Source organism: Siniperca chuatsi, linkage group LG18 (assembly GCF_020085105.1).
Source record: "Siniperca chuatsi isolate FFG_IHB_CAS linkage group LG18, ASM2008510v1, whole genome shotgun sequence".
NCBI lineage: Eukaryota > Metazoa > Chordata > Actinopteri > Centrarchiformes > Sinipercidae > Siniperca > Siniperca chuatsi.
The window spans coordinates 9477806-9549894 of NC_058059.1; the positions used below are offsets into that span (position 1 = coordinate 9477806).

At 38.2% G+C, this 72089-nt stretch overlaps 2 protein-coding genes across 3 annotated transcripts in view; both read left to right on the forward strand.

Moving 5' to 3' along the window:
* The first annotated feature begins 2769 nt into the window (after window positions 1-2769).
* ccbe1 (collagen and calcium binding EGF domains 1) lies at window positions 2770-52236 on the forward strand. Of its 2 annotated transcripts, XM_044173149.1 has the most exons (13): window positions 2770-2789; window positions 13472-13533; window positions 14944-14986; window positions 15068-15148; window positions 41007-41059; window positions 41334-41468; window positions 42303-42440; window positions 43790-43899; window positions 45308-45415; window positions 46016-46156; window positions 47754-47789; window positions 50726-50761; window positions 51232-52236. In XM_044173149.1, exons 1-13 carry the CDS (start codon window positions 2785-2787, stop codon window positions 51505-51507), a joined length of 1224 nt encoding a protein of 407 aa, XP_044029084.1. In that variant the 5' UTR covers window positions 2770-2784; the 3' UTR covers window positions 51508-52236. The 2 variants fall into 2 exon arrangements, with proteins under 2 accessions (XP_044029084.1, XP_044029083.1); XM_044173148.1 differs by lacking the exons at window positions 2770-2789; window positions 13472-13533 and adding an exon at window positions 14494-14764 and having other exon boundaries at window positions 14859-14986; window positions 45308-45416; window positions 46026-46156.
* Window positions 52237-62221: 9985 nt separating this feature from the next.
* The window catches only part of lman1 (lectin, mannose-binding, 1), a 13739-nt gene continuing 3871 nt past the window's right edge, over window positions 62222-72089 (forward strand). Inside the window, exons 1-10 of the mRNA XM_044174318.1 lie at window positions 62222-62473; window positions 63861-64015; window positions 65118-65225; window positions 66675-66736; window positions 67119-67218; window positions 67372-67495; window positions 68780-68838; window positions 69009-69141; window positions 69394-69581; window positions 69918-69997. Coding sequence (XP_044030253.1) covers window positions 62254-62473; window positions 63861-64015; window positions 65118-65225; window positions 66675-66736; window positions 67119-67218; window positions 67372-67495; window positions 68780-68838; window positions 69009-69141; window positions 69394-69581; window positions 69918-69997 — 1229 coding nt within the window. The 5' untranslated portion in view covers window positions 62222-62253. The remainder of the gene's footprint in view (window positions 62474-63860; window positions 64016-65117; window positions 65226-66674; window positions 66737-67118; window positions 67219-67371; window positions 67496-68779; window positions 68839-69008; window positions 69142-69393; window positions 69582-69917; window positions 69998-72089) is intronic.

Consider the following 72089-nt stretch of genomic DNA (forward strand, 5'->3'; position numbering starts at 1 on the left):
AGCTGTTCCTACCAAATAAAGCCAAAAGCCCCCAAAAAATCTTTAAATTTTACTAACTGGGGGGTAGCTGTTAACGTTCTGTTTATATAGCAATTTCATAGTTTTAGGGTGGGTTTTTTTTTGCCTATGTTATGCTAAAATTGACTGTAAATCCACATTTAAAGCTGATATTTAAAAAAAAAAAAAGTCTTCCCTAGGGGATTCATATCTTTGTCACCTTTTTCACCCCTGTTGAGTTTGTATCTCTGTACTTTACTGCTCCAAAATTCAGTTAGGTCCATTTCCTGGTCCATCTCACATTTTTCAGCATATTACCTGAATTATTACTGTCTGATACCGAGCACAGCAAATTATGCCACTGAAGGAAGCATTAATAAATGATAAACCAGCAGCTGTGAGCGTCAGTTTTATGCAATCACGCCCTATCAGTAGTGTGTGTGTGTGTGTACAGTATGTGTGAGAGAGAGAGAGAGCGATATGACCATGTGTCTGAGGTGAGAGAAAGGGAGCGAAGTGGCCAAGACTCCAGGGACTACGCTGCATGAGACTTATCTATACTGATGCTTTATTTACCACCACCGTCTCTCCGCAGTCACCTGAAAGTTACTGTTTAATGTATAATTAAAATGGCTTAAGGGCTTTAAGTGTTCTGAACAATATATAGAGTATGAGAAAAGTTTGATATTTTATGCTTCAACGGCATACAGTAGTTGCATATATGTTTATGCATATTCACTGCCTAGTAAACACTGGTACTTTTAAAGGTGTTCAATCAGTAGAGAGGCAGAATTCCGGGAGTGCAAACACTTACTGAAACAGCATGTACTGCACAGTGCTGCACAATAAAAGTATCCATGGAGAACCATGTGTGAAGTGTGAAAATGGTTACAGAATGTTGTTTATGCGCATCAAGTAAGCAGCCAGTTAGTTAACTGTGTATCATGCTGTGTCCCTCTCTGCTAAAGGTGCCTATGTCTCCTCAGAAGCACAGTGTATCACTACAAATCAGAGTTATAAGGTAATGATTACTTTTGTGGCCTGTACAGTACAATCAACACATTTCTGTCAACAGTTGAACTGTAAAGAGGCATGGAACTGGAAGTTTACAGTAGATCCAGGTCACTTTGCATCCAGCTGAACTTTAGCTCAAAGAACTGCTGTGCCTATAGCATGGCTGTAGAGTTAAGGGACAATCAAACAGAGACTGCATCAAAAACACCGAAACAGCTGGTGCGCCTGTGGTGCGGGGCTGTGTGCGCCCCTACTCCATAGGTCTCTCACAGTCCAACAGCTTACTAGCTAGTTAGCCTATTTATCGGCATTGTAAACAGCATTATACTCACTCAGAGAGATTCACCTGGCTGCTCAAGCAACAGGAAGAAAGTGATAATATAGTAAAGCCTGTCTCTTGCTTGATTTGATTGGCTGCCTGGGCCAAGTTTGACATTGATGAGCGGTGCGACTCAGAGCCTTGCCACTAGAAAAACGTAACACGTGGTCTAAGAGAGGAGCGCACGCCAGGCGTGCCCTACCATAGGAAAACGATGGTTATGCTAGCGACACATTTTCTAGGGACACATCTCTGTGTGATAGCAATTTTTTTCTTTCCTCCAATCTTTGCCTCTTTGCAGCTCTACAGGCCTCTAACAATCCTTAAAAAACAAGGGGGGAAAAATTGCTCTTTGGTTGAGCTGGAAAAAAAACTGACAGAATGATGCAACCAGTCACAAAGGTCGCAAGTAGACACAGCTCATAATGTTCATTTTAAGGGGCCATAAGCCATATATAAGAGGGTAACATGCAGGCTTTTTGTACCCATATGACAATATCCTAGACTTTTCTATAATCTTAATCTTAATCTCTAATCTTTTCTATAAACACTTTTACACAAATTGATTCAAACTAAAGCTCTATGGCCAGGGATCCTCATTGAAATTGCAACAGGAAATGCAGCAAGTAACCTTTGATGTTCTGGCACTTGCGATTATTTAATAATGTGCATTGTTGTTCAGGGCACAGCACTTTTCTCCTAAAGGTAATCTTGCCTGTCTCCTGACTGTCTTGTGGAAGATTCAACAATATTGTCATGGTTTGGGGGTTTGTGTTCAGTCATTTTCTGTTTTATTTTGAAATAGTCTCTGTCCCTCAAGTATCTTTTAGTTTTGCTTCCTGTCTTTGATTGCTTTGATTGTTTTCACCTGTGTCTTGATCAGTTTCACCTGTGTGTTGTTGTGTAATCTATTCAAGTCTGTGTCCTTTCGTTGTTCACTTGTCAGTTTGTTGTTGCATCTCTGTCAAGCACCTTGGTTTCTTGTATTGGTGAGGTCTGGAGTCTTTGTTTCCCTTGTACCTTGCCTGTCTGTGGATTTGGATTTTACCTGCTCACTGTTGGACTTGTTTCTGTTTTGGACTGCTTACCTGCTGAGAGTTGCTTTTGCCCACCAATTCAGTGTAAGCCTTTTTTGTTAATAAAATTATTGATCTGCTCCAGCTCTACCTGGTAGTCTGCGTCCGGGTCCTGTTCCGTTATACTTCTGTTTTCCTGCTTGACACACAACAAATATGGTAAAACAGGAGGCTTGTGTATCAAAATTTAAGATAATCTTTTGATGCATTTACATTTAAATGGGTGCCAAAACAAAGTTTGAATTCTTTAGACTCCTGGAAATTTCAAGAAGCCAATTGTAAATGCATGCACGAATCAAGACCATTTTCATGAGAATACTCTTTTGACCACAGAATGATTATGTAAGATAAGTGATAAGAAAATAACAAACAGCTAAAATGGGGTAAGTAGTGATTTGTAATGAGAAATCTGTGTGAGTAGAAGCAATTTGGCCTTTTTTGTTTCCATTCCATTTATCTACTGTGACAGAGATTGTAGCACTGCGTTGGGGCCACATGTCATAACTGAACAAGGTAAGCTTGTTGTGAATGACACTAAAATATCAGTGCATTGGCGCTGTATGTAGATGCCAGAGATTAGTTACAGCCTAGGTGTCCTCAAGGATGGAAATGTTGGGTCCCATAGGAGTGAGTGCAGCTGGCTGATGGGGAAACCTTATCAGCAAGTTGCAGTGAGGTGTGTGTTGGGGTAGTATAAGGAGAGGAGGTAGATAATCTTCATCACAACTTTTGAATTTGGACTATTTGTTTTAACAAAAAAATTAAATTTGCTGTATGTCAAAGAAACCCGGAGCAATTTTGAGCTGTGGCTACCACCTACGCAGTCAGCTTGATTTTTGTTTACTTCTCTCCCAACTGTTGCCACCATACTGACATTTAAAATATATGACTAACCAATTAGTGACATATCTGAAAATCAATCAAAACAAGGGAACTGATGGCTTTTGCTGGCGGTGGTCTCTGACAACTTGAACTACAATTAGCTGATGACCTCTTGGGGGAGTCCTACATGAGCTGTAGGAAAGAGTTTTATTATGTATGGTCTCATTTGACCTAAGTTGAACAAGGAGATGAATACCTCATGAGGAAAGATCTGATTCAGTCAATGTTTTGAAGTGAAAACCTGTCATAAGGTTTGTGGCAGTAATTATATTATCGGGGGTTTGTAAGTGTTATTGATGAAGTACTGTCAGTGCTGAGATTTCAAGCTTTCTTTAGCTTTTTGCAAAGCACCTCAGCAATAAAGCCTAAAAGCAAAGCTAGTGTGGACATACTGTCTAGGCAGATGGAGGTAAGCACTGTGAAGTTGCTCTTATATTTGTTAGCCATGTGGCAACTAAAGTAATTAGCTAGCATCCATACAACCATGAGCCTGTGTACAAAGTATAGGGGGTCAGCAGACAATAGCTACTGTATATCATGCTACAGCAACTAGAGCCTGACCGATTTGGGATTTTTGATACCAATTATAGAGGGGAAACATTGACAGATTACCGATATGGTGGGCGGTTTTTGAGCTGAAATGGAAAATAGATTGTGCACCGATATGCAAAGGCACTCAAAAGGCTGCTTTCTTAAATGACTTTATTAAAGAATATTTAAGTTAAATATTTAACATGTTAAATAGACAGTCAACTAATTCTAGAAATGAACACTGAGAAAATAAAGAATAAATAATATAAAAAATAAAATGGCTAAATAAACATCAGCACTGTTCAGTATCAATCAATTGCTGATGTAGCAGAAAATGCCATGGAAATACTCAAAATACAATACCTCTAAATTGTAAAGTACAGTACTAAATGTACTTATTTACATTCCGCCACTGCTCTCTACTAAACCACAAATTCTCTAACTTACTCTATCAAGTTATGAGATTCATGCCACAGCTTTGTTCCCATTCTGAACCATTATTTCAATGGTTTGAACTCCAATCTAATTTTCTTGCTAATCAAAATGTGTCATCTGTAGTCAAGAGAGAAACAGTGCCTCTGCTATAAACATTCAGGAGAAAGGTTCAACGTATCTGGTGGAAAAAACAGGCTCCTGTGACTCCAATATGGAGACATTATTTATTTTCCAGCATTGCATCTCACCAACTAGGTAACAACGTAGCATGAAGTCAACACTCAACAGACTCAAACAACCACCGCACCATTGTCTGCTGCGCTGCAGAATGATGAAGAGATGCTCTGACGCTTACTATGAAGGTATTATTGGAGCTAAACAACTGAGCACCTGTGACAGTAGAATCTGTAGTTGTAGAAAGTAGTCACATATGTATCAGTAAATTTGAAGTCAGAGAAAAAAATGCTTTAGGAGTTGCACATTTTTTTTCTCTGCCACAAACAACACAGCAATTACACCTCAAATTCTTCATTGCAGGTGCACAAGTCCTATGCTACGAATCACAAATTAAACTCGTACGTTCACATTTTTGCTGCAGTGAATATGGTGCGAAACACACACACACCTGTATCAAAAAATGTGAAGTCATGGACAAAATTTGCACATATGCAAATCACTATGTGAATTCATGCAATGAGAGCTGCACACCTGTAGAATATTTTCTCAAATATTTTTTTTTTCTTGGGTATTTTTTTCTAGCACAAACACAAGTCAATAACTACAACTGCTTGAATCTGCTGCTAAGAGTCAAGCAGAGAGGCTTGGTTATGTGTAGCTCTGGTGTGTATTCCAGAAAGCGGGTTTAGTGAAAACTGAGTTTGTTAACCCTGAGATGAGGGAAACTTTTAATTTCCAGAAAGAGAGGTAACTTAAACTCTGGGTCAGTTGCCAGGGTAACTGACTCTGTGAACCTACAGGTTTTCAACAAACCCTGAGTTTCTGTCTGTCTCATCCCTCTTACAGAGTCAGACACGCTATTGTATTTCCTCATTGATTCAGTCTGTATCAAAGCGCATTAATTAGCTGAGGTTTTTTTTTTATGTCAGAATCAAAATCCTGGTTGGATATTAGTTTGTTATTCAGGACTATCTATAGGTAGACCTACAGCTGTCAGTCATTTCTTTGAACAGCGTTTTTTTCCCCCTCACATTCAAATATTACACAGCATCAAGTTAAGTCACCCTCAGCTCAGAATAAAACCATATCCTTTTTGCGTGTGGAGGTTTTTTTTTCATCAGGCTAACACTGTGACCCTGCACACAAGACATCAGTAGAGCTGTTAAGTAGAGCTGTTCCACTAAAATGTTTATTGCACATAATGTGTAAAATATTTTAAAATGTGTTAAATAGTAAAAATTGTTTCGACACTTAAGAACAATGAATAATTATCTCTATCACTCATGATGTGATTGGTGGCACTGATGGGACATAATTCCTATAATATTGGAGATTATATGTTAATATTTCTGAGTAAGCAGGATTGTGGTGCAATAGCAGAATGCCACACAGTGAACAGGGCAGGCCGGGTGTCCACAGGGCGAGCTGCCGCCAGACTGCCCATCCACGCACACCGAGCTTGGAAAAATAATTGAAGCAGGCTGCAGCCAGTACTACTTGGTTTCGGCGGCAGTTAGCTGCCTTATGTTCCAAAATGCAAATGTTACTTTTTGTTAGTGTTTGTAATGTGTCTGTTTAGAACACGGTGGTTTATGTTGGTAGTTGTCATTTTTGTGCTGGTTTATAGTTTTATCCATTAGTGAGATGGCTGTTACATTTCATGACACCAGCTGTATTTTGCCAATATCAGGGGGGTTCTTGAGAGCTGCTTCTTTTCGCTCATGTTACACTGCTTGCGGCTGTAGTGACAGTGCACTCTGCTGGATACACTTTGTCGTAACACCAATATGTTAACACAGGCCGTTCTTTCTGCCTAATATAACGAAAAGGTGCATATCAGATAACATATACGCCGACGTGGCTGACCGATAAATCGGTCGGGCTCTAACACCAACATCAGGCAAAGAAAAGAAAAGACTACAAGCAACAAAGTAAAAGCAAAGTATAGTCAAATTTCTGTCTCCTAACATATTTTAGTAATTGTGTTTTTGTCTGTGAGAATGCAAGATCATTTTACCCAAGTCATTTGATATTATTGTACAATAAATTATTGCTGTTGATCGATACCATAGACTGTATAAAATATGGATGTTGCCTCCGTGACGTCACCCATAGGTTTCTGAAGAGCCAGCGTGAAGCTCAGTGTGGTGGCTCCGGCTCACGCCATCTTGGCAGTGCCTAACTCCGCCGGCTCCCAGCTAATCCAAAAATGGGCAGACTGGAGCGTGGGTGGAGCTGAGGCGGGTTGAATGAAGCCTGGTTGCTGAAACCAGCCACCTGTGACGGCACCCACCTGTCACTCAAAGCAGCCACGACCTGAATTATGCATAACTTTAAGCCTTAATATCATTTAAACGGGTGAGTTATATAAAAATTAACCCCCGACCAGTTGTCATGAATGGGGAAATTAGCTATAGAGACCAAAACCATGTTTTGTACCAGGCTGTAAACATGTTTATTTCTGCTGTGAAGTTGGGCATTTTAACATGGGGGCTTATGGGGATTGACTCACTTTTTGAGCCATCCTCAAGTGGCCATTCGAGGAACTGCAGTTTTGGGCACTTCTGTGTTGCCTTCATTTTTCAGCCCAGGGGTGTCCTTGGGCAAGATATTGAACCCTAAATCACTCCCGATGGTCAGGCCTGCACCTTGCATGGCAGCTCGCTGCCATCGGTGTGTGAGTGTGTGTCTGAATGGGTGAATAAGAGGCAAAAATTGCAAAGCACTCTGGATGAAAGCACTATATAAATGCAGCCATTTAACATATACATACAGAAAATATAAAAATACAAACAACCCCACTGACAGTATTCGATAAGTAGGCGATACAATGTTTTCCTACATTAGGTGTCTGGTTCAGTAAAAGCAGTACATGAGAGATAAAGACAGACAGGGAAGTAACCCATCCAGAGGTGTTATCCTCACCTTTGTGTTTACAACTTGTCAAGAATGATCACTGTACCAGCGAAAGGTGCACCTCTGCATTGTGTCTATACTGAACTGTACACTCAGGTCAACCTTAGACTTACCTCATGCTCTTGTGGACAAATCGAAACAAACCACTGTGTCGGCTCAGTTCACTCAAAACTATGTGAATTTAATCTTAAAGTAACGGCTGCTAGAGTGGAAAATCGATGATGACTGTCACTGCTGCAAATTCTAATATCCCCTGACAGTGAAAGGAAACCAATGGGTATGATAATAGCTTGCAAGCTAAACAATATGGCTCTGTGTACTGGTGCATGTTGCCACAACTGGGTTGTAAATTCACTGATACCCAGGGCCAATTCTGCCTAATGCTTCAGAACTAATTTAAATGATGATGAGCCATATTATCAGACCTGCGCTAGTCCTCAGGCCAAGAGAGAAGAGTCGAAGAGATAGAGAAAAGCGTGGCAAGACATGAGGAGGATATGAGGAAGGAAGCTCATTTGTCACCATCTGAAGTAATAGTTGTTATGACTGGATTACTACAATGGAAACTTTGCATAGAATTACTCTTACACGATAGCTCTGTTTTCATATAGATCATACTTTGCTGAAATCCTAATGCATCATTTTAGATCTATGAAATGTCGCATGGTGCAAAGGGCCTGTTGGAGAGAAACAATCCCTTCTTATTCCCATTTTTCCCGCATGGGTTGCCACAGTCCAACCATCTGCTCCCTAGCTGTATATTTCAGTGCATTCAGATCAAGAAATATGCAGCACATTCTCCATGTCTAAAGAAATTAAACCATCCATCTGATATGGGAACTGCCAACAGTCCTGTCAGGCATTTTACTGAAGGTTAAGCAAATTAGCAATGTCCACTTCACTCATAACTTATTTTATAACTTATTTTTTTCTCTTATTCTGAACTCCAAATAATATTTGTCTCCCCAGAGTATCTGGATCTGTTATGAGGATGAAAAGGAAGGATGAATTCAAGGATGGACGCAGTGGACTGTACATGTGTGTGTGCATGCGCGCGTGTGTGTGTGTATTAGGGGTGGGCGGTAACAATGAGCCAGGAGATCCAGAGGTGGGGGAGAGACATAATGGCAGGGAGGGGTGGTGAAATGTGGCCATCCCAAGGACACTGCACTGAGGTTAAATTTATTGATCGCATAACCTTTTGAGGGGACATGTGCAGTGACATGTACTGTAGTAGAAGTGAATTCCACTCTCACAGTGATTGTTAGTTTTATTTGTGCAGTAATCGACAAAGGGGGAAGTGCTTTGAATCGGCTTAGTCCAGATTTTGATTGTTTCCACAGTGAATCTGTAAGATTGAACTTGTGGGATTTTAACAAATACAAATAAATAAAATGCTATTTTTACTGTGCAACAGTACTTTGGACGTGTTATTGAAGTCATGCACTTTTGGCTAAGGACAACCATCATCTTCCTTATATCCATGTAGCGCTTGCTTTTCCAGGATCGCTTCTGTGTGGACGGGCATGTTTACAGCTGCTGAAAAGCAAGACTTCCTCGCACAGCACTTCTCTTTACACCTTATGTGACTCACCAGTGAACCTTTGAATAGCTGGGGCAGAAAGAAGTGAAGAAAAAAGGGGGGGTCATGTTCTTACTGAGATGACAGGAAGAAAATTCTATATTAACCTGCTGCCATAACAGTGGAGGAGTAAGAGCCAAAGTGATTATGGCTGTGCTGGACTTGTTCTGCTGTGCTTTCCTGACTGGGTTGCTGTATATCATCTACCCATGATATTTATTTGAAAGTCCCCCCCAAAAAAAACAGCTTATGGAGAAATAATGGACTTAACAGCCAAAAGATATTTGTTATACTAGGTTTTCCTTGTATGATGGACTGGGCTACATGTCTTTTACTTTGGGTTTGATTGTAAATTAAAGTATAGGTTCACATCTCATTATTTCATTTCATCAAGTAAGTCTTAAAACAACATTCACATACTGATATGTACATTGAAACAGTTATCAGTTGCTGCAATTGTTCCTCTTGTCTATACCTTCTTGATTTGTCTAACTGAGACTGCTGAAGCTTCATATTAACTTTGGCTGAACTGAGGATTTTGTCCCCCATCTCTGTCTCTGACCATGAAGAGGAATTGATCTCTTCATGGTCAGTATGAAGAGGAGGAACACTTAGAGTAACCAAAAACAGTTTCAGTGTACTTATGACCATTTGCAGACTATTTCTCCTCCACTGGGCCCCCACTCCATTCTGTAAACATTCTGAAAAACATCGATTTTCTAGGCCTACCAATACACCCATGTGTCACCTTTTATTTTTGCCTTTTCACCATTTGAGCTTTTTTGATGTAATTTCTCCTGCTTATTTTCCCATTTATTTAGTCTTTTGGTGAGTTATGAATCACATTCCTCCTTGATGTCATCATTGGTCTATTTTTGTTTCAACTACTGTAAAAGAGCAAAATGATTAATGGTCTATTGCCATGGCAAACAATCTGAATAGAGTAAAACATTTCTCTATTCAATATTTAGATTTCTCTAAATGAAAAACCTGGCCAGAGTTACTAAGCCACCAGACTGTTTGAAAACTAGACAACAGACTAGCTAAATGTATTCTCAGACTGCAATAGTAATGGTTTAATGTAGCTGACATTAACTGGGGTGGCATAATTGTTTAATAAAATATACATTAAAAGAAACCATACTGAGATCTAAAGCGGTCAAAATTTTATACATCATTAACATAGAGAGTATGGAACTATACGGAGAGAGTTAAATATAGTGTTAAGCTAAATCATTGTAATAATGATGGTAATTGAAAATTAATTTCTGTAATGAAAAAAACTGACATTATTGACTAAAGAGAGATAGTGTGATATATTAAAGCTGCACCAACTGTGTTCATTCTGCACTGAACAGTTTTTGTAAAAATCTTGTGGGAGGCAGAGTGACCTTGAGACTAAAGAAAGCCCGGTAAAGAGAAAGTCACTGGTTTGATTCTTGTGACAGCAAATGTGTCCCCATCGATGCATTTTAACCTTTCAAAATGTCACAGAGGAAATCATTGTCAGTTGCGTTAAATAAGACTTTCGTTACTAATGCAAATACAGCTTGCAGGAGTACATTAATATGTCTGTGATGCAGGCTGTTAATATTTCTAGTGAGCTCAAACTTGCTGTGGCTCTCTTCCAGTCTGTCTGGGCATGTGCAGAGAAGCACTGCAGTGCTGCACTGTGAAGAGAGAGAAAGACAGAGAGAGAGGAGTTTTGACAGTGGAGTGCTCATTCCCTGCGATATTCACGTTGCCATCCCATGTGTGAGAGAGCATTTAGTGGATAAAAGAGTATATTTATGTGTAGTCCACTGCTGTAGCCCTGCATTGAGAAGCATCCATTAAGCATGAAAAGGTTCATGTCAATGTCAGCAGACCTACAAGGCACTGAATCCTTTTTCGTGGCACATATTCTCATTGGACAGCTCATCAGTATAGTAGAACTTTTTTCTTTTCAGATTTTCTCTTGCCAAACAACCAAACCCAGTCTATTTGGTGCAGTACAACATCTAAAACCATCTCATGTTAGATTAGCAGTGTAGTTCTGCTCCACCTTTCTCCGGTTCAACTCAGACCGCTTCAGCCTCCTGCAGAGATCTCAAGGACAGCTCCTTAATCAAGAGAAACAACCAAGTCCCATCACAGATAGTTTTAGTCTTTATTTGCTTTTGTTTGTTCCCATACAAACCTCCAACTGTGTCCTTTCTCCTTGGATCACTTTTCTTTCATCTGATTTAATTTCGGGTCCATTTGTTCTCTTGATGGCACAGATTCTTTCCCCTGTCGAGGCAGTAAAGATAGGATAAGAGTTTCACTTGATGTGGCACTGTCAAGTGAAAAAAAACGGTCCACCTGTGCTCTAACCAATCCTTCTAGGTCAGGAAACACCCAGCTCAGATCAACAACAACTGATCTAAGCTGGGGGATTTGGGTAAACACTGAGAAAAGGAAATATGTAGTGAGATCATGGTCTCTGCTCAGCCTGTCATTAAGTTTGGAATGTGGCAACCAGATGGACACACACACACAAACAGAGAGAGAGAACTGATTAAAGCAAGGATGCCAACAGTCCCGGCAAACAAGCTCTAACTACTCATACCCGGAAACCAAGAGAACATAATAAAACAGTAATTTATTTGAAAGAGACAATAAAGTACAGAGACAGAGTAAAGGTAAAATTAAAGTTAAAATGCTTCCTTTGTTGTTCTGTGTTGTTTTCTGGAAATTGATGACATGGCAAAAGAGTCAAAGATAATTATTTCAAATTTCTAAGACAGAAGATGTTGCCAGATATTATAGTGAAGTTATTAGCCCTGTAGCTTTGATACAGTATCAGCCTGCAACATTAATTGGCTGCTTGTGCTGTTGCAGGCATGATCCTTCTCTGCCTCTCGGGCTGCTGAGGCATCAAAACAGGTGGAACATAAATGGCACAGCATGTGCACCTCAGAGTCGTGACGCACCCTGGTATTTCTAAAAGCTGTCATCCATTTTGTGGGCAATGATGACGATAGTGGCAAAAGAGGGGTGGGGGTGGGATCTCTTGGTTGAAAGGGCCATCAAGTGGCCGGAAATTGAACTGCACCTTCAGACGGTTGCTGAGCCATAGAGGCTCTGTTGTAATGAAGCGAGTAGACCAGTGAAACACTGCTTTCCCTTGAACTGAAATGGTCAAGCTTGAGCAGGCCTTTTGAAGCAGGCTCAAGGTGTAATTTGCTGCTAAATGATACTGTAAGAGGAATAATTCCCAGTCATTAATAGGGAAAAAAAACATGGTTGTAATAGGAAATCTTGCACAACATTTCACCTGAATAGACATTCTGACTAATGTCATATTCTGAATAAAGTTAAATCATACCTAACTGACCTCACAGATAGAAAAGCTACCACAGTGGCTGTATGTCACACCTAAGTCATTTTGTTTCACTGGGATATCCTTTACAGGCTCCTCAGTGGCTCTGCTTTCCAACTCCCTGTAATGCCACACCGCATTCCTGAGAAACTGAAGAACTCTTGGGTTCTGGAGGTGCCAGTGAACAGTGTTTGTGCTCAGATCAGGCCTGCTGGCAGAGGTCACACAGAGGTCATGGTCATTCAGAAGTAGTCAGCAGCATTAGTGTAGGGTTTCTCATCAACTCCCTTAGATCACTTGACCCAACGAATGAGCAAGATAGTGAGGTGAATTTGGGTTAACAGCGCATGAAAGTTACAGCTTAGTTCCTGCTGATGTACATGGCTTGGTTGACATGCTTCATGTTGAAGTGCTGACTGGAAACAAGGGGTGGAAAGTAGCTCCTAGTACTGAGCACATACTTAAGTGCAGTTCTGAGGTACTTGTACTTTCCTTGAGTATTTGAATTTTATGCTACTTCATACTTCTACTTGTGTTTTAGAGGGAAATATTGTACTTTTTACTGCACTACCTTTATCTGACAACTATAGATATTGATTGCAGATTAAGATTTTAAAACCCAATAAATGCATATGCAATAAATGAAAATACCCAACTGTGTATAACACAGTTAACATTAGTTCCACCTTGACCAGTCAAACCTCTCAATGCTGCTAACATATGAATTAATCAGTGCTAATAATCCAATAATGTAACAGATAATTATCAGGGACTAGGACTTTTTGGTACATTTTGCTGATCTGTTGAAATTAATGAGGCTTTTAAATTATATAGCAATGAGAGCAAAATGTCAGTGAACAGCTCATAAGCCATAAACTGGCAACATAATCAGTTGTTATTTGAATTTTACAGGTTCTTTAGAGTTTTTAGTTTGATGCTTCAGTTTTAAGATTACAAATGTTTAGACGTGATATAATGAAGCACATATTGTGCCACTGGGCCCCAGGCTATAAATATATGTTTGTCCTGCAATCCTTTTGTTGATATTTTTTTCATGCTCAATTAATTCACAAACTCTGTTTTTCTCTTTCAACATGCTGCTCAGCTTTGTTTGTGATGACTTGGCTGATATTTTGCACCGTAATTCCGTTGTGTTTTGACGCAGTAAATAAAGACAGTAATCTACTTTGCTTATACAGAAACTACAGGGAAAAAAGCTGCCCCCTGGAGGATTTAAGACAGTGGTCTGAGTTGAGTAAACGTAAGTAATTGCTTATCTTATTTGACTAACGAGTTCACCTTGTTGACATTATGCTGACCAGTAAACTTTATTAATTTTCTGCTGTGTTTTGTTTAGTTGAGATTAAATCTGCATATTCTTGTCTCTTCATGTCACATGACCACACATCACAAGCTGAAAACATCATCATCGGTTAAGAGATGCATTCAAAATAATTTTGTAATGTTTTGTGAGGTTTACGTATTTCAAATGCGTATTTAATTTTCATCATATTTGATTCAATAAATCTAACATAAATTCTTAATGGGGTATGATTTGGTATTGCGCTTCCATAAAGTTTGCTGGACTTGTGATAGACAGATTTTAAAAAAGATTTGTCAAAATTGAAGCAGAGGCCGAGATATCCTCATATGGATCAAGCTCCAAAAACATATATATGATCCTACACTTCTCATAATGCAACTCAGTAGTCTTTCATTAAACATTTCATTAACTTTGATGACATAATCAGGGTTATTTTTTTAAACTTTGGAAAGCTCCCTCCAGAGCCACAGAAGAAATTAAACAACTGTTTTCACAGGCTGAGTAGTACTCCTCTGAACTTCATGTGTAAAATCGGTGGCATGCCCCTTTAATATTTTAGGAAATCTTGTTAAATCAATTTATGAATGACTATGCTTATAACCTCAAATAGAGGTACAATAAATTAATTACTTGAAATGTTTTTGTGCTCATATTGCTAATGCATTCTTAATGTGTTGGTTTTAAGAGCATCCACTTAGTGTCATATTAACTGAAACTTGTATCTTGTATCTAATCATCTGATGATGAACATACATTTATGTACTAATTTAAATATTTTGTATTTATTATTGAGAAGTTGTTATTTCAGTAACAGCCACGCGGTGGTAGCAAAGATGCAGACGTCATGACACACATAGAGCGTTCTACTCGGTTCTACTATAACTTGTATATGTGTGTGTGCGCGTGTGTGGGGTGAAAGATGGGGTAAGCGGTTAGTGCGCTGTTCCTATCAATTTTTAAAGTTTTACTGAAGAGAAGCCGTTAACCAAAGGGTATATTTTATTAAAAAAATACATATTTAAGGATTAAAAAGTTTAAAATATTCGGTTTCTTGACGTGACCTGTCAAAAGTACAGAGTAGGGAAAGTTCCCGTTAAGCTAGCCTCCGTAGTGACACACCACAAGAATGAAAAGCAGTTCATTGACGTTAGCAACTCAGAAGCACGGGGTGAGTGGGAGGGTCTGTCGCTGTGCCACACCACTTTACACTCTGAAGTTGTAGGAGTGAGGAGGTAATCATTACAAGTGTGGATTACTGACAGCACCTAGGTGACTGGACCGATGAGATGATACTAAAACACAACAGGAGTCCTCTTCTGCTCACCGTTACCTGCATGTACTTCTCAGGAGGTTTGCTTTGGTCCTACCAAGAAGAGGATGCCAGTGACGGGTAATTGTTAAATGACACGAGGACTCCTTGCATGAGAGATGAGAGAAAAATGCTTTGCTTCAAAATGTTTTCTTTTCACAGTGAAGAGTGCTCTGAAAATAACATTTCTACAACAAAGTACCCCTGTGTGAAGTCGACTGGAGAAGTTACAACGTGTTACAGGTACAGTAGAGTGGTTGGATGCTGTTCAAATTGTGTTATTGACCAGAAAATGATTATAATAGTGTGAAACTATCAAGCTGCAGTCCAGTGTGTTTTTTGCCCATGAAAGTGATGCAAAATGTAGTTCTACATGATATAAAATTGGACTTGTCATTTATTATTCAAAGCAATAATGTTGTTTGAATGGTGAATTGGTTGAAATGTTAGTGAATGGAAAATAGTTTATACTGTGTATGACACTGGGCACAGTTATGCCTTATGAAGCCCTGAAAGACAAATGTAAGTGAAAATCACAAATCATATTGCCTGAGGCTGCTAATAGCTTAAAACACACACACACAAATCAATAGGCTATGAGACATCCTCCAGTGTTTCTTTTTACCATGCATGTGATTATTATAATGATGTGATTATTATTTTCATCTATTGTCCGTCTGATGTTTAAGACTTGTAAAATGTCTGCTTCCTAGCAAGGTTGCAGTTGATCATTACAGACATTACAAATCACCATTAACCTTCTTAAGTTATTATGTAATAATGTATCTAATGTGTTATTAGATTTCTGGGGAGAGATGAGCCAATGTGGACATCCTTTGTGAACTTAAGGGATCATGGCAATCTAAATATCCACACGCCTCCAGATTGGCCTGTCATGCTCTGACACTGGCTTTAATTATGACAGTTCACAGACACAGTGGACACAGCGTTGGCTTGCAGCAAAACTCCTGTCAGAGGCTACAGATTAAGTTGTTAGAACCTAATCTGTCTTCATTGCAATGGGCCACCTCACAGGCATAATGAAAAAAACTTACTGACTTTAAAGAGGTAGTTTAGTCAAAAATCAATTCAAATATCCACTGTGCTATTCTTTTAAGGCCAATTCATAATTTTGGTGAAAAGCACATGATTTACACAATAGAAGTATGTGACAAATAGATCAGATATAGTTTACAGCAACAAAGTTTGACAAAGAGCAAAAGAGCTAGACACGTGCTACTCTCAAACACCCCCATACTCCTTATGGACAGCTGATAAATACTCAAACACCACTTTGCAGGAATGTAAAGCTCTTTTTTGATGGGTGCACTGTTGATTTGGAAACAAAATCATGCGACTTATTCAGGGAACTGATTTCAAACATTTTGTCAATGATCTTGATTCATAGCAAATCTATTTCTGTATGTTCTTTTCTGGGAAAGCATATCAAGAACTAAAGAAATGCCAGATTGCTGAATATCTCCTCTGAGAAGTCTTCCAAATGTAGACTTTGTAAGGTTTCATCTCTGCATTACTTGACAAAGTGCTGGCCGTGGTTCAAGCACAGAGTGACATCCTGTTTGATCTGCAAATCTCAAACACATTCTTAACATAATTATGTTGGTTTATGGTTATTGGCTGCAGCCACAGTTGTTTCCCACAATGTTTATTTAAAGAAAAACAACTGTTTTAGCTAAGAGCCAAGATAATGTGTCCTGGGTGCATTTCAGTTCACCTGTACGGTGTGAGCTGATGACTGCCCATCAGCCCTGTAATGGTTAGTAGAGAAGTTTTATTGTAGTGCCAAAGATTCAGATTAATGATCTGAATTTGATAAGATGAATGTGGCTTTTGCATACTGCATTTATTTTCAATGTGCAGTCATGTACCAGTGCAATTGCGCTTTGGCATGACTGAGATGTAGTTAAAAGGGAGCCAAGCGTGATTTAAGTTGGCAAGATTCAGTTGCCAAAGGAAAATATAGGCTTATGGCATTCATTAGGAGTATCGGTGTCTCTGCACATCTCGGAACATTTTGTTACTGTAATAAACAGGTTTTTTTAATGCTGTCATAACTGTACACACAGGTGTGATATAGCAGTTTGAATCTATAACGTGGGCCCCCAATATGCCAAAGGACCCACATTTTTTATTTAATTGTTTATGCATCATTTTCTTTTTGGACGACAATCTGTATAACTGCAGAAGTTACATGGGCATCAGTTTGCATACCACTAAAGCTTACAATGCACGTGGCATGATGAGCAGGTCCTTCGTGGGGTGAGTATAGGGGTCGTGATCATGGTTAGCTTTTGGTAAGGATGTGTAAATTCTCACTAAACAGTTTAATTAATGCAATCATCAACCTGGATTTTGTTTTGAAAATTCTTATTTGGTAATTTGGTGAATTTGACAATGCTGTCTTTACCAGCTAGCAAAATAAATAAAACGACTGTACATTACTAATATGTTACAAATAAAGAATTACAGATATGAATGTGAAGACAAAAAAAAACAAACACTTATTTTGTTTTGCTTTTTAAAGGAATAGTTTGACATTTTGGGAAATAAGCTTATTTGCTGTCTTGCCAGGAGTTAGATCAGAAGATTGACTTTGAACATTATAGAAGCACCGAAATTCAAGTCTTCTGTAGGTCTAGTGAGAGAGGAGGGGACAACATGAAGGAATTTTGAAACAGGCCCTCTTTGCCATGGCATTCCACTGTGTGCACAGTTTTAACACTCATCCTTAGAGCATTTATCATATTGTGAAACAGCACCAGGGGAGACAGCAGAGACCCAGAGAGCATATGTCACAGTACAAGAGAAGTATCAGGGCCTCAGTTGACTCTGACCATATCTGTCTCACTGTCAGTGCAAGCACTTTCTTCTCTCACTGTCTTTCTGGGTTGTTGTTTTATATGGAGATTGTCATATTTGGGTTCAAGGTCTAGTGTCTTACAATTCAGAATTGTCAGGCTTCAAAATATATGCTTGTATTTTTACAGGCTGTGGGGTTAAATATGCTTGGCTCATAATAAGATGTGAAAGGTTGTGCAGGGTTTTTGTTCCAGAACTTGCACTTCAATCATGAATGCCTGTGATTGCATCATAAATGCTTCACTAAAAACCAAAGGAGGGCTTGATGAAACTGATAAGGTGTGAGCTGTTTGTTCCAATTTGGCAACACCTTTAGTGCTAAGCGGTCACTGCTGTTGCGTTTTGGCAGTACACCTCCCAGTGATCAGTTTGTAATCAGTATTGCCAGTAGTATGGCTTTTGTTGCTGTTGGTGGCTGTCTTTTTTTGTTAGTTCGGCCATTGTGATCATGCTAACCATCCTCTTTATCCTCATAGTGTATTTTTTGCTGCTGCTGAAAACATAAACCCATCTGTTTCTGTGTCCAGAGAATTTTCTGTGGCTTGTGTGACAAAGCACGATTACTGACTTAGCTGGACAAACGCACTGAGAATAACCCAGAAGAGGTTTTTATTTGAGTCCATATTGCAGATTTGTGGGGCTTCCAGGTTTTACTCAGCAGTTATCCAGCTATCTTCATAATCCTGCTTTGTAAAACAGACCCCCTGGGGGAAATATTCCTGACAGTGCCTGTTAGCAAACAGCAAATCTTTGATCTTTCATGAACTACTTTAGGCTGAATCACTTTGTCAGTTGGCAATAGGGAGTGACAGAACAGATATTTATGAAAAGGTGTAGGGTTATGTACAAAAAGTTAATTATTTTATTGTTTTTATGCTGTTCAATCAAACTCATTACATTTTGTGCAGTTTACTCAAAATGTAGACTTTTTTTCAGCTGCTGAGATTTAGTGCCATATGACATCTCTGAAAATCCAAGATGAGAGCCAGATCCAATGTGTTAACCACCATAGGATCGAGACACATTAATATTCTTTGTTTATAACTTTTCTTAGGTGACAAGAGGTACATGAAACAGTGATTACATTGGCTTGATTTATTGTGTATATGATGTCGGCCTTACCTACTCTGTTAAGGAAATGCTTCTCTGGAAAAGAAGCAGAACACAGGCAGAGTGAGTCACATAATTGATGTGTGGCATGTGCAATTGTTGCTTTGTTATTATTCCAAATAATTCTGGCGGTACTAAGCATTTTGTTGTGCCCTCCTCCTCTCCTCTGGAATTCAGGGGAAACTCTGGTTTACGCAGTAAGGAAACTGAGGATAACATTTCTTCAACCCCCCCCTGTGAGACATGATAGCCATGATACTTCTCATGCACTTGACTGATCCAAACAGCATTGCTTTTGTCCCATAAATGTCCCCATCAATTCATTCCAATGTAATCCAATGGGATTTTTTCAGAGGTATTTCTTACATCTCTCATTTTACTCACTCCTTTTACCCATTGTATTCTAGTGAATCATGTGGCCCAGAAATTTGTGGAAAATAATTAGATATATTTTCCAGTTACTGCAAAAAGAGTAATTGATTTATATTGTGATTTCCAGATTCAAACACAGTGGGGGGTACTGCTCAGTTCCAGAGAAATGATCACTTCAGTCTGATTATTCAACTTGGCTACAAGGCTACAGGTCTCTCTTGTTTCCTTAGTTTTCAAATCTGGTTTTCACATCATATTGAAATATATTCTGCACCTTGGAATAATCCTCTCTGCTGGACTTCTGTTCCCTTTCTAAATTCAAATAGCTTTCAACACGAGAAATACACTTTGTTGCCATATTGTCATCCCTCCAGTGATCGTAGCTCCATGAAGGATATATTGTGGCACAGCTTAAGGAGTGCAGCAGGCCCCAGTTAGTTATGTGTTGTCCTTTTGGGCTACTACATTTCTGATAAAACTATAAATGTTCTGCACCGAAAAGTGGAACAGGTTTATTGACAACATACAAGTAGCATCTTTTGGGAGAATTTCTTGGTGGAAAAACATGTAACTCAGGAAAGCCCCCATGTCATAATATTACTGTGAATGTCAACTGAGCCATGGGCACATATCCACTGTTGTTATTATTTAATAGGTTGGAGTCCTTTAAATAGATGTCAAACTTACATTTTCCAACATTTATGAACATTTCTGCTCATACTAAGGTTCTAGGTGAAAGTACACATACACTGATAGAGTATAATTAGTCATTAAGCACAGTGATTATTTTAGGATGAAAGAATGAAAACCCTCTGCAGGAAAACTGATGACTGCACATGAGGGAGTTGGAAAATAGTAGGCAATTTAAAATGATTACTCTCACTCTCAGACGTTCTCTAAAGATGTTTTTTTTTATTACTTACAAACCCAATTATCAACCACCTCGTGTATGCTACTGGATATGCGTTAGAGAACCAGTTAGTAGACTTTATAAGTATACTTGTCAAGTCTTGTCTACTTCTTTGTACAGAAAAAATGAGCAGCAGCACAGTTCATGTCAAAAGATTTTGGAAGATAGCACTAAAGCAAAATAGCAAACCAGTAATACACTTGCTGTAGCTGTTGTTCTGTTGTAAACAATGTTCTAGTTGTTTCCATGTCGGGGTTTCCAAAAAGACCAAAGTACCAAAGCAGACATATTTTTGATTTATTAAAAACACATCTGTAATTACTAACAAAACATTTTTAGATGTGGTTTAAACCGCAAATTATTTTTAGGAATGACATCATTATAAGCTGTTGCAGTTAAGCAATTGAAAGGACAAAAATGCATCATGATAAAGTAAATAAGTTGACTGAGGAAGGAGCGTGGAATAAGTCCAAGCAGTTTCTCAACAGCCCTTTGAGTGAAACAGAGTTTACCGGAATTAACCTCAATAGATTCAGAATCAGATAACACAACTGAAAATCATGCCAATCAAAAATGCCTGAAATGATTTACAGTACCTGGCACTGTTTCCCAGCATTTTGATACTGCATACTGAGTAATAACAGAAAAAGTAACAGTGAAAGGTGCTGATATAATGTACACCATTACATTACACAAGCAACTCTACTCAAGTTATTAAAAGGCAACAAACTCTTGTTTTACAAACTGCTGAATACATGTACTAAATAACCAACACAACCATAAGACTGTGGTCTGATATATCCCATAATTCATCATAATTCAAATCCCTGAAATGATACATAATGTCCTGTCAAACAAAAGACATCAACATCTGTTTTCTATCAATATTCAGAAAGAGGCTATGTAGCCTGTTAACTGAAGTACACTGCTGTATTACAGCGATTGATTGGGTTCAAGGATTTGACATGAACATTTGCTATTGCTCTTTAATGACATCTAATGGCACAGCGGAGAAGGTCAGCTGTCAGATTAAGCTAATGATCCTAGTCTGTCTGATTTAAAATACTATGAAAAATACAATGAAATACTGATAACTTGTTTGTTTTTGTTTTTTCTTTGATTGACTCATAAACGCCGTCAGGGTTGACAATATGTTTGCAACTGCACTGCAGAACGAAAAACAAGAGTTTTCTGATCTGGCGCCTTTATCAACAGGACAACTGCATTTGCCTATGCCTTCTAAAACTCTTACAAATCACTGTTTGAAAGAGTTAGGAGCAGAGCATGGTTTGGGTTAAAATTACTACTTCGTTAAAATTAGGGGACCTTCGTCGTCATGGTTACAATAATAACCACTTGTCCAAGGTTAAGGAACGGCTGCTGTCATGGTTAAAAGAAACCACTGTAGACTGTAGGTAGGAAACGAGAAACGAACAGCGGTGTCCTGTGGCAAAGTCCCATGTTTTGTTGACCCACTCGGACAAGAGTCATAATTACTACTAAGACCGCTAGAGGGATTTGTCACTTCAGCATAAACATACGTTGGTTTTGAGACACCTGCTGAAGTAACTTGTTGTATTTCTTGGGAGGACAATCCTTTTTCCAGCATATTATCTCCTTACTAGGTCAGACAACAGAATAAAAGAATGGATGAAGTTCAAATCTGTTTATTACATCGTCCTTGAATTCAGCTTATTTTATTTATGAAAGCCCTATAGTTGGAGCCCCTAAGGCCCCATTTAACCACCAAGTTCAGTTTCTGTAGCTTCGTCCACAAACATCCAATGCACCCGGAGCATTGTTAATGATTAAGGGTTATCGTTGTTATCAATATTTGTTAAGGGTTAAGAAATTATGAATCCAGGAGTTGGTGCAGTTCCTGTTTTGTACTTACATCATCTGTCATGCATCAAATAGAAAAATGTAATTTAAGGGCTTGGTGTAATTTATGTTCCTGTTGTAAAATATGTAGTAAAGAACCCTCAAAGTACTTTACATTGCAAAATAAAAATACATAGAACTTAAGAACATCAGTCTTTTAAAATATACCAACAAAACCTTTACATGTTCCTGTTGTGCAGAGAGAAGTTACTTAACTTAGGATAATAGTGTTTTAGAACTTTATTTATGATTATCACTTGTTTTTCGCCATTGCCTGTGTTCAGACACATCAAATAATGGTCACTTTAGTCTGTTTTCCTGTCCCATAGAAATATTATTTATGTTGATGTTAGTAATTCATAGCTTATACACCCTAGAGTCAGCCATTATTGTGTGTCACTTTAATGGTGTCGCACTTTGTACCATATTTTGAATAATATTGTTAAAGAAGTCAAGCCAATTGGTCATGAGTAGTTTTTGGAGGTCCTGCCATTAATATATTAGTGTGCTGTTGGAATTTCTCACAATCATGGGAGAACTGTGTTGTGAGTGGGAGGTGGAGGCAGGTTTTTCAAGTTTGATTTACATTTGTCATTCATCTTTGCTCCCATAGGGGGTGATATTTTACAAAACATTTTAATAGCATATCTTTATTATTTTATTGTAGATGAGATGTAAAAGAGCTGTTTAGCCATAGTCTTGTCAACAACTCAGCTAAATTGGTGATATACCCTATTAGGTAAAGGATGAATCCCCATCCTGTCCCTTAAATGCACTGAGGAAGATACAGTGGAGTGTAAGTTATCATAGTGAGAGCAGGGGAGGACATGTTAGTGTTAAGGAGCATTCCTTAGTGACGGATGTAGAGCACAAGCAGCAGCAAACATCTTCTCTCTCTCCTCTCTTATGTCTTTTATGCATTGCACTTCATTAGTAGTTGACATGTGGTGTATCAGAAATATAGATACAGTTGGTGTTCAGAACTGCTATTGAATTCACTATTTCATTTTTTTTTTTTTACACAAAATGTGAAGCACCTGGTCAAAAAATCAATGAATATGGTCCTGTTCTTCCTTTTTTTTCTTTCATGTTTCTTCTTTGAATAATAACAAACATATATTTTTCTTTAGATTCTAATCAGACTTATTCAAACATTTTCAGCATTACTGGACAGAGTGTAATTTGATTTGGTTCCTTACAAATGCATCTTGCCATCTGTTTTCATTTGGAAGAAGAACGTAATACAAAACATGCCTTTACCAGGAAGATCATGACTTTTAGAGTTCTTGCTTCATGATGTCTCCTAAAGCCTGGAGTTGTTTTATCAGAATAGTTTGATAACTGTTATTTGGATGATTTTGACCCATTGCCCATTGAGTACACATACTTCTGCATTGTACAGTAGTTATCAAACAGTATGTGGAGGACAGGCTGTAAATGGAGATGGATGTTCTACCTCTGTCAAAGCCTCCACATCTTCAAAGACATGTACAGGGTGTGGGGCTGATGTAAGTAACCATCTGAATATCTAATGGAAATGGAAATGAGGACTAAAGGTGAAATGAAATTACCTTAAATGAAATATATAACTACAGGACATCCACCTGGCCTCTTTTCACCTTCAGTGTTATTGCAAATCAGAGTAATTTCATATGGCATAAGTACATGTATGTTAACATAGAAGCAGTTATAAGAAATTGGCATCTGCATTCATTGATAAATAGGTGCTGGTGTTCACATCATGAAACATTTTGATACCTCTACATGTTGTGACCTTCTGACTCAGTTTTAAATACATGCTAAATAGTAGTAGATCTTAAAGATTTATTTGGTGTATGGTGATCTTTGAGACCTTGTGTGGTCTGTTTCACATTCAACTTAACATTTTCAGATCACATTTTTCCTTCTCTAATCTATGTATCAACATTTTTTTTCTGACATTTTGGTTTCTTGAAATCCCACTCTTGTTTCTTTTGGCTGATGCTCATTCACCCTTCTGTTTCTTTCCAAGGAGAACTGTAGTGTGGTCACGCTTTGGTCATGCTGTGGTTTTGCGATGGTTAAGAGATGTGGTGATATGTAAGCCACAGGCTGGGGTTTTTCTGCCTCCGTACCTCTGCTCTGTATATCCAAGACCGTGCTATGGTTGTATTCAACATATTATTACATTCTACCCAGAAAAAAATGATATATTTTAAAATGATATTATAGCAGCACTTTGCATAAAAAACAGTATTTGTATGCGCCTTAATTGTGCAACAGAAACTTCTTGACAATAATTAGCTAAATGAAACCAATTGGGTGTGTGTTTAAACTCAATGTGCATTTTTTTCATAGCTAATTGTTATTCATTGTTGGGCCTTGAAGCCTTAGTGAAAAGAATAGGCAGCTAATTTATCAGTCCTGAAGGACAGCAGCTAGCCAAAGGAAATGTTGACCTGCACCAGTGAATACACTGCCATAAACCATGTCATGTTAAATTGTAAACAGCTGCAGCATTCAATGCTAATAACACATTTTGGAAAGGGGGCTTCATGTTTGGTGGTTTTTGGCAGCACAGATGTTGCCTCTTCCATTCAGAATTTTGCTTGTATGCTGCTGAATTTCAATATTTGTGAGTCAGTTGTAATTCAGTATAATGATGTTCACCACCACTACCACCACCATCAGTGTTCTTTTTCCACCTGTCAAGACCATGCTATACTGCAGTTGTAGAGCAACATCATGCCAGTCTGCTTAAATTACTCAGACATTTATCTTCCTTCTCACCTTGCTGTCTTCTCTCCATTCAAGAAGGCCGGATATGTTTTATTTCTAAGGAAACACGCACATCAATAAGCATTATTTTAAATTATAATCTGAGTTGGCCAATGCTGGCTAATTTTTATGTGCAGTCCCTGGACAGAATATTAGATTTCAAGTATTAAAATAACATGAAAACCACAAAGTCTCAAGTGGGCTTACATATGTCAAATACCACAGATCTCAGTTACCTTCCACACTGCATGTCATGAGAACATTTGAAACAGATGAAAGGAGAAATATACAGTAACTACCTCACATTTAGACATAATAGTTTGCTGCCATGACACAACTACAGGACAAAGCTTATATCAGAAATCCTACATTTAATGCATATCTTGTCACTCTAATTACAATGTAGAGTCTCTAAAAAGCAAACTAAGTCTACAGCCAGGCTAGCGACTCTGTCCTTAGGCACAGCGGTGCTTTGAGTTAAATGCTGATGTCAGAATGCTAACATGCTCCCAAATTGACCATGTTGATAGTGCTGCAGGCTCGCTGCAAACAACACTCAATTCTAATAATAAAACAAAGAAGGTTAGCTCCATGGTATAACCCCCAAACCCGCAAATTAAAGCAAACATCACAAAAACTTGAAAGGAAATGGCGTTCCAACAACCTGGAAGAATCTCATTTAGTCTGGCAAGATTCTTCAGAGTCTTAAAACATACAGGAAGGCCTTCCGTATTGCCATAGCACCTTACTACTCATCATTAATAGAGGAAAATAAAAACAACCCCAGGTTTCTTTTTTAGCACTGTAGCCAGGCTGACAGAGAGTCATAGCTCTATTGAACCATGTATTCCTATAGCCCTCAGTAGTAACAACTTCATGAGTTTCTTTAATAAAAAAATTTTAACTATTAGAGAAAAAATTAATCACGTCCTGCCCTCAGCCGGTACCGATTTGTCTTCAAACACAGGAACCTTAGAAACAACTTTAAAACCTGATATATATTTTGACTGCTTTGCTCCTATCAACCTTCTTCAACTAACTTTGACGATTAATTCATCTAAGCCATCAACCTGTCACTGCTTAAAAACATTTTACCCTTAGTTAGCACTTCGTCACTAGATATGATCAATCTGTCTTTATTAACAGGCTATGTACCACAATCCTTTAAAATAGCTGTATTTAACCCGCTTCTTAAAAAGCCCACTCTTGATCCAGGGGTTTTAACCAACTATAGACCTATATCTAACCTTCCCTTTCTCTCTAAGATCCTTGCGAAAGCAGTCGCCAGTCAGTTGTGTGACTTTCTAAATAACAATAGTTTACTTGAGGCTTTTCAGTCAGGATTTAGAGTGCATCATAGCACAGAGACAGCACTGATGAAAATTACAAATGACCTTTTAATTGCATCAGACAATGGACTTGTCTCTGTTCTTGTCTTGTTAGATCTTAGTGCACACCATTGACCATCACATCCTATTACAGAGACTGGAATTGTAATTGGCATTGAAGGAACCACACTAAGCTGGTTTAAATCTATCTTTTAGATCAATCTCAGTTTGTACATGTTAACGGTGAGTCCTCCGTGCACGCCAAAGTTAGTCACGGAGTCCCACAAGGTTCTGTGCTTGGACCGATTCTATTCACCTTATATATGCTTCCTCTAGGCAATATTATTAGGAAACACTCCATAAACTTTGTTATGCTCATTGTTATGCTTGTTATGCAGATTATACCCAATTATATATATTGATCAAGCTAGATGAAACTAACCAGTTAGCTGAACTTCAAGCACGCCTTAAGGACATAAAAACCTGGATGACCTCCAATTTTCTGATGTTAAACTCAGACAAAACTTAAGTTATTGTACTTGGCCCCAAACACCTCCGAAACACATTATCTTAAGATATAGTTACTCTAGATGGCATTGCCCTAGCCTCCAGCACCACCGTAAGGAACCTCTGAGTTATCTTTGATCAGGATTTATCCTTTAACTCCCACATGAAACAAACTTCAAGGACTGCCTTTTTTCACCTACGCAAAATTGCAAAAATCAGGCACATCCTGTCTCAAAATGATGCCGAAAAACTAGTGCATGCATTTGTTACTTCTAGGTTGGACTATTGCAATTCCTTATTATCAGGCTGCCCGAATAAGTGCCTTAAGACTCTCCAGTTGAGCCAGAATGCTGCGGCACGTGTACTGACAAGAACTAGGAAAAGAGATCATATTTCTCCAATATTAGTTTCTCTGCACTGGCTCCCTGTAAAATCCAGAATAGAATTTAAAATCTTTCTCCTCACCTATAAAGCTCTTAATGGTCACCATCATATCTTAAAGAGCTCATAATACCGTATTACCCGACTAGAACACTGCGCTCCCAGAATGCAGGGTTACTTGTGGTTCCTAGAGTCTCCAAAAGTAGAATGGGATCCGGAGCCTTCAGCTGTCAAGCTCCTCTCCCAGAGGAGTTTCTCTCCTCTCTCCTTCTGTCACTTTCAGCAGGTATTTCTGTCTCCGGAACTGCAGAAACTGGATCTGTGGTTGTGGACCACTTGCTGCCCCCGTGTTCCTGTTCGACAACTGCTACTACAGTTGTTGTTATTGGCTCTGTTACTAGTACTGTCATTATTATTCCTATAGCTGTCATTCATTTTATTATTTATTTATTAATATTAGCACTACAATTACATTACTACTATTTTAAAAATTCTAGATGGTATTTGCATTGTGCCTCCCTCTAATGTCATTAGTTTTGCAGGTATTTAAAATTTGAATATGTCCAAAGTATTGGATTTTTCACCTGATGATGTTGCTAAATAAAAGTAAGGGGATCACCAAAGTTATTACAATTCATCCTCTGGGGCACATGAATGTCTATACAAAATTGCACGGCAATCTATCCAATAGTTGTTGAGATATTTCAGTCCAGACCGGCTTTCTTAACAGTTTATTTAATGCTCCCAAGTGTGATTGCTGATAAGCCTTTTCTAGTCCCTCAGTAAATTAACTTTATTGATTTCTCTCTCACATGCTGGCTTGAAGCCCCATTGTCATGTGGCTTGAGTAGACTGTAGATTGATTGATTGATTGAGAGCTCTTGTTTAAATTTAGTGCACTTTTTCATGGTACTTTATATATTTCTTGTTAAATTGCCTGGAGGAGGAAGTGATGCAGTAGACCATCTCCAACTTAGCTGACAAAAAAAGATAGCTGCTCTAAATCTTTATAAATATTGTTGGAATCACCCTCACATTTCTGCTATTCATATTGTAGTGTGTATTTTTAGCAGATTTTTCTACACTGTTAACATAATGAGTTATGAAATCTGTGAATAATAACAAAGGAATTAAATTACTAATCCCTTCAAGATTCTTTTAACATTTCCCTGAAGGGGAAGTAACACGCTTTCACAGTAACCTCAGTGTTTGAAGGGGATTGGTAATATCTGGCTTGTGTCCAGTAGAATGGTTTGAGTTAGAAACACATGGAAGGGCTGATGGCGGTTTACTGTAACAGGCCACAGACAGCCATGTTCTGTATAATTTCCTGAGGTGTCAGTATCAGAGATATCACACACACCTCTGCACTTGTCCTCAGTTTTTTAAGTGAAAGTTTATATAAATGAAAATCTGAGTTTCTCAACTCAAAATGTGACATAAAAGCAGATAGATTTCATTATGGATTACTTCACATTTTATAACATGTGCTCAGAGTCAAATCCAATTTGCTTGAGTCTGGTACACCACTGAGGAAATGCAACAAAGAGAGGCAGAGGCCTGGGTTGCCTCTGTTACAGCCGACTGGTAATATTTTGGCTCCAGCTGTCCGCCAAAGCTGAGCCAAGTTGCTTTGCTGCAGTGAGTTTCATTGAAAAACCGATGGTTTTGTTGGATTATATTGCAGATGCCAGCACAGCAGGAGAGCTGTATATGGCCAATGTAGCTGCTAACAGCAGATAAATTGCAGAGCTAATATGGAGAGAGGTCCTTATTTTGAGTGACCCTTTTCAGCCACACAAAAAAATAGCCATTGTTCCTTTATGGCTGCATATTGGTCAGGCAGGCAGGAACAGTTGTTTTCTGGGCTGTTAATGTGGGCTCGCTGTTGTGAACCTCACACCCAAGCCATACTTGTATTCATTCACTGTGAGAGTCTTTTTGAGCAGAACACAAATTTTGATAATATGAATTTTTATTAGTAGTTTTACATTTTGGGAAATATGCTTACTTGCGTTACAGTGTTTCCCACTGAATTTGATTCTATTTGTGGTGGTAGCTGACGTAAACCAATATACAGCTCCATTGCTTCACGTTGTGTCAAACAAATAATAAAATATATACAGCGAAGAATAGAAATGAGGCCCCTTTTACTGAGAAATCTGCTTTTCTGACCTGCTCTGTGTTTGCTGTCAATCTCCGTTCAGTGAGTTTAGCCTATCCTTATAGCTGTCCTCTTTTCAAAACAGTAACATTATGTGTGTGCGGCACTGCGCGCACTAACATTAAATGTTAGACCTATGCATATAGGCTAATATCAATCTAGATAATGTCATATATCTGGATTCCAAGACCAATGTTGTTGAATCATTGCAGCTAAATGTTAGCAACCCAAATTTGCTCTCTTGAACATACCGCATTACTCCTATGAACGAATGACTTGAATCACTCAGTGAGTGCCATATAACAGACATGTCTGTGAGAGAGTGAGGCGAAGAGGGGCTGAGCGAATCAATGCGCTGCAACCCAATTTTACCCATTTTAAATAGTAAAATAAATTTAAATCAATATGTGGCGGTCAATGTTGATAATGTGGCCACCACTAAATCAGTGTATGGGAGACACTGCTGTATTGCCAACAGTTCGATGAGAAAATCGATACCACTGGATAAATATGGAGATCAAGACAGGTGGCGCTTAGTTTGACTTAGCATAAAAACTGGAAACGGGCAAACAGCTAGCCTGCCTCTGTCCAAAGGTTAAAAAAAACATAGAAAGTTACACTTTGGTTTTACGGATCAAACAAATGAGATATAACGTGTTAATTAGTGAGCTATAGATGTACTGATAGATGGATTTTGTTACCTTTGGACAAAGACAGGCTAGCTGTTCCCCCTGTTTTCAGTCTTTATGCTAAGCTAAGCTAACCAGCTACTAGCTGTATTTTCATATTGAACGTACAGCTATGAGAGTGGTATCAATTTTCTCATCGAACTTTTGCAAGAAAGTGAGTATGTGTATTTCTCAAAATTCCTTTAATAGACTATAGTAACCACGATAACAGACTTTCGTATAACCACAACAACAGTTCCCTTTAACTTGTGACTGTATTGTGTTGCTACATGCTCTGACAGCATATTTTCCTACTCTTTTTACATTTACCAGACCTTCCTTTTACGATTGTGTCACAAGAGAGAAAATGAAAACAAAAGGGCAGAAGAGTTTTGAATTTGTGACATTAAATTGAGCGATGCATTTGCACAATTTTCAAACCAGACTGCTTGTTTGTTTTAAATGAGGGGCCTTACCAAGGGGTATTGTACCAAAGCTGTGTGACTGTCACGGGCCATGAAGCCTGAGTTCAAACAGTCATTAACCAATAGGTTATGTTAATGTACCATGTTTGTGATCAAATGGGGCGCCATTATTTCTCTGGGCAGACGTATGTACTCACCCTGGATACAGATAGAAACAGCATTTCAGAGAGCAATTCATTTTAAATGGAAGAGACAGGATTTTATTCAAGAGGATATTTGTCACGTAAAAGGCCAACTAAATTGTTTTTATTTTCCAGAAGTGATATCCTGTGTCCAAATCTGAACTGTCTTTCTAATACCACGCCTCTGTAACATAATTTTCCCTTCCAGTTGCTCTGTTTGTGGCTTCCTCCCTGCATTTCATTTACCACATTGTCATCTACATGTGCATTAGGATTTCTTTCCCCGGTCTATTCTATCAATTAAATACTATATTTCTGTCTATTGTACAGCATTTAGTTTTTAACACTGCCGCCTTGGATACTCAGGAATTCAGCAGAGTTAGGCCATCCAGTAAGTACAGGATGTGTGCTTAGGTCATGGTGTGGTCAACAGTGTGTCAGTCAGATAATTACATGTAGATGATTACATGTAATGTGAAAGGGGTTGCTTCTAGTAAATAACCCACAGAGAACCGTCTTATGTGCAGCTCTGTTGAGTCTTTTTGCCTCATTAAGCTCTTGGTTTTTTGGATTCCAATGGGTTGATGTCGTTATGTGCCTGCTGGATGTGGAAGATATTATAAGCTATTGTTTTCTAACATGTTAGCCAAAACAGTTTTATAATGTGATAATATGTCATGGCTGTGTGTCTGGCAGCTTGTCTTGTCTTGTCTTCTTCTGTCCCCAAATGTATTAATGCAGCTTGCAAATACCCAGTTTTTCCAAGTGAATCCTCAAGTAGCAACTGGTGGAGAAACTCTAAGGTGCATGTGAACTATGTAGGTATATGGGGATAAATAGGGAACAATATGCTCTGCAATAATAACCTTTGCACATTTATCAGTCCTTATTCAAGGTGTCATCTTCATACATCACCAGGTACTGTTGTGTTGTAGAGGTATTGTGCCAGTAACAACTAGACCATTCCACCCTTACAGTGCTTACATGAAGCTCTTGAACAGCTGAGTTGTTGTTGGACCCCTCAGATTATGAAATGTCCCTTTAGTCTTCACACTGAGTTATACTGCTAAGTGGTTTGGGGTTATAATACTACAACTCTTGTCTGTAATGGCCTTCCTCCGACAGGCAGATATCAGCTTGTGGAAAAACTTCTCTGACATTGTTTACCTTTTATAGCATCTCCAAACAATCGTCTGTAATTACGTTATAATTGCTAACAATAATGGGACATAATATAGCATAGCTGAAGTAACAGCAACACATTTGAAAGAGGAATGTTAGTGCAATTAAGAATCATGACTAAAAGTCTGCCAGTATAGAGAAAATTGTCTGCAACAATTCCTGATGTCTGATTCCTTCCTTTTCTGAGTGCAGTATTTTTAGCAACATAAATGACCTTTCCAAGAGTGTCTGTTTTTTTTCAGTCGTAGTCTAGAGGTTTGGAAAACACAAAGGTATCCAGGCAGTTTGAAGACATACTCTCTGTTCATAGTTGTTGTTTTTTTATGTGTTCCTATAAACCCATTCTCCTCTGGGTTGTTTTTTGGGATACATCACTGGCAGGAGTAACTGTCCCTCTTAATATACTGCAGTTTTGTCTAGATCTGGATAGCTAATGTGTTGCTTAACTTTGTCTCCTGTTTGTCATGACGACCAGTGTGTCCATACAGAAGTAGTACACATTTTCATATGAAGTTTTATTTATAAATGACATAATGTGAATCTCCAGAACAAATGTAAAAACTGCAGTGCAAACCTTTGTTCAATTGTTTATATTGCACTTGGGTGACCCTAAAGCTGCAGAGGAGTCTGATGTTTTTATCTGTGTGTGTGTGTGTGTTAGCATGCCTGTGTTTGTCTGCTTGTGTTTCTAAGCATAACTGAGAGGGTTTATATGAAGGTGAAAGCATTTAAACTGCCGTAAATATATGGTTATCAATAACACACAATATTAAATATCCTGTGAATGTCTTCCTTTTTTATTGCATTTAGGTAGTTGTACATACAAGTCATGGAATGAGAAATCCATTATGAGTAAAGGAAGAGGAGATAGATCACTTTGTTGAATCTAAAGTTTCACTTCCTGTTATCAAAAGTGGACTTTTTGGTTCCCTACTAATTTTTTGCTGTGGTAATATTCATCATATACATATTTTGACTGAAGTGGGTTTAACTTGTCTGTTTTCGTTACAACGTTTTGGATATAATTCCTTGGAATACTAGACTGCAGGTATAATAAGGCACAACTAACTACATGAAGATATGCCAGCATAATATTATACAACTAGAGCAGCATCAATGATTATTCTCATTATCGATTAATCTACCGTTTATTGTCACGATTATTTGATTACTCATTTGGTCTGGAAAATAGTGGAAAAACTCCCATCTCAAGTTCTCAGAGCTCACATTAACATCTTTTGTCTCGTTTTGTCCAACCAGCTGTCCAAAACCCAAGGATTTTCAGTTTACTATCATTGAAGACTAAGGAGGCCAGGAAATATTCACATTTGTGAATTGTTACTTAAAAACAATCAATAGTCAGAATAGTTGCCAATTCATTTTCTCGATTAATCAATTAATAGTTTCAGCTCTAATCCCAACACATCAATCAGAAAAGGTCTGTCCTTAATAACCATAGTTTGCATATGAGTATGTATCTCTGTTAATTCTAATTGTGCTGTTGAGCTTTTCTAAAACAACATACTATATCATGATATAACATCCATGCATAGATTCAGATGAAGGTGGATTCAGAATCATGGTTTGCTCTGTATCTGGAGCACTCACAACAGCATCAACAGCTGCTAAACTGTAACTTTGCCATAAAACTGTGTAAGGGTCAAACATTAGAGCACACATGTTGACTGGTCTCTGGCTTAAAGAAGAGGAAAGAAATTCTTTTACTTTAGCACAGACAGAATGCAATAAGTTCATTTTTTTCTTCCTCTCTGTTCACCTTCCTTAAAGGACAAATATTTATTCATATATATTGAACAACCAGTAACCTCCAAGAATTGACTGACTCATTCGTTTGAGTGTGCTGATGACTGCAAATGGTAAAATGTTTTAGCTGCTTAGAGAAAGCAACAAGTAGTACCAACAACTTGATCCACTCAGTTTTTTTTGTGCAAAGAAAAAATAGTAATCTAGTCCCACTCTACATTTCTAAACATGAAGCATTCCTCAGAACAGCAAAGCACATGCATAGGTCTCACATGCCTAACATTTATACTCACAACACCTGTGATGATTATCCTTCGAGTCATTCTCCCTTGTGTGTTTTCCTGAACGCTAACTCACCAGAATTGTTATTCTTTTTACAACATAGCAAGCAATCATTCTCTCAGCTCTGGGTTTCTTCAAGATAAGGATTAAACAAGAACATCAATTTTATGTATCTGTGACACACTATTAGAATTTCTACATTGTATTACTTAACCACCATTAAATTACTGATAACTGAAAAATAGCCACTCAGTGCAGCTTCAGATCTATTATTTAAAGATTTGGAAAGTAGTTTCTTTTGACAGCAGAGTGAGTTGTGATACACGTAAGGTGACGTATGATAGTAGTGCTTGAAAATTTGACTTTGAGCCTACAACAGCAGATAACGAGTGATCCTGCTGTGTAGAGTTGACCGTTGGTCCTGTTAGTGGAGAGAACAGACGTCGACAGTATATCTGCAGAATACATGATACAAGTTTTGTTGTGGATTAATATGTAGTCTAGAATGCCAGGGTTTTGGATTTGAAATGAGCAGCTAAAAAGAGAGGGAGAATTCAGTGAGGAGACTACATCTGGATTAGCTGAAGGAACTGGAGGCAGGAGGGAACTGTTGCAGTCCAGACAAAAGCCTGAAGATTGAAAAAGAATTTGGGCAGAGTTATTGTTGATGATGACACGTCTGATTTAACAGATGGTTTTGTGCAAGCATACTGAATGGGTTGTGCCTTTGTTGCAGGTTTTGCACAAGAGTCAGTTGACTAAGATGCATAGCAAATGCTTGGCAGTGTAAACAGGATGTCAATAATGCCATCATGTAGAGGGTACGATTTTCCAGGGGTAGGGGAGTGCACCTTCTTCAATCTGAGACTGAAGTCTAAGGTGGCTGGCAGATATTAATGACAATGATGCGAGATGCAACAATAATGCAAGCAAGGTGAGAGTGGGAAAGAAGAGTTGATTATCATGAGCGTAGCAATCATTGAAAAGTTGTGGAATGTGGTAATAAGGCCAAAAAGTGATGTTAAGGGAGAGAAGAAGAAGGAGCAAAATCTGAGCTTTAGAGGACTCATGAGGATAGACTACAGTGTAGTTGTGTAAATGTAGTGTGTGTGGGCAAATAATCAGGGTCCATAGACACTGATTTTTGGATATAAAGTCAGATCTCTGGGGGAAGTTGATGGTAATGAGGAGCAGATCAGCAGCTCTTGGACAGCAACTTGTAATTATTTCAGTAATTTTGTCAACTTTTTTTTGTTCGTTTCAGTCATATACTTATCTAACGGGTACATGTGTCTTTCTGTTTCCTGTACTTTTTTTTATAATTCCCAAATCCCTATATAAACCAATATTTACCTCACTTTCACATCCCTTTTATTCAGCTGGAAGACTTTGCTTGCTCATTGTGCTGCTGTGCACTGCCCCTTGGCAGTATGTGGCACCTTTCAACAAATTTACAAGCTAAGTGACACTTCTGCAGTAAAAGTCTACAGTATGTGGGCAACTAAAATAATTAGGGCTGCGACTTTTATGATTATTTTCATTATCAGTTAATCGGTCAATATTTTTTTGGATTCATCAATAAGTCATTTAGTCAATAAATGTCATAAAAATAGTGAAAAAATCACAACTTTCCAAAGCCCAAGGTAACATCTTCAGATCGCCTGTTTCTCAAAGATATTCAATATGCAATGATACAAAACAAAGAAAAGTAGCAAATCCTAACATTTGAGAAGCTGGAACCACAAAATATCATTATATCATATATATCAATCATTATATTACCAAAATCATTGAATTATTAACTGATTAGTGTTTCTTTTATGTCACCCTTAATCCACACCATTCCGCATAAGCAGGCTATTGAGCATGATTGCAGAAGTTGTGTTCTCTCCACTTCGACAAACATCTTCTCTTGAGTGGAATGCAGACATGTTATTGTATATCACTGGCAGCAATGCTAGACAAATAAGCCTCCACTGAGCAGACTGCATGTGTTGTCTCACAGCTGTGTGTGTTTGTGTGTGTGATACCCTTTAGTTTTGTAATTATTATCCCTGTTAGAGAGAAGAGCATGCTGGGATGTGATGAAGTGGGCGTCTCATGTGAAGGTGTATGTACTGTGTGCGTCTTTGTCGTCTTCATCCTTGTGCACTTTTTGCTTTGACAGACTTCCACTTTAACTCATGTGTGTCGGTGTGAATTAGTGTGTTTCATCACAAGACAAAGCCAGGCCAGGCTGGTCCACCATGTTGGTTCAGGGGAGGTCCACTGTTTATGAGGTAATTAGAGTGCTTATGGTTCACCCCGGGTAACTGAGGTCAGACTAATCTATGTCTAGATTTCAGGGGGGGCTGTAAAATGATATGGGTCACTGGCAAAATGAAATAACCTTTAGGTGAAAAGAGGTACAGGTGGCAAAACAATCACATTGTCTGTGATGTCTTGCTCATTCTGAACAAGTGCTGGAATCACAGTGTAGTGTGTCTGAAGTGAAATGTCAGTCAACAAGCTGCTATTGTGTGTGGGCATGTGACTCTGCAAAATCTGCTCATTGTTATTCTTGTAGAAAAGTGTCATGAATGCATTTGGGATTTCTTTCCCCCCTGTTCTCTCACTCATGCATATGAATGAAATCCACATGTGTTTTGAATTTGTTTGCTAATTTGCATGAAGTTCATGAGCAACTAACAAGCTTGCACAGAATTGTATTCTTAGCTGTTGTTATGAAAGGTGCTAAGGGTCCCGTGCCTCATTACTCAGAATGGTCTTATTATGTGTGCTGAATATTATAAAGAGCTTCATCTCTAATTACCTATGCTTAATTTTTTGGATAGTAATTATTCTATTAAATGCTAAAACGACAAAGGGACATTCATATCATGTCCCCTAGTGTGTCACTGTGGAGAGTGATTTAGATCTGAGCTGTTTCTGCTGTTCAAATAGTGTGAGAGGAGCTGAGGTGGACTGTTAAATAGCTTTTTGGGAATCGATGCCAGATATTGACTCAGACAGTTGTTTAAATATAAACAAAGCTGTTTGGAAAGAATGATATCCTTTTCAATTTAAGCATTAGAGTGTTCTAGCAGAGGCTGTACTTCACACACACTTTTCATACACACTGCATTTATAAAAAGAGTTACTTCTTAAAGAGTTGGCTTGACCCTCACCAAGGGAAAACATTACTATTTTACCCCAAGCGACTTACCATTCTGGAAAGGTGTGTTTGGACTCCAATCACTAATTGCAGCCTTAACCATTGCCACAACATGTCATTTGACAAAACCCTCTCTAAAGTAGGCAATAGTATGACTGCAGTGCATTAGTTTGAACATTCTTCTAACTGGACTATAACACTGTAAACCAGGCAGTAAAAAAAAGTGTGCCAAATGCAAGATTTCAGAGCTAACCTATAGTTTTCATTTATAGTTCTACTATTAGCATTTCAGTATATTGAAAACTCTATATAGCACATAGTTAAACATAGCTGTACATCTGGTATGTGATGGGAATGTTGGTTTCATGGATCAGCAGTTTATCGCTTGAGACTTTTCATAAAGACCTGACAGATTTTTCACCCCGAGACTATAAATCATGTAGTTGGTTTGAGGTTATTTTATTGCTTTAGTGCATTGACCTTCAGCTCAGTATCCATCACCCAGAGTCTTTACTAGGCATGTTGTTTTAACTTGTAGACAGGTCATATCATTACCATCTCGGATCTGGGTGTCTACCTCTCCCGGTCTGCCTGTTTTCATGTCCGTGTGTCAAAACAAAAAGGGTTATCAAAGGGACAACATAAGAAATCAACTGTTTCAGATTAAATCAATTTGTATAAATGGAAAATGCCAGATAATACTGTAATTGTGTTTTAAAAGTGTTTTAATCTGCAAAGTAACCAAATATCACACCACAGATTTTAGACTTGTTTATTTAATGATATGAGAGAAAGTACAATCAGGTAGAATACTACAGGGCTAATAAGCATTTCCCTGAATGATAATTTAATAAAGAAACTGTTAAAAATTAATTTCAACACAGATATGGATCCAGTTTCCATGGGATGTTGTCGCCTCTTCCATGATCTTCTGGAGACGGACATAGATGTTTATTTTCTCATGATTGTTCAACTAACCCTGGTTATTTTGCTAAGATGGTTATTTGCTATAAGTGCTTTCTGTCCTCATGGGGATGTTATTTTGACATGAAATATTGGATCACACAGGAAGCCATCCTCAGATCAGCTCTCTCAGGGTGTCCCAAGTTATAGCCTCTTCCACCCACAAACACCACGACATATGCTGAAATGACAGACATAGAAACAACTTTCCACAGTTTGACAGTACATTTTACAGTACAGTTATCTTTGCCTAAAATAAAAACATGCAGTACTTCCATGCTTAATAGATATCCTACATTTTTAAACAATTAGGGTGTTCCAGTAACTAGCGTTAGCAAACCACCATACAAAACATAAATAACAAACATGCTAAAGAACTTATTAACAACAGCCTTGCTAGTGGCTCTGTGAGGCTGTACAGTACTTAGGCACAGTGGAGCTTTGAGCTAAATGCTAATGTGTGCATTCCAACATACTTGCAGTGATAATGCTAACATGCTGATGTTTAACAGGTATAATGTATACCATGTTAACCATCTTTGTTTAACATGTTAGCATGCTAACATTTGCTAATTAGCACTGAGCACAAAGTACAGTTGAAGCTTGAAGTGCACTAACATGTTACCGCTACAGAGCCTATGCACATAGCTACACTGTAGCTAATGTATGCCTCCTCAAAAATGTAACTACACATCTGTGACTACAGAGTTACCACCGGGGACTGCAAAAATGGTGATTGGCTGCTTGCAGTGTCTAGTACACGTTTCTGATGCGAGATTGTTGATAGTGAAGACATCGTAGACCCAGTGACTCTAGTGAGGCTAAGAATTAAATGGAAACATTTTAGCCTAAACAACAAAAATGACTCATTTCAAAATAACAGATTAAGAAAACCAGGTTTCTCCCCAGTAGAAAAAAAAGTTGGCATTTGTGATGAAATATGTCAAGAAGTGTTTTATCTGATGTCTACTCTGCTTTTCTTTCACTTTGCTGTTGATGATAGTTTAGAGATGCTTATACTGACTGTCATCCCTCTGTTACGAAAGGTGCCTGTAAATACATGTACAAAAACTCACTCTACACTTACGCTTAATTAGAGTTTATCTGAATGTAGCTTTGAAATGAAAGTGTCGGGTTGTGTGTAGTATCTGCATAAATCTGTGCCTCTGTCAGTACGTCACTTACTGTGTAAATCAACAATGGGCATCAATTTGATCAATCAGATTCCCCATAGCTCCCCTCAAACACAAACAGTATATTTAGATGCATACACACAAACTCACAAACGAACTACACATGACCTGCTCTCACCTCATGGAGGGCTTCCTAACCACACCTGCAGGAGCAGCCGCATTGAGTATCAGCAAAGACTTGAAATGAGATTGTCGCAGGTTAATATTCTTTAGTGGAAGCCTCAAGTAGAGTGAGGGAGGTTCTTGTGGGCCCTCTGCAGGTAGTAAATATTCAGTTGTGTGACTGAATAAGCACTAGGCTACTCTGTATATCCTGTACTGATGAAAATGACTGTAAAAGCAGTCGACTGTAGATGGTAGCCCCATTGGATTGCAGTGGTGCAGAATCAGTGATTTGCTTTGTTTTACCAGGATTATATTTCTGTGATGACGTTATTGCAAAAATCATGACCTTTTTATAGATGGGTCATTAGATTCATAAATAAAATTAGAAGTAGCAAATGGAAAATCTTATTGTAGAGATCCTTGGTTTCGAAATGTATTACTGTGATAAACTCTCACTGTCTTCAGATAACATATTCTGCTTTTCTTACTCTTCCACAACGTTCCCTAAAATTATTTCCTCATGTATCATGTGCATCTCTTTATTTCTGGTGTAGGTGTAGTGTTTAGGAGCAGGAATTCATGTTCCCCTCAGGATGAATCAGTAACTTTGGTGATCCCACAACTTTCCATCTAGCGCCATCATCAGGACAAAATTTTTATTTGTGCAATACTTTGGTTTAATTTGTGCAATACTTTGGTTTATGACCAAATACCTGCAAAGCTAATGACATTCACATCAGCCTCACGATGTGTTTAGCGCTGATTAGCAAATGCTAGCAAATACTAGAGCGCGCCCAGCCGCCGCTGTGGGGGTTGTATATAGAAAATAATAGGGTTGGCTGTTGACGCGCACAGTTCGGCAGTGGTGTGTTTTGGACTTTAAACTTAACCTGGTTGAGCGCAGATGAATTGTGTTAAGTAAAATAAATGAATAAATAAATTACATCAATTGTGTTTGAATACAGGTGAGCAGAGGAGGGAGAGCTTTCAGTATATGCAATTACCAGACAAGCCCATACGAATGCCCCTATCATCATAACTGCTCCTGAATAAAAGCATATTAAAAGTATTACAGAGTAATATTTTTTCAGTACCTCTATCAAAGTGAGTGTGACTGCATTATATTGCCATGACTTCATGGTGTAATTAGATTTTTTTTATCACCTTCTGTTTGAAAGTAACACCTGGTAGCACTTTTCCTTAGAGCTAAGTGTGAGGGAGGGATGAATAATACCTCATGATGATGTGACTTGTGCTGATAAAATATTGCAACAATATGTTATCATGGAGATGGTATAATAAAACTTAACACACATGTGGGAAGAAATGATGCAACAGAGAAGATGTTAAAGGAAAGTTTTTTGCTTCACATTCTCTAATCAAGTTCTTTTCTCATGTAAAGTATTTGGATAAAGGATGATTCCATTTATCATAGCCTCTATGAAATTACATAAAATCTGAGTGCAAATGTATGGATTAGAATGGAAAATTTGAGAATTGGAAAGAAAAGAAGTATACAGTTGAGAAGGAAAGAAATTGATGTGACAGAAACACAGAGAATAAATGAAGAGTGAAGTTCAGTATTTGGTCAATTTTTAAGAGAAATAGGAAATGCTGCATAGTCAACCCAAAGGGGGTTTTAACTGTAATTCAGAGGAGTGTCATCAGACATGAACAAACACGCAACAGCAGGCCAGACAGCAATCTCTGTGTGTGTGTGAGATGTTTCCCACATTAACAAACACAACTGTAAAAACAGACTGAATCTGTGGATCTGAATCTGTGGATCACAACAGGTTCTGCAGATTAATGTTACAAGTCAAACATTATGCACATTATATGGAAATATGGGACCTATGATGTGATTGTTAATGTCCATTTGATATTTTACAGAAAGAAATGTTGCAAGGGCTTCAAGTTTGTGTTGGGCCAGTGCATTCCTGAAGGTAGGGAAAACTGTTTGGATGTCTGTCTTGTGTATTTGCTTCTGATATTTTTTGGAATTCTCTCACCCATCATGTTCCATAAGGTCTTTAGTCCTTTAATGTACTTGACTTAACTTTCTCTTGTTTGAAACTCCCTGAATGTTTAATAACCCATGACAGGCATGTTGCCTGAAGTTTTGAATTGAAAAACCTTGGATATATATATATATATATGAGTTTCCCCCTTGTGTTTTCTTGTGTTTACACTGATCAAATGCATCATTTCTTTCTGCAGACTATGATGTGTGTGCTGGCGCCCCCTGTGAGCAACAGTGTACTGACCATTTTGGTCGAGTGGTGTGCACCTGTTACCCCGGCTACCGCTACAACCGTGAGCGCCACAGAAACCGAGAGAAACCCTACTGCCTGGGTGAGACCTTGTACAAGAGCACATCAAGATAATTCCTCTTTGAAAACGAGGAGATGCTTTACATTCTCAGATTTATAACAGGTGAAAGTGTTAGTAGGCAACACTGTAACTTGTACCAGAATGTAGTTTGGCCTTTCCTGTCAGTTAAAAGACACCTGAACTCTTTCCTGTATATTTATAAAACCCTTTTATGAAAATAGTCTTCTTACAGCAATTCTGCAGGAATTCTGCAGAACTGACCTGCAGTTGTCTTTACACAATCTCTAGAAAGCCTTTAAAAGTTTTGCTCCCCTCAGATGCAATAAACTGCAGCAGAGTGTAAAATTGGTTCGCCTGATTTCTTTTTCTCATTTTGAAATTGAGTCCCCCATCCTAGTGTATTGCACTAGTACACTGCAATGAGTAAATTTAAGTGATTGTAGATCATTTTAGGTTGAATTTGTCTTTTAATCCATGCTTATAATGCATTCATTATTGTTAGTTTGATGTCTTTTTTACATTTCCATGCATTTATCCTTGTTTTCTTTAATCTAAATTGAATCACTGTGCATACATGTTAAATTAATTATAATAATAATTAAATATGTATTATATATATATATCACATTGTCAGTTACAGTCATATGTGGAATATATAATGAATCGTTTTGCCGAATGCTGCAGTTGATTTTCATACACGCCTACAATCTATAATTTGTGCCAAGATGGTGGTAACAAAAACAAAAGTTCGTGGGTATGTGTATGTTAATGGGTTCTAAGTTATTTTAATTGACTTTGTCTTTCTTTAATATGCTTACTGTCCATTCTCTGTCTCTGCCTGTCACTGCAATATAGACATCGACGAATGTGCAGACAAAAACATGACTGCATGCTCTCAGATCTGCCTCAATTCTGCAGGGAGCTACAGGTGTGAGTGTGAGAAAGGCTATTTCCTGGAAGAAGATGGCAAAACATGCACCAAGGGGGAGAGAGGTAAGAATAGTATTTTTACTCTTTTTTAAGGGCTCTTCTGACTGCGATGTGGAGCTGAACACACATTGTTATTTGGTGTGTGTGTGTGTGTGTGTGTGAGAGAGAGAGAGAGAGAGAGAGAGACAGAGAGAAAGAGATGGGGGTACTGCAAACATAGACACCTGGTAGTCATTACACATCTCAGCTCCTTGTGCATGTCAGAACAGTTCTGTCTCCTAAACATACTACTGCCCCCATGACTCCTGGTCTTTTCTGATTTGCTGGATGCATTTGAGGAAAACATCACAAATGGTCCAGGCGATTAAAAAAAAGTATTTTTTTTACCCAGATTCAGTTGCCAATGAAGCGGTCAGGGGCTGAAGATTTGCTACTTCCTCCCATGAGTTTATCTTCCATTACCAACTATAACATTTCAGGAGAAGAGAGTGAGGAACTATGGTACATAGTCATGCTCCTGCTTTATGTCCTGCTGTTTTGTAACATAGTGGGTAAAATAGTGTCCAGACACTTTCACTCATCCATAAAGTATATGCATTCGTCTGTGCTTTTCATGTTGTTTTTTCTCTTAACAGGATTGTGCAAGTGTATTGCTTAAACTGTAATGTTTTGATGTGGTTTCTGAATAAAGAGTGGTTTTATTTATAGCAAGAAATGTCCTCAGTACCCCATCTTTTCGTCAAAATGTTCAAATAAGAAAATATGTCATTTTATTGCATTGTTTTACTTCTAGCAGAGCCAGTAGTCAGACCTTAGTTCTGCACTAGTCTTCCCCGCGGCTCTGACACATTTACTAGACCACCTACCTGGCTAAGTCATAGATTTTAAGTGACTCACAACGCTTACAAATGACAATGTTACACAGTTATCCTGGACTGTATAAGTCACTCATCCCCTAAACAGACAGTTAGCTCACACAGTTTGCAACAACCCAACAAACTGTCTCAAGACTAGCACTTTGTGACTCTTTACAGTAATCACAATTTTGTTTCTTTTAATAGTATTGCTTTAACACAATTTTTAAAGGTCCAGCGTGTAGGATTTAGTGGCATCTAGCAGTGAAATTGCAGTTTGCAACCATTTGAATACCGCTCGCATCAACATCCCCTTCTAAGCGTGTAGGAGAAACTATCGTGGCAGCGAAAACACGAATATCCCAATCTAGAGCCAATAGCTCCTCCTAAATGTTACATACTGGACCTTTAAGGAAACATTTTTAAAACTTACTTGCCCAAATCATGTTAAATCTGTCCACATATTTCACAAACAAGGTGATATTGTGGTTTTCCTTTTTCTGAAAGAAACATTTTCTGGTAACTTTTATAACAGAATTTTTTTCCCCCTATTCCCAGCAGTGCATCTCTTTGAGAAGTCTGACAATGTGATGAATGCTGGAACTTGCTCAGCCACATGTGACGATTTCCTCCAGATCAAAATGTCTGTCCTTCAGCTTAAACAGAAGGTATGGGTCAGAAAATAATAACAAAAACAACACATTTCTATCTTACAAATATAAAATTAAATCTATACAATCTACCTGTAACACAACACTATTTTTTATCTTAAATCATAATCCTGCATCCTGCAATCCTGCAGCTTTTTCTGGTATTCTATGGTTGACTGCAGAAAGGCCCCAGTGAGCATTAACCACATCATCTTGACTCAGCAGAATATAAATATCTGCAGAACTGCTCCGATTCTTTATCACCACCTAAAGATCTTGCTTTATCTCCAAGGAGTCAATACCTGACAGTATTTCAGAAACAACAGCTGGCAGATTTTTACAACTTCCTTGAGATTTATTGTAGCACTTTATTTCCTACTAAAAAAAATGGCTGAATAAACTTCCTTCACTATAGTTGGTACATTTCTTTGTCAATAAGTGGGAATTGTTAGGCAATTTGCGTGAAACTCAACAGTGGAGTTGCATTTCCCTCTGTGTAATCACAGGCTTCTGAACCTATCTGAGCACGAGTCTGTCAACAGTGGCACTCAACACCCTCAACTGTAACACATTTTATATTGCTTCCAGCTGTGTGGTCTAGGTGCTCCTGCAGCTATACTCTACAAGACTCTTTTTCTTAATGTCTATGTATTAAGAAAACAATGAAAATACTGTATGTGCTCAATGTATATTATTACAGTATATGAGAAAGTATATTCTCATTTATTCATATCATGGAAAGGTTAGAGTATGAGTTTAGGATCAGACTGTGGTTCAAACACCTGTGCCCAAGGTCACAGGCTACAGTCTTGCATAATGCTCACTGATCAGCAGGTGAACCATGACCTTGCTCAGTGTGTGTGTGTTTGGGGCATATGCTCGTACATCTGTGCGCATGAATTCTGATTCGTAGGGCCTTGCAGCATAGCGAGGTCTTTCACGTGTTTCCCTCTGGGATTGCTAGATCCACATGATGTTATACAGAGATCAAAGATAACTTTTCCCAAGGATGCCACTTAGCATACAGAGCAGGAACTCTCCTGGTCTTGCTGAATAATGCAGAGGGGTTACCTGGCCCTCCATCTGTCTGGGTTACAGCTTGTAACATTGTGCAGATGGAAAATCAGCTTTCATCTTAGGCAGGGTATATCATTTTAACATAATCTTACTTGAAGTTGTCCCTTCCTGTCCTGTTTGACAGTGCAGGACTTCATTGTATGCAAAACCATTTTAGGAATGACCAAATGATACGCATTTAGATGTTTGACATCACTTCCAAATAAGGAAAAAAGACTTTCATCCCATGAGAGATTATGTATTTTTGTTGGCTATGTTCTTTATTTGATATATCATTCATTCAATTATTTGTAGTTGACTTCTCATTGACCTGTTCATTCAGTCATTTTTTTCTGCATCCTTACTCAAGATGGCCATGCTGTCAAACAGTGCTGACGTCCCTGAGCAGATGACCAGTGAGAAAATCCTGACTTCACCCATATTTTTACCAGGGCCTCCCGGTCTCCCTGGTCCTCCAGGTAAAACACATGAAGCTAAAAAATAATAAAACAGTGTCAGACTCTGGCCTGCATCCAGCAGGGATGGGTTGAAGCACTAAACAAAAAGTACAGCTGAGTCTGATGGGAATGTCATTAACTTTGCAGGTATTTGGTCATAAACCAAGTATTGGACACATTCAAATTTTGACCAGACAATGGGGATCCTGAGGGGGACATGAATGTCTTTACCAAATTTCATTTGAAGTGAAATTTCACTTCAAATCTCCATTAGTTATCGAGACATTTCACTCCAAACCACAAATGTCAACCTCATGGTGGCACTAGAGGAAAGGTCAGAGGATCACCAAAGTCATTAGGATTCATAATCTGGAAACCAAGAATGTCTTTACAAAAGTTTGTGCCAGTCTATCCAATAGATGTTGAAATGTTTCAACAAATAAGTGAAAACTTCAAATGCTGGTGGCACTAGAGGAATAGGGGTCAGGCGATTATGATTAAGACTGCCATCTCTTGAGCTACACCACTAGCATGGCTAAAAAGTTTTTCATCTATTCTGCAAAAATCATCATAAATTATCAGTTGTCTTTAGTTCACTAATATCAGTCTGGATTGTTTTCGGAAATCCAGGACCAGATGGCCCTCCAGGACTTCCAGGACTGTTGGGGTCCCCTGGGCCTCCTGGTCCAAGGGGCTTGATGGGACCCATTGGACCCACACCAGACCTGTCCCACATCAAACGGGGCCCCCGAGGACCCATGGTCAGTTAATACATACCTTTTTTTCACAGTTATTATAAATAATCGGCCTTTTGACAGTAAAACCTCTGGCCACACAATGTTCATCCAAGATAAAATAGATACCTTTACTCAGCATTTTATATACAATTTAATTTGTCATATTGCTCATATTTAACAGCATAGGCCTCCGAATCAGCAAGTATGAATGTGTGTGTGTTCTGACTGTGACCCCCACTGCTCTGAGTAATTCTTGGATACAGTAAACCAGTCTCTTACGTCCATCTTTACCTTAGCTACACTTCTGCTTTGTGTCACACAGCAGAATTACTCAATCTGGATGACGGCACTGAATGCTGCTGCTTAAAGTAAAAGCTATTTTTACATTTGTCTATGTGGCAGATTTTATGGGATTCCGAGTTTTACTCGCCAAAGTATTCTGATAAATTAGCAATCCTGCATCGTGACAAAGGTCCCAGGAGAGTTGTGATTGATTTACTGTTTCTTTATGAATTGAGCATGAGTAGGGAACAACCAAGTATCTCTTGCGTTTCAACTGACACATTTCAGAAAGACACAAAAACCATCCCATTACGCATCTTCTTAAAAGAAACCCACACTTTTGCAAGGTGAAAAGGGATGACACATGGTAATGGCAATAACAACAGAGAAAGCTGAATCCATTTACAGCTTTAGTTGTTTTCTTTAGCTCGCTGTGTTGTTGTGCAGCACTCAATCTTGACAGCAAATGTCAACCCTCCGTGTTAAAGTGTGGGATCTGAATCAAGAATGTGCTGGATTTGGCCATAGAGACATATTTCTAGTTTTTAAACCTTGTGTATTTATGCAATTGTAGTTATTGATAAATTAGACTATCAACACCTGCAATCAGTCATATCACAAACTGCATGATGCCAACCCAAGAAATCTGGAACACTGTTTTTACAGTAGAAAGTGATATATTGCTTTGTCTGTGTGTGCGACATTTGGATATGTGTTTTAATGCACAACTCTTTATATTCATGACATGTTAATACATTTAATCGGTGCACATGCTGGTGATGTCTGACTAAAGGGGAGTATTCCCTCTCTCCACACAAAAACCTGATTAGATTCTGAGCACAGTTATGAGGTTTGGCCACCAGGTCACATGTGTTCGACTGCATGTCAGTGTTTCAGAGATGATGAATGTGGTATAGTGTGTGACTCACACTGGTACTGATCTGAATATTGGCCCTAGTCCCTATACAATGTCTTCACACTTCTTTAATGATGATTATCCCAGGGAAGAGATCAAAGCACTCTCTACCATTGAGCTGAAGTCGATCAAAAATGGCCTGGAGGCAGGCACAAAGTTAATCTTGGATAATCGTTGTTGGTGGAGCGCAATGAAGAAAATATTTAGAATAAATTTGTTTTCTGTGAAAATAGTGAATTGAACATTTCTGTTTGGGTGCAAGGCAGGGACACACCATCAGATAGATAGTCACATTCAAATTCACATTTATGGGCTTTACAGTATCCAGTCCACTTGACTTGTATGTCTTTGGAGTGTGAAAGGAAACTGACATGATTGAAACAGAAATGAAATGCAGTTATTTATTTATTTTTCGTTTAACAGGGGGCTCCAGGAGCACCAGGAAAAGATGGCCTAAAGGTGAGGTCAGATGATGTTTTGTCACCTAATCTTGTCCTATCTGTGTATTTCTTTTTTAAACATAACCTCTATGAGAGGCAACTATTCTCAACAAGAGTCTCCATTTCAATTGCACATTGTAGAACAGGGGTCCAGCATATTGCCCCTCGGGCAGAGGAGTCGTTCATGTTGGCAGCAGAATTTGACTCTTGGCTCACTGAACATGGCCTCTCTCAAAGGAAAGATATCAGAAGGTTTGCAAGTACCAAATAGATACATTTGGCTCACCTGCCAACACCATGTCTTTCAAAAGATATTTCTCAATAGCTAAATTGTTTCTCAACTTCCCCAGATTTATACAGGGTGAAAACCACAAGGCATGTGTCAGGATTCTCACAAATCCTCAAATGGATGTTACACAGGCAGAGTTTGTCCCTGCAGATGATATGATCACTGCAAGTTGCTACCAGTTGAGAGAGGAAAACTGGTGTGTCTGAGAAGCCATGTCTAGGTTCAAATAAATGCTTACTCGGCTCAAGAGCATCTTGGGCCAATTTTGGAGTTGCTTAATCAGACTTGAGATTACACATTCTACCAGAGGATCACTATTTGTTTAGAGTGATATAATCTATAATTAGCATGATTTTGCTCACCTGCAAACAAGTTTATCCTGCAACCTGAGTCAGAATCGACCCAATTCACAAAGAGCTGAGGCCAACAGCTAGTCTGTTCAAGTGGCAACTTCTTCCTGACCACCAGTGTGAAGACTCTAGATACCTCTGGGCTATTGTGGTTGTCTGGAATATCACATGGATTTTGTGAACAGTGCCTTTGGATTGGCTGACAGGAGGTAGTAACCATCTTTCAAAAGGCTAACTGGAATGCTTTTCTCTGCTGTGCCTCCCCGGGAAGCCTAAGGCAAAGAGTTAAAAAAGAGACTCCAGCAGATGGTTAAGCCTCAGATTAAGGAGGCACAATGCAGATTCCACCCTGGTTACAGTGAGATTTGTGGTTCCATTTTTCACATTTTTTTGTATTAAGCCAGATTTGCTCATGCCTTCTCTCTCATTTTGTAATATTCCTAAAAAGAAAATCAAAGAGCAGCTGAGGTCTTAAAAATGCGATGGCATCTTTGCTGTTTGCAGATGATGCTGGTTTGACCTTCAGACTTTTACTGTGTGCTTTAGAGCAGTTGCAGTTGAATTTGACAATGGTCCACTCTCATTAAGATGGGGAGGACACACTCAGCCCAAATGGAGACGTTTAGCTGTTACTTTCATTAATGAAAAATGAAGAAGGCCTATTGAAAATAAAACTCAACTTCCTGTCAATCTGTGATATGACAGTAGATTGGTTGTACAGTGAGAGTGGTAAGGTTTCCCTACTCGGTGCCAAGGCTGACTTTCAATGGGAAGATGAAGCTCTGTGATCCAGCAGGAAGTCCGAATCAACTTAGACTGAGAGCAGCAGTGTAGGTAGTTCGGGCCGTTAATATATGGCAGACATTATCAGACCTAAAAGTGATTGTGATTAGACAGGAATCTGGTTTTGATATATATATATATATATATATATATATATTGGTATAACAAAACTACATAAATATATATACCCCCTCTTAGGGAATGAGATTTGGGGGGGGGGTTCAGGATTATTGTGATTTTTGTCAATAATGATTCAAGAATGACCAGTCATCCATGTCACACTGACTAAGAGAAGTATGAGGTGTAAAAGCTGAAGAGATTCTGGTCTTGTATTGGCACTAGATTTTGTTATAAACGTAACACTGTTTGCTTAGCTTGTGGATCACGTATGGAACAACTTAGGTGCATCTGCTTTATTGACATAGTACCTTGGTATTCTTTCAGTACAGCTGGGATGTTTGTGTGGATAGATTGGAGGGTGATGGTAATCTGTCTCTGAGTAACAAATCCAAACCATCTGCCAAAACACTCACAGCCCCGGTGTGACCCTGAGCCTGGCTAACAACCACAGTAGTCAGGTCAGTGCATGTGTGTGCTACCATAGGTCAACAGGCTGCCATGATACTTCACAGTCAGGCAGTACAGTATGTAACAGCACACACTTTTTATCTGTCACATACACAGGACATAGTTTGAGGAATAGTTCTACATTTTGGGAAATACACATATTTTCTTTCTTGCCGAAAGTTAGATGAGTAGATCGATACCACCAACTACTGTATGAAGCTAGAGCAGGGATTCAGTTACTTTAACTTAGCATAAAGACAGGATGCAAGTGGAAACAGCTAGTCTGATTCTGTCCAAGTTCAGTAATACACCTACCAGCATAAGTAAAGCTCACTAACTATCGTGTTTGTTTAATCCATACACAAAACAAAATTGTAATGTCAAGTTGTGGTTTTACAGGGAGTTGCGCCCTAGAACTATTTCGCTGTGTGTGCAGTGACTGGTTAACAAGAAATAGTTACAGCACTTAACTCCCTGTAAAACCATAACTTGTACATTTTAGGTTGAAGCATGGATTAAATAAACGAGATACAACATGTCCATTAGTGAGCTTTAGAGGTGACAGTTAGATGTATTTTTCAGACTTTAGAGAGAGCCAGGCTAGCTGTTTGCCCCTGCTTCCAGTCTTTATGCTAAGCTAAGATAATCACCTACCAGCCCCAGTGCCTCATTTATCGCACAGACATGAAAGTGGTATTGATCTTCTCATCTAACTCTGGGCAAGAAAGCAAATAAGCTTATTTCCCCAAATGTCAAACTATTCCTTTAACTGGCTATGGCAAAATCTAATCTGATTTTAATCTCAGGATTCTCAGGTTACTCTCATCCTGATCTCAGTTTACTCTCGCTTCCTCTAGCGCTTTAAAAAAGTTTCCTAACTAGAATAATATGAATTCTTCTCATGCTTCCACCCCCCCCCCACCCACTGTAATTCATGTAAGCTAAATATTTGTTTTGTTTCCCCAGGGGGATAGAGGAGCTCCTGGGCCTGTCGGACCACCAGTAAGATTCTGGCTATCTATATTGATGCCACACTATTGTAACTTGATACCATTATCCAGAATAATACAATTAAACTAAAGCATGACTGAAAAACAGACCATGGTGGACTATGAACATTAAATGACACAGTTGATGATACTGTCAAACTCAAAGTAAATAGTATTCAGTACAGAGTAAGCATTATCCCCTTAGATAAACAGTGATGTGCTAATGTTAACAAATCATGAGAAAAAGCTCAGTAGCCAGTGGCCAGTTCGAGACAGTCCATTGATCAGCTGGATTTCTGTTGGGATAATCTCCTCTGTGGTTTATGAGTAAATATAGAGACACAGAAGAAATGAAATCGTTCCATTAAATGCAGCATTTCTTTAAAAAGGAGAGTAAATTTAATTATATGTCCACAAATAATTTGTAAGATAATAAACTAAATATTTGTTAAATAATTTGTTTTTGTTGTACTCTACCCCCAGGGCCCACCAGGCTCCTTTGATTTCCTGCTTCTGCTGATGGCAGATATCCGTAACGACATCGCTGACCTGCAGAGTAAGGTGTACGGTCGGCCAATGCATTCTCCAGGGGAGGACTTTCCTGCAGTCCCTGACAGCTGGCGGGACAACCAGGACAATCTGGACACAGGCTCAGGTGAGGACTACAAGGAACCAACATCTCGAACAGGCGGAGGGTCCAAAAGGAACAGGAAGAGGAAACCAGCTCGAGAGAGAACAGACTTTGACTGGACTATTTAAAGAGGATGGGTTTAAATACTTAATGTCAGGTGTAAATATTGAAGTGGGTTGATATTTTTATTTAACTGTTTTTAAACAGAATGTACTGTATGCCTTTTCATCACAGATGTTTATTTGTGTATATGAGATTTTGTGTGAATATTTTTTTAACAAAATGAGTAGACTGTGCAAATGCATGTTTTTTTTATTTTATATTTTCAGAAACATATGGTTCCCTCACAGCACATTAAACAAGTCTCTCATGAAAGCAGTTTCTACCTCATTACTTTATGACAGTTTATTATTCTGTTTCACACGAATTGTATAAGAAAGTGAGCCACCCAATACCTAAATGATGAGTCCATTGACATAATCATGCATAAATTCACAAGAGGGATTAAAATGGCACGAATGTTGGACTGGGGCGTTAAGAATTTGTACTGTGACTTTAATGCCGTTAGTCCTCACTGTAGTTTTCAGTTGCCATGGCAGCAAAGTGATTAGAAGAAGATGGAAATAAATACTTGCATTGCTGTCTGATATTTATTTTTTCAAAGTTTTGAATACTGATGTGGTCATATCCATCGATAAGCAGCAGTAGTTTGTAGAACTGCAACTAATGATTATTTTTATTATCAATTAGTATGCAGAATATTTTTTCAATTAGTTAATCAGTTTTGGTGAAATGTATTGTTTAGTCTGAAGATAGATGACAAAGAGATGCAGCAAATAAATCAAAACCTGAAAACATGTAGCATTTTTTAAATTATTTTTGCTTGAAAAATGACTGAAACGATTATCACAATAGTTGCCAATTATTTTTCTCTTGATCAGCTAATCGATTAATCAGCTAATCGTTTCACCTCTAGTAGACATGTTCTAAATCTTTTCTAGACTTCAAATTATTTCTGGAAAAAACAATGCATGTGTAAACCGTTACGTATGATTTACACAAGCCAATGCAGAGACCTGACTTATTTCTCTGCACGCACAGACCGGGGTCCTTTGTCCACTTTTTAACACAATATATAACACAATTTTATTAGCCTGATAATTATTGTTATTTATGTTGAGGATATGTGGACAAGTGACAACATGAAAATCAACAGTATTCTTGTCAGTTGCAAAGCAGGATGATGGAAAAGGATAAGCCACATGTTGTTTAGTTCGATTGCTCAGTCAAGTCTTGAGCAGCAGAAAATGATCAAATCAAACCTTTAATAGGTGGACAAAGTGATGATGCTTCCCACTAATTGTGAAATCTGCCGCATATCTAAACCGAGACAGACATCTAAATAAATTTTAAGTTCAAGGGATCAGGCCATCTCCTTCACTGCATGCACTCAGCTGTTGGATGGCTGTGTGGATGATAGTTGACTGATCCACCAGAGGGAGACCTTCTCAAAGCCATGTACACAGAATTCATGGTCACTTTACTTTATCAAGTTCTTTGCTCAGCAATAGCACAACACAGAACGTAATGAATCTCTCACATTACAATAAGTTTAAATCAGTCTGATATACAAAAGACAACATTTCTAGTATGATTCTATTAACTTCTCAGCAAAACAAGAAGGCAGCATATCTATCGCACTGTATAGTGCAACATCCAATTTAAGCACATGAAAGATAGTGGTTTCTCTAACTGAAATGAATGTTGGAGTAAAACTTTGAGTCACATTGAAACTCAAAGTTAAAAAGTTACCACTGTAAAAAACACTGATTGAACGGAGAATGACTGAATCATCTCTTTATCGCATGCACAGAGAGAAAAGCAAAGTCTCAGCAACAGAATGTTTATCTTGGCTCATTATACGGCTCATCCTGCAGCTGCAATGTGCTTTTTCCTTTATACAGGAAAAGGTACATTTTTGGTGTTTTATTAAAAAGCTTACATGGTGTTTGAAAATTAAATGGTAACACCTTACTTTAAGTCCCCCCTATTTAGCATTTATAAGCACGACATCGACATTGAATAAATTCTTTATAACACACTATAATGTGGTTGTAAGCACATATAAGGACATTTTTTATCACAAACTATATTATAGTGTGTTGTAAACTATTTATTAAATGTTCGTAAATACTAAATAGGAGGACTTAAAGTAAAGTGTTAAATTATACATGTTTATGACTAGCATCACTCAAAAAATGCCTTTCTAAATATGTTTAATCTGACAACACCAATACATAATACTTTCGCTCTGGTCTCCCTACTTTTATCTAAAATACTGAGGGCTGTGAAGTCATATGAAGTCATAGCTGGAAGAGACTGAACATGCTTGGCCTCTAAAGTGAGAGTGAGGTTTTGGCGTTGGGCTTCCAGCTGGGTTTTCTGAAACTTTGTTTTTTCACCCTTCTTAGGTTCACCCCTGTCTCTCTCACTCATAACTCACATTTATCTCACTCTGTCCTTTATTTGGATGAATTGCAGATATAATCTCGGGAGCTTGAACAAAACAAGGTGATGTCATTTCTATTTTCACGAATAACAAGACCGTGCAATAAAATCCAAAACACCCCCCTGCAGAAACCTTCAGTCTCGTTTATCAGCACTGGTTCAAGGCTTTCATGTTAGTTGCTTTCCAAGTGCTTCATCAACCACAGCAGAATAAAGTGGTTTATTGCAATTGTCAAGTGAGTATATGGGAACTTTTATTTTACACATTATGTGATTTCAGCTTCTTTAGCTCATTTATTATCATCATTATTATTATTATTATTATTGATTCTTATTTTTATGTATGTTTGTTACAACACCATTATTTAAGAATGGAGTCTTGTTTCATTAAACATTCAAAGGAAAACGGATTGTGGGTCTGTCAGTGCAAATTATGTTGTTTTGTCTTCATAACAGATCATAAAAAGTGAAAGGGGATCACATGCCAACCATACTGTACTGTACAATTTTAGGATACTTTACTTAGGCATTTATATTTTGTGCTACTTCGTACTTCTACTTCACTACGTTTGAGAGGCAAATATTGTGCTTTTTTCTCCACTTGATATATTTCACAGCTATAGTTACTTTGCAGATTCAGATTTTTACATGCAAAATATATGATCAGCTTATAAAATATAAAGCAGTGTTAGAGATTAAACAACCCAACAGTATATAAAGTAGGAAAATAGCTTCCTGATAAATTGCTCATTTTGATGTTAGTGAAAGAGATAGTACAGTATTACCTAGAGTCAGTGCTGCTGACTCTAGGTAATACTGCTTGTATATTAATGCATAAATAATAATAATCAAATAATATATATAATAAAGTAACCTTCTCAAAGGGGCCATTCTGCATAATGAGTACTTTCACTTTACATATAAACAATAGATGATACATATATATAATAGTAGATTTGAATTTTTCTGTACTTTTACTTAACCTATCATTTTGAATACAGTACCTTTACTTGTTATGGAGTATTTTTATAGTGTGTTATTGCTACTTTTACTCAAGTAAAGGATCTGAATACTTCTTCCACTACTGCCCACAGTACACTGTGCCCAACAGTCATTCAGTACCCCTCTAAATCCACTAGGTGGCAGTCATTTGTCAGTCACATTCATTATGTACCATTTGAATGATGCACAGCACACACTGTTCAGTTCACAGAGATGCACATAAGATAATCAAAACACAATTATGAATAAAGCTTTGTGGAGAGGTAATGTCTGCTTTCTTGTTTATTTTTTTGACCCAGTGACTGAAATGAGATGTTCTTATGCAACAATATTTAACATCGTTCCTCTCAAAGATGTTTGAGAACATGGTCGGCAGCCACCAGTGATGATATTAAGTGAAAAAGACACATTTAATACACTTGGCCTGCCTCTGTCAGAGTAGTTATTGTAACCATTTTGTGATAATCTGTTTTGTTCCTGGAAGCAAACCAATCATCTTCATCAACTATATTTTACACATTTGTGGAACATTAAAATCAAACTATATCAGTCGTGTTTGTTGTGAATTATAACTAACAATTATGTCATCATAATTATCAATATTATCATTTCATCAACAACATAAACAGAAATTGATTTTTTTTTGTAGTGCATGCCAAGGGTTCCTTCAGAAGAGTCAGATGCCACCTTCAGTGAACTCATTAAACTTTGCAGTGTAGTTCACAGAGATGCACATGAAGATAATCAAAACACAATTATGAATAAAGCTTTGTGGAGAGGTAATGTGCTTTCTTGTTTATTTTTTGACTCAGTGACTGAAATGAGATGTTCTTATGCAACAATATTTAACATCGTTCCTCTCAAAGATGTTTGACAACATGGTCGGCAGCCACCAGTGATGATATTAAGTGAAAAAGACACATTTAATACACTTGGCCTGCCTCTGTCAGAGTAGTTATTGTAACCATTTTGTGATAATCTGTTTTTTGGAAGCAAACCAATCATCTTCATCAACTATATTTTACACATTTGTGGAACATTACAATCAAACAATATCAGTCGTGTTTGTTGTGAATTATAACTAACAATTACATCATCATAATTATCAATATTATCATTTCATCAACAACATAAACAGAAACTGATTTTTTTTGTAGTGCATGCCAAGGGTTCCTTCAGAAGAGTCAGATGCCACCTTCATTAAATACTACATCATTGTTTACATGTTGTTTATTTATTTCACAACGAGCCCATTTTCAGAGAACAGTACATGTCATGATTTGCATTTGATTAAAGAGGGGCCGAAATTAAAGTCCTGTGCACATCCTTTTAACAAGCTTGGGTCATCTCGTCCTGGAAAAGACAGGGGAAAAAACTTGGCAATATATTTCTCCAAAATGCCTTCTGGAAGTAATTAATCACCATCATACAAGTGCAAGCCTTGAAAGATTTCAAATATTTGCTGAAGTGCCCCTTGTTCCTAATTATATCTCCCTGCTTGTTCCCCTCATTATTTAGAACTACCCACAAAAAGATGCAACACTGAATGGGAACTGTCACACACACCCAGCCCCCTTCCAAAGAAAATGTTCATGAATGAGTGAGTTACAGTGCTGCGATAAAGGCTTTAATGAGGTAATTTTATTAGTAGTGGCTGCCCAGAACTGTTGGAAACCGATGGAGGAAACAAACAGAGACAGGCATGCATAGAGAAAATTAGTGTTACCCAATTCATTAATTAATGCATTAGTGTGGGCAGCAAATTAACTGCCCCAAAAACCTCCCATTCAGTGAAGATTATGACGAAAAAAATACATTGTTGCCCTCCAACGTAATTACAAGACAGTGCAAATTCAATTCTAATGAGGCGAAAGGCACCCCCTTAACATACATCCCCTTTCCCCCCCTCTAAAAGGGCTTGCTCTTGTTAGAGCCTAAGTTTAAGGAAGTACTGAGAGTGAAGGAGACAATAATGAGAGATCGGCCTGGCCCTAAGTGCTTTATACGCTGCAAACAGGTAGAGAGGATTGAATGGCTCTCTTTCTGGGACTCCTGGGGGGCCTGTCTTCCCAGCACAACAACACTTGGCCCTGAGAAAAGGGTCCGCTGAGGAGCCTGGAGAGTGAATGGACCTGTGCTGTAGTGGGTCAAACTGAATGGCCACAAGTTCTTCAATTATTACAAACTATGTTGTGCCGGCCCCGGGCTACACACATGTACACAAACACAAGCGCACACACACCTATGCGTGGACGCACACAAAAAAACACATGTAGACAGCCCTCACCCTTCCACCTCTCCCTCTCATTGAGTTATCTTTACTCAGGCTTTGTCTCCTCTAATTGGAGCTGATGAGGGACTAATTGGTAGCTTTTTTACAACACCCAGTACTTAAGCAATGGCAAGCCGAGGGAGGCAGCATGAGCGGAGTTAATGAGAGGCTTTGCACAAATAAAAGCTTTAAAATGGGCCTGTTTCACAGAATGGGAGAAAAGGAAAGTTGAGAATATCTTTTGTGTCCTCCACATCTTTCACTTATGTGCAGGTATCTGAAAAGAAGAGGGAGTGGTGGAGGGCACACAGTGGTTGCAGAAACGTTGAGCACTTGTGCGCATAAAGGGATCTGTTCTGTATTGTTTGGGGCCCATCGTTTAGTGTGTCTGTTAATAATGAGAAAGAGCCGCTCTTCAAATGAATGTGGCAAAGTCCTTAGTGGACAATAAGTGCCCTCTCTTCCCTGGACCACACTGGACTGTGTTGAAGCAATCTGAAATAAAGGTTTTAGTCCTTCTGCATTGTTGAGGGTGAGTATGCGGCCTATGTGTGCAGAATTGAGCCAACAAATAATACAGCAGCAAAGCCAGTCTACACAACTCTGATGTGAAGTAATCATTAAATCTTTGTAGATTATTGTTTGAAATGATCATGAATCCACCATATGGGACATTGCAGAAATACTGAAGGAAAATCAAGCTCACTGGATGGTAATTTAAACATAAAAATCACGCTCTCTGGTCCTCTGAGGCCTGTTAGGGATTTGCATCATGGTGGTAAACTTAAGAGCACAGCGGGTTCAACCACAGGACATTTCCTTAGCATGCTGTCATCTCAACAGACATTTTGTTCATGTGATAATCCATTGCTTTGTGCTTTTCAGGTATGAATAAACACCATGAAGCAACAGGCTTCATTTAACTAAGCCATGGTGTCACACCAGGAGGTGACAAGCCACTCTACCTTTCCCCCTAATGTGACATGGGTAATACAAACATCTTTAGATGCCCACATCCTCAAGGAACAAGTAGCCCATGCACAACCCAACTGTTATTTGTTTTATATGATCAGGCCTTTTTAGGATCTTTAAATACTGACTCATCCAAATGATGGCCTACAATCCACAGAGCAAGTGGAGGTGAGGTAGAAAATGTTAAGATGTGAGGTCCATTGTGGTCAAAACTTTGAAAGAAATTAAAGAATTACCAAGATCTAACTACTCTCAGTGTGGTTATAGATTAGTATTAGACAGTATTTCAAATACAGCATTTTATTTAAACATAAATAGTTGAGGCTCCAGTACAGTACACCACAAAAAGTCAGTTCCAAGATACGTTTACCACAGCACCATATAATTTACTGGCCAAATATTTGTGCTGACTCATGTGATAGGCTATTCACAGTCTCAGTGACCCATTAACATCCTACAGGTTCCCATTGTCCACCTCTAAATGGATCCATTAGCATTGCTATTGTTATTTAAATCGTACATTTCCTAACAAAGAGTGTGGTTTAACTCTCTAATGAGGACTTCCTCAGACAAAGGACAGAGGCCTCTATTTTCTCTGCTCTCTAAATCCACCGTTAGATTTCATGAGTTTCAAATGTTACACAAGATTTAGTATCTATTTAGTTTTAAAACGTTCTTTTCCCTGTCATTCTTTACTGTATCTACTTGCTCATGCACCATCCTAATTTCCCATAGAGATCATTAAGAGTGATCTTTTCCTAATATATGACTTTTCAGAGTTGCATACTCTAAAACTCCTCTGATAGAGATTAAGTGATTGCCCATTCCTGTCAGAATGGATTTTATTATTGTGATTGACATTAACCCCTTTAAAACAGAGAGGGAAAAATATTTTGCTATAGTTATTTATTCTTTATTGGTGCAGAATTATCTCCTGTTATTCTGGTACAAGAAAACACAATTAAAGTTTAAGTTTTTGTGATTCTCATTTATCACATTTATGAAGGGCAACAAATTTGTGAAAATGATGTAAATGTAAATTCTGTATCAGCAAAGACACACAATGAATAAACCTCACAGATGTGAAGAAAACTCTGACTGTCTTCTGCTCCTCCATCCTGTAAATTTATCCATCATCAGAATCAGAATCAGAAATACTTTATTGATCCCAGAGGGGAAACATGATTATATGCATTTTCATGCCTTCATTGCCTTTTATTTACAATTATTTAGTGTGAAAATATGATCAAAAACAACACAAACACAACATTTTCGCCCAGGAGAGAGCAGACTAAGCTATCTGAGACAGAACAAAATAGATCAGAGTTTTTAGTTGGAATATGATAGGCACTATATGTGTTGTATTTAAAAAATAAATAAAATCGTAAAAGCCATTCTGCTTGGAAATCACACCCACTGTGTACTGATATGAGTGGTTTTGTTAAGGTGGAAATTCAGTGGTTAACTATTGAAAAGCAAAAGGTACCCAAAAAGTCAAAGACCATCCCTGTTCATATGTGTTGACTATAAAAAAAATGCATCCCCTGCGTGTGAAATTCCTACAGCATAAAACCTTATCACTGTAAACCTGTGCAGATCAGTCCTTGCCATTTGCTGATCATTTGCCAGAATAGTCACAATCCTGAGATTAGTGTCACCACAGTAGTCTGTTTTGTTCTGGGGTTTGTTTCTGAACCCGTAATCACAGGCCCTAAGTAAGTGATGCTGCACCTCCAGAAGCAACAGGAAGACGCTTGTGAAAGTAAATAGAAAGCGAGTGGCACATAATTGTGTCATCTCCCATCTCCCACTGAGGCTTTCAGACTGCAGTGAAAGCTCCTGCAGCCAGCATGGCTATGTCACCTAACCTTTCACTGACCTCATGCAGGCTTACAAGCCGGTCCAGAGCAACACACATAATACAGCAGCTGAAAGGACTGAAACCTCTATGTGGACTTTGACATACCTGATATGTTTGTTGATTGTTACGTTGTGGGTCTTTGATTTGCTAATTCAGCTAATTTGTAGATACGGTTATACATCCATCCATCCATCCATTTTCTACCGCTTGGTCCCCGTTAGGGGGTCGCGGGTGACTAGAGCCTATCCCAGTGACTTCGGGCCTTAGGCAGGGCACACCCTGGACAGTGGCCAACTCGTCGCAGGGCGAACACAGACACAGACAAGGACAGACAACCATTCACTCACACATTCATTCAATACGGGCAATTTAGAGTTATCAATTAACCTACACATGCATGTCTTTGGACGGTGGGAGGAAGCCGGAGAACCCGGAGAGAACCCACGGTAACACGGGGAGGACATGCAGACTCCACCCAGAGAGATTGTGTGATGTTGGTCCGGTCCGGGAAGCGAACCCACGAACCCACGATCTCCTTATTGGGAGGCAGGAGCTGTAGCCGCTCTGCCACCGTGCACCCCACGGTTATACATATAATATTTATTTTTTTGTCTAGGTTTCCCATAAATGGTCTTGGTGCAATAAGGATATATGTCATTATACACAGTAACATTCTTTACACATAAAACTAACTTTGTTTTTATTTGCAATACAGAAATACAGGCGTTAAACTACCCCCAAATACATTTCAAATGTGAGTAAAAGCAGCTACATTCACCGTAGAGGCAGACCAATACTGGATTCATGAGGCCAACACCAATTTTGACATTTGAGTTAAAGAACTTTGACCGAGATAAATAAACGCCACTGCTATCTATCATCATATACGCATGATGATACTGTGATAATATTGGCAGATCTATTTAATGGTTAGAATTCACGAAACAGCATGCACAAGTTTATGACTTTGACATGCAGTAGTTACAAATGTAGTAGGTGTAATATTTAGCGTAAAAGTAGACCCAAGAATTAGCATAAAGTTTATTGGACAGTTGTACAAAATAACTCCAATGGTGTATTGCTGCTTGGATAATGAAACTTAAAAGAAAGGACTGAGAGTGAGTAAATTTTTTTATTTTTTAGTGAAGGCATCTGTATTAGTATTAGCATTAGTATTAGGACGCTTATTATTATTATTACTATTAGCTTTGGTATTAGAATTACTGTTAGCATTAGTATTAGTATTACCGTTATTAGTATTAGTATTACTAGGTTATTGGTATTAGCATTAGCAGTAGTATTAGCATTACTATTAGCATTAGTGCTAGCATTCATATCAGTATTAGCATAGTATTAGTATTACATTAGCATTTGTATTAGTATTAGTGTTAGCATAGTATTAGTATTAGTACGTTAGTATTACTAGGCTATTAGTTTTAGCATTAGCAGTAGTGTTAGCATTCGTATTAGTATTAACATAGCATTAGTACTACGTTAGCATTTGTATTAGTATTAAGTTTAGCATAGTATTAGTAGGCTATTACGTAAGTATTTGTATCAATAATCGATGAGTTGAGCAACAGAAAAATAATATAATAATATATATATTACATAATATAAAAATAATATGATGATCAATAATCGTTTAAGTCATTTATTAGCAAAAATGCCAAAAATTCCTCAGTTTCAGCTTGTCATTTGAGAGGATTTGCTGCGTGCATCTGTGTGTTTTGGGACTGTTCGTCACATAAAACAAGACATTTATAATGACATCACCTTGGGCGAAAATGATGGTCATTTTTCACAATTTTCTGACATTTAATATGCCAAACAATAAATAGATTGATAGAGAAAATAATTGGCAGATTAATTGAAAAAATGGTTAGTTGCAGCCCTATCCATATAAGGTGTGCAAAAATATAAAATATCAATGAACAGATGCCCAAAATCTACTAAATCCACTTTACACAAGGTTAATGGTAATATTGCTTCTTGGTAAGTTGATATGTATGAGAAGTGGCATACAGCTATGAATATATATGTAATGTTTTATTTATTTATTTGACAGCGTGATTTATGTGTAGCAGGCCCCCCTCGTCAACCTCAGCTGTAACCACACCAAAAAAAAAAAAGACAAAAAAGAAAAAAGAAAAGAGAAAAAAGGACCAAAAATCGTCCAATGAGAAAACGCCCTGTTGGCCCTACAGGCATCCCGGCATGCTCGTGGCCTCAGCGCTACGTCAGCAGTGATACCGAAACATGGCGGTGTCCATAGCACAGCGCCCGGCTGCCAATGCTCGTATGTTGATATTAACATTTCTCACAACGTTAATATTTCACTGCAGTGTCGCCGATATTAACGCAGGTGCCTCGACGTCAGAAGAGCCTCCTCACCGCCGGTTTGAGTACAAATACAGCTTCAAAGGACCGCATCTGTCTCAAACCGACGGCAGTATCCCGTTTTGGATCCACACTGGAAGTAAGTTTGTATCCAGCTGTCAACATCACAGAACTGCTGATCACCTGCTGTTTAAACTTAACGCTCATGACAACGAGGACAGCTGAGGTTCATGTTCGTGTTTATGGTTTGTAACGGACATGTTTTCCGCTCGGGATGTTCCGAAGTGACAGCGGTTTGCTTTGTTCATTCAAAACTGCGCCGGGAAATGCAGGCATTTTAGCACCATCGCTTTATGTTAGAGGTACAGTGATATTTAAAACAGCACGTTAGAGGACCTGACTGCTGTGAGAGTCTGTGCAGACACATGCAACTGAAGCTGAACTTTCCTCTTGCAAAAATAGGCCTTTGGATTCTTGCATCACACAGTGAGTTGTCCAGTTGCTGATATGAGTACTAAGGGCAGCATGAGATTACACTGCATTCCCTCTAAACCAGCATTGATCTAGGTAGGGGCTGTAACTAAAGATGATTTTCATTAGTGATAAATCTGCAGATTGTTTTTCAGATGACATCATCAAGTTCAAGTATCTTTTTATTGTTTCCTGTCAATATAGAGGTGACAGGAAACACCTCTATATTGACAGGAAGCAAAGGGAGAGAGGGGGGGGTGGCATAAAAAGTCTGTGGCTAGACTCAAATCGGAGTTGCTGTGATTACATGGTCAGCATCTTACACTTCTAGACCACCAGGATGCCCGAGGTGTTTGTTTTTGTCCAACCAACAGTCCAAGACCCTCATTTTACTATCACATAAGACAAAAGAAAAGCAGCAAATCCTCACAATTGAGAAGCTGGAACTTGGTAATATTTGGGTGTTTCTGCTTGAAAAAATGACTTAAATAAATAATCGATTATTGACTTTTTGATTAATTGACTGAACTTTACATTGCAAAGTTGGATTAGGTAATTTTAAAAGAACAGTGTAGGGTTTTTCTGATTAATCAACTATTGTTTAGTCTATAAAATGTTTAAAAACAGAGAAAAATGCCCATTACAGGTTTTCAGAGCCCTAAGTGATGTCTTCAAATTGCTTGTTTTGTCTGTCCTGCACTCCAAAAACCTTAATCTTTATGTAACACTGCGTAAACCTAGATTGTACAAACAAATCTGAGGAAAATAATCTACACTTTCTGAATTGGGTAGTGAGGCAGTTAAAAGATTAGAGAGTAGGTACACCCTGATAACGCTGGCTTATAATAACAGTACTACAAGTTAGCTGGCATGAGCTTTTTCACATTGGCTTGAGTGGAAGGAGCCACAATGAAAATGTCTGTCACTAAAAAACTACTTTTGTGTGCATGTTTTCTTATAAAACACATTATTAACATCATATTTTCATAGAGAACATCGAACATAACGTGGAACTGAATTCCGCTCACTCGCTCCATCTCTCCTCTCCATTTCAGATGCTATTCCCAGTGCAGACCAGGTGCGCATTACGCCATCGCTCAGGAGTCAGAGGGGCACCGTGTGGACAAAAAACAAAGTCAACTTTGAACATTGGGAGGCCGAGGTGACCTTCAGAGTATCTGGAAGAGGCAGAATGGGAGCGGATGGTTTGGTAAGTAGGGGTGAAACTTCTGTGTCTGGGAATGTGTTATACTGTACAACTTATTAATGCACTTCTGATCGCAGTTGTTATTAAAGTTTGGTTTACGTTATATATAATATAATATATAATATACTGTCTGCCCTGCCCAGGAGCACACTGCTTGCTATATCTACTACTCGATGCATCTACACTAGGGCAGGGTATTGAACCTCAATACTAAAATGTGTCTGTAGCATTGAGCGTCATGAATAAAAAGTTCGTATTGAATGCTTGGTTACATTCTTGCTTTCTTGTGCTTTAATCAGATATTTCATCATCTAAATCTTAAGTAAACCTTTCTTATTTTAGACTAATGTTAAATGTTATGTAGGCAGAGCAAATTAGCAGATTTTAATGTTAATATTGTTAATGTTAATATTCCCCAAACTGAGGGAATATTGGAAACTCAGCTATCATGTTGACTCAGAAATCTTACTACCACTACCCTGCAGTTTACACTTAATCCACAACCTCTATACCCAACGATATCCAACCTCATAAGTGATGAATAAACCAAACCGTACTATATGTTGAACATGTTTAAATAAAGATGAGCTGTGATGAGAGCTGAGAACTTCCCTATTCCTGTCACAACAGTTAAATAAGATATACTGTATGACACTGAGCGGGAATATTTCACGAAGACGTCTGTACTCAGTGGGTTGTTCTTAGCAATATTTAAGCAAAAAAACACCTACTGATCAGAAGAGATGATGTACTGATCACATGACTGGATACCCAAGAATTGATTTGTGCTGCATAAGTATTTTGAGGTTTTTAATGTACATTTTATAATATTGTTTTGCTGTAGTTAAAACATGCCTCTGGATTTCATTGTATCAAGGTGTGACGACTGCAAATCCATTCATAGGCGCACCATAACACTTAAATACTTATATACTTATAATATTTACTCTCACATTCACCATTTCACTGTTGATCTGCTTCACTTTGAACCTAAGAGGCAAATAAAAAAAACAGTCACAAAGGAATGGCTGCTGCCTTTGACTTTTGTTTTGTGAATGATGCTAAACAAACTAAATATTTGCACCACATTTTCTTCGTCTAACAGGCTGTGTGGTTCACCACTGCACAAGGCCTGGACGGTCCAGTGTATGGTGCCGCCGACCAGTGGACTGGAGTTGGAATCTTCTTTGACTCTTTTGACAATGATGGAAAGGTTGGTGTCAACTTCACATTTCCAAGAACTTTACTATTTATGATTGTATATTTCCAAGGGTGTTCCTGAAAGTGTTTCATGGGGAGTTTTGTGAACTGCATGTGTTGAAAGAGGGCTGGTGACAGACAGTAGTGGAATGTAGCTAAGTACTGTACTTAAGTACAAATTCAAGATACTTGTACTTCACTTGAGTATTTCCATTTTATGCAACTCTTTTGACTCCACTACATCTCAGAGGCCAATATTGTATTTTTTACTCCGCTACATTTATCTGACAGCTTTAGTTACTTTTCAGATTACAATTTTTCATATCCTTCCTGGCCAGTAAAAATCATGTATCTCCAAATTTGGGGGTTTTGAATTTTTCTGATAAACTGAAACCTTTATGGGTTGAGGATTAGCTGGAAAATGCATCGTCACAAAGCTGAAAACAGGGCTGTTTGAGTTCACGGGGTTCTCACAGGACAGTGACACTACAAACATAATGATCTTATAGAATATAATGCATTGCTGTAGATTAAACTACCCAACAGTATATGAAGTAGTTAAAATTAGCTCAAACTTAAACGTCTATAGCAGTAAAATGTAACCTACACATTAATGCAGCAGTAATATTAATCCAGAAACAAACATCATATATATATATTATAATAGTAAAATACAGACAGGGTCTGCACAAGTACTTTTACTTTTGATACTTTAAGTAAGTTACTGATAATATTTACATACTTTTACTTAAGTAACGTTTTGGATGCAGGACTTGTAGTGGAGTATTTTCACAGCGTGATATTAGTAAGTTTACTCAAGTGAAGGATCTGAATACTTCTTCCACCGCTGGTCATAGAGACTCTGCCGAAGCCGAATTCAGTCGTTGTTCTTGTTTGGTGGAAACAGCCATTTCAAAGATCTTCTGCTACATAGATAGCCCACATAAACACAAAGACGGCTTCTGTTTGGTTGTTATCATCTGGTTTAGTTATAGAGGAAGAGTGTAGTAAATAAAAATATAATTTTGAGCTGATCCATTTGTGGGATTCATTTTACATTTACATATTCTGCAGCTTAAAATATTAGTTTAAGCTCAATTTTGTGGTTTAAAAAAAACAAAACAGAAACATGTACAATTATTTCTTTACTTTATAGGTTCCAATAAAAGTAATTTGTTCATTATGTATGTGAATTTAAATACTTTAAAATTATTTATTTTTAAATATATATTTTTTCTAAGTAGATATATTTACTGTATAAGTAGATAGTAAGCTATCTATCTATCGCTGTGATGGAAAACAAATATTTCACAGGTCCGTTTACATCACATTTGAATATTATTTATTTGTGCTCAGGTATGGGATTGATATTTTTGAATGAGATTACTTAAAAGCAAAGCCAACTCTGATCTGAAAAAAAAAGGGATTAATGCGTTTCCTTGTTTTCTCATCTTCATTCCAGAAAAATAACCCAGCTATAATTGTTGTGGGAAACAATGGCAACCTTGTTTATGACCACCAAAAGTAAGTAAACATTTCTTTTGCTTTGTTCTGATGTCATCACCAACTGAAAATTTAAGAGCTTAAAGAAGATTAGAAAATATGATTATATTTGCTTGGAAAGTAAATAATCCTCTATCTTTCCCAATCTCCTCCGGGCCAGTGAAAGCTTTAAATCACTTTTTTAAATGCCATTCCAGTTTGTCTTAGAGTTCACACTGTTTACTGTACTACTAAACAAGTATTTACAAAAACATACACGGCATTAATGTGATTCACTTATTTAATAAACTTTAATCATACTGTATTTTTCCCCCGCTCATGTTTAGTGTCTATGTGGAGCACAGTACTGTATATAGATGAATGTAACTGTTATATTTTGTCTGAAAATGTTGTTTTGATCCAGTGACGGGAGCACACAAGCCCTAGGGACATGTTTACGAGACTTCCGCAACAAACCCTATCCTGTCAGAGCCAAAATAACGTACTACAAGAAGACACTGATGGTAGGAGAAACCATAAACACGTATGGAGCATTAAATACAAGAGTTATTTATTACCTGTTTATATGAAGCTGTTTATGAAGACATAATGTTTGATGATCAGCACAGTCAGTGGTATGTTGTTTAGCTGCATCATTGTTCTATCTTCCTCCTCAGGTGATGATTAACAATGGTTTCACTCCAGACAAAGAGGACTATGAGTTCTGCACAAAGGTGGACAACATGGTCATTCCCAGCGAGGGCTTCTTTGGCATTTCAGCCGCCACTGGTGGTTTAGCAGGTATTATTCTATTCTCTGTGTTAAAAACCCATAAAAGTCAGTATTTACATGTTTTAAAAGCTCTGTATTTCTCTGTAGTCCTCTAACTAAAACTCTACCGTCCCTCTTGAGTCATTTAGGCTTTGTTCAGACTGCAGGCAAATCAGATTTGCTTCTCAAATCAGATCTTTAAGACAGACTGTCCGCACTGTTATTTGCAAGTGATCAGATCAGATTTGTGTGTCCGGACATCATCAACTTAACTGCATGGGTCGCTGTGATTATGACGTAGGCGTCAGTAACTACGCTGGTGACGTGGCTTTCCAACGCGGTGCAGAACTCCTCCTTCGTACCAGACAAACTCGGCGACGCAGCATGGATTCTGCTCAGCCGTTCTGAAACACTTCCGTCACTCTGGATTTGACGTTGTTGTGTGTCGCGTTGCGAGTGTCGCAAAAGACACTTTGAAATCCATTTTGAGCGTCTGGACTGAGATGGATCTGTAGAATTCCGATTGGAATCCCATTTCAAACCACCTCCAAATGTGGCTTGGATCCGATTTGCAACAATCCCATTTCATGTGGTTTCTTGCTGTCAAGACTTTCTAAAAATCAATCTGGATACAATCTGGATATGCCAAACGGATTAGTCTGAACAAGGCCTTAGACATCGGACTTGTTGTCTAGGCTGAGCTGAAATACAAAATTATATTAAATTGTCAGGTGTGGAGGCATAATCAGGCTAATTTGTGGTTATTCCACTTCCAAGTAAGGACTGTTTAGTTTAAAGTAAGATTTAAACGTAAAAGTAAAAGAAAATAGAAAGAGAGAGCTTTTCATTTTGTTGAGGGAAGATGAATTTCAGTATTCAGCATTATTACTCCTCTGATAGGCTCTTTTTCATCAGCACATTTCCCCACCATAACATCATCATATTACTCTCTTAAAAGATTTTACATTGATATTACCCCATTATTATTGTTTTTTTTACCTTGATACAACATAATTATTGTAAATCTATCGTTACTCCATTACATCTACGTTATTAATGAGAATTTCTACCCTGTAGAGATGCTCTTCCTAGTATTACTCTCATGTTTCTGACCTGCTATTATCCTATTACAGAAAATAAACTTATTGCCATTGTTATAACCAAGTTATTGCTCTTTAATTACCATGTTTTTAACCCCAGCATCACATTTTTCCCACAATTATGACCCCGTTATTACATTGTTATTACTGTGCAGTAATATAAACGTTCACTTCTGTTGTCATATTCTAACTCAGAATTTCTTTCCTCCATCAGATGACCATGATGTGTTGTCCTTCTTGTTATTCAGACTCTCAGAGCCAGGCCAGCAACCGGTAACTACATTTTCCTAGAGCTCCTAATACTTTCCCAGACCTGTGTGTGCCGTTCACTTCTCTGTAGCTGTGTGTCTCTGTGTGCCACATGCATGCATGTGCACAACGTAGCCTAAGCACTGCCTCTATTGAGTTCAGAGAGGTTTTTTTTTTTGTCTTTCCCATTGAAGCCCCCACCTGAATCTGAGATTCCTAAAGAAGAGAAGGACAAGTACCAGGAGGAATTTCAGAACTTCCAGCAAGAGCTCGACAAAAAGAAAGAGGAGTTTCAGAAAGAGCACCCAGACGTCCAAGGAGAGCCAAGTTAGTTTTCTGAAACCAAATGTCCCAATACTAAGTGATCATTAAACAGAATCATAAAGTTTCAAGTTGTTTTTATTTTTACTCTTCATTATCAGTTTTATATTATCTGAACAAACCAAGTTAAATTGTTTGGAAAATATAAATCACACTCACAGCGACATGAGCATGCCCAGATTTTACATTTGAGATACCTCATGAAATGTAGATTTTACTTTAATTGGTTTTAATCTTGGATGTTTGTGTCCTCTGCAGTTGAGGATTTGTATGAGAGTGTGAATGACCGGGAGATCCGTCAGGTGTTTGAAGGCCAGAACCGGATCCACCTGGAGATCAAACAGCTGCACCGGCAGCTCGCTATGATCCTGGACGAGCAGCGGCGATATGTTTCTGTCATCACTGATGAGATCGCCAGGAAGGGGACGAACGCTGAGTCGGGACAGGTGAGCGTGTCATTGCCAAAAGATGGGTTCACACCAGATGCACACAACGATGGGTACAGGATTGTTAATCATTTCATATAATTTAGAAACACAAATGTAGAGATCCGAATAATAGAGAGTGAGATTGCTTTTACAAGATTAAGATCAGTTTATTTGTTTGAAAATGTATTCAGATCACAAGTGATCACTTCAGTGTAATTTCTGTGTGCTCTCAATGAAGTTAAGTGTTTTTATGACAGGTTATGTAAACTAATAAACCTTTTTTATGGCAGTTTTATCAAACGTCAACACTGGAGTGTTTAACCTTCAGACTATTATGTTGTATTTCTCTTTAAGCTGGACACTACCGGTCAACAACAGTTGGGCTCTGTTGTAGCCACCCAGCAGGAGGTTCTCAAAAACCTGAATGAGTTGAGGTAAGTAACAACAGTGTTGTCGTTGTTGACGTTTGGTTTGGTCTTAAAAACTAGCTATTGTTTTTGCAACAAACATAAAGAGAGATCCGTGATACTCCAGAAAAACAAGGGAAATCCTGGCAGTTAAATCCCTCAAATCATATTTAATCTCAGGATGCAGTGGCCGCAACATCACAGGTGTCTGCCAGCCGGGTAATCCAGCTGCAGTAACAGCTCCGTCACATGCACGTGTGTACACACATGCTAAAAGCCTCAGCACTAAAGGAGATAATCATCACACTGCCTTGATCTTAGCTCTAAACCATTTTACTCATTTGCTGTGATAAAATAAATAGATTAATTACATTTTAGGAGTCAAGCAGTTGCATACTGTAAATTAGACCTGATGTAAATACAGGACCTCCTTGCAGAAGTTTGGGCGTATTCTTAAACAGTTTATCAGCAGCCTAAAGATTGTGGCCATGTAGGGAAACCCAAAAGGTGACTGAGTAAGAAAGTCTGTTTTTAAAAGATATCATCTCCGTGAACAAGAATTCTGTGATTGCTGAGACATACAGTAATTACAGCATGATAGGTATAGTAATATCCAGATGTAATCTTCTTCTTCTCCTTACCACTCTCAGATGACAGCCTGCACAGATAATACAGCTTAAGAGATTTTATGATGGTGTGCCTTCCATGGCAAAAGATTCAAATGACTTCAAATGTTTGATTTTGGTACTTATAGTAAGTAAGCCTGATTAGGTGTACAGAATGTAGTTTTTTGATGTTTAGAGCTTGTATTTAAAAGTCAATAGCATATTTATGCCTTTGTATTGCTTGCCTACGGTGCTTGTGGGCTTAGTCATTGTGAGCACGCAACAGATTTAAAAAAAAAAAAAAAAAACAAGTCTCTCAAGTTCTCTAAAACCTGACCCTTTTAGATTTGCGAGGGGATTTTAATTAAATGTTTTTCATCAATAATTAAGTTATGAATTATCCAACTAGTCTGCTTATGTCAACCTTTCTGATTTGTGTGTTTAGCTGATAATTGAAAATTAAAGCCTTTAGTTCTTTAATTTACCTCAGCACTTTGCACCCTTTTAAAAATCAGCTGTATAAACAAAGATATTTTGTTTATTTATTCAATAATGGCATATTTGTCCTGTCCACCATCTGCATTAAGAATTAATCAGAATCACAAGATATTAAAGATTTTATTTTATGTAACATTAATCTCTTAGCCTCATGTATCATTAAAGAACCAAGCTGTTTATATGCCCTAAATCCAACAGGACATTCATCCTCAAAATGGTTTTGCATTCATGATTTTCTTTATTATATTGTTGACCCATAACTCACATGGACCCAGACTCTCACTTACACGTGTCTCATTTGCTAATTCTACCCAAGCTCTTCTGTAAGTGAATTATATTTTATAGATGGCAGGGAAAGACAGAGTTTCTGTAATGATTCAATTTTAAGAAAGCACATTGTCAGAGTGGTGCACAGGAGTAAGCTGATTGACACAGTAAATAAGTTCAGACACTGGCAAAAGGCTGCAGCTGCTCCCTCTAATGTGCTAATGTGCGCGACTGATCTGTATTACTTTGTAGATTAAGCTCTCAGTTTATCCTGACCCATCTTTTAAACACAGAGTTTATGATAGGACTTCATCTCAGACTCTACATATCCAAGGAGGGCTTTCTGCTCATAAATGGGTCACTTGTAGTAGATGAAGATTAGATGTAGGGTTTAATAAATGCTCACTTACTTTCTCAAGCCCCCCCCCGACAAATTAGATTTTGTTTTATATGTCATCCCTGTCCATCCTTTTAGACCTCAGCCATGTGGCAGCAAGAAAAGGCCACATCTTAGCACCATTTTGTCCTTATCAGATTAGGAGTCTTTAAATACATCTGTCATACACAGGCAAAACATGGTTTACCTCCAATTGATTTCTTGTCACAATCCCCCCTCAGGGCCTTCCTACTTACGCTGCTGGAATTCTTTTCATTTGTCAAGTCACTTTTTTCTTTATAATCATCTTAGATGTGTTTAAGATGATAAGGGAAACACTCTTGCTTTCTCCCTGTAAGTAATCAACTTTAAG

What these genes read in the sequence shown, in the direction of transcription:
- ccbe1 (XM_044173148.1), top strand. Translation starts at nt 14,723, where the DNA reads ATGAAAAGCAGTTCATTGACGTTAGCAACTCAGAAGCACGGG. An exon ending in GAAGAGGATGCCAGTGACGG is followed by an intron (nt 14,987 to 15,067) that starts GTAATTGTTAAA and finishes TTCTTTTCACAG; the next exon opens with TGAAGAGTGCTCTGAAAATA. An exon ending in CTGGGCCTGTCGGACCACCA is followed by an intron (nt 50,762 to 51,231) that starts GTAAGATTCTGG and finishes CTCTACCCCCAG; the next exon opens with GGCCCACCAGGCTCCTTTGA.